At 32.7% G+C, this 72089-nt stretch overlaps 1 protein-coding gene across 1 annotated transcript; it reads right to left on the reverse strand.

The window, feature by feature from the left end:
• Positions 1–6697: 6697 nt before the first annotated feature.
• Positions 6698–53230, reverse strand: LOC129227901 (major facilitator superfamily domain-containing protein 12-like). The gene is made up of 11 exons (XM_054862521.1): positions 53147–53230; positions 36682–37014; positions 35922–36129; positions 33953–34067; positions 30145–30330; positions 27638–27730; positions 27453–27545; positions 22382–22561; positions 18072–18166; positions 12878–13008; positions 6698–6886 (listed from the first exon to the last, which is right to left on the reverse strand). Exons 2-11 carry the CDS (start codon positions 36989–36991, stop codon positions 6768–6770), a joined length of 1530 nt encoding a protein of 509 aa, XP_054718496.1. The 5' UTR covers positions 36992–37014; positions 53147–53230; the 3' UTR covers positions 6698–6767.
• Positions 53231–72089: the final 18859 nt, after the last annotated feature.

A 72089-nucleotide genomic window follows, 5' to 3' on the forward strand; every position in this document is an offset into this window, starting at 1 on the left:
GTGTTGTGTGTAATCAGATCTAGGCCAAATACAAGTAAAAATTTGATATCTGTCCAGTAATGATTTCTCTAACCAACTGGGCAAAGAACAGACTAAAAGACAAATTCGAAGCTAGATACTTCTAGTTCGCAGAGCTTTTAACTTGTTTCATTAATCTAATGCAATATCAAACTGAAACATGGATTTGTTTTCCGCTTATCAAACAGATTAGCCCAGAAAAGTTCAATTTCCCGTGCCCCCTCCAAAAGATTTTTCTGTATCCGCCCCTGAATTGCGGTATGTTGTTTAAAGCCACTTTTTATTTTATACAAATGATTTATAAACATTCTACTCTAAATATTCCTGTTTAAATACAGTGAAACTTCAGTAACTGGACACACTGATAACCCCTGTAACTGGACATTTATTTTTCTTAGGGTTGGCCCAATGCCAAATTCAATGACTGAAAATCTATCTAGCTTGACACACATTTGCGAGAACCCCCTATCAGTCCATACCCAATTGCTATTCTAGTTCAATTTTTGTTACCAACATTCTTTCATATTAACTTTTTCTCAGAGTTTTAGGAAATCTCTTTTAGAGAATTCTATCTTTTATCCAGGGGAGTAAGCAACCACTCTGTGCTGTTAGTGCAATTCTAAAAAGGTAGGATAAAATATACCAAACTGTACAGAAAGAAGGCACCATTATACCTGTATTCTAAATAAGTGTGAGCAGGACTTTTTATCTTTAACAGACATGACTAACAAGAAGCTTTTATCTCTTTTCAACAATTATGTATTTATGCTTCACAATATATTCAAATATATTATTGATTTTACTATATACTTTTCAAAGAAAGAAAACGAAAAGAATAGAAAATTCCTTTACTGGAATTAGTTTTCATAATGTGAATATTAAGCATCAGTAAGTAAGTTGTACACAGAAACTCTTTAGGAATTAAAATTTTAGAACCCCAGTAAGTTGACGTGCACTTAAGTCGAAATTTTTTCATGTTTCCTTGGTTTGTTGAGTTATGGAGGTTCCGTTGTAGTTTGAATTAGCACATTTTATATTAATTTCTTTTCTCTATTCTATTTATTGCACTTAATTGCATTGCACTAGTGTACACTCCCAAAAGCAGTTGAGGAAAAGATGCAAGTTATGTTGGGGGGGGGGGGGAATCCGGACAAATATTGTTTTTTTTCCCTTGCAAATACTAATTTAGTTTCTTATTCTCATTAAAAAATGTACAAAAATCCATTGAATATGAGTAATGCAATTTATTTCCTCATTTGCTATGAAGGGAGGGGGGAAGGTAATTTACTTTATTTAGAACATATTATTACTAAGCAATCAAGCTATTAACTTTTAAGGGGTGTTAACTATTTTCAAGAAATGAAAAGGATGAATTTGTTGCTGTACAGCAGTAACACTAAAATGAAAAACAGTTCCACTATACTTAAAGTACACCGCCAGCTCAGTTATTCCATCTGAGGACTGCAGTTTCGTGCTTTTTAGCACTCATCAGCCCGGAAAAGGAATCACATGAGCTGGAGGCGAAAAATCTCTTAAGGGAGCCAAGAGAGCCAAACAAACTGGTAGCTAATATAGAATTAGCAAGTCAGGAGAATTAGGGCGGTAACTTACTACAAAATACAGTTCCACTATAGCAATTTTTCTCAAACATAAGGGTTTAGGTGGGAGGGGGGGGGGGATCCTGAAAGTGCTAGAAACTGCATGATTATAAATTGGTGTTAAGAGTTAATTTTTGTTTTTCGTTGTCTTAACTAAAATGCAGTAATCTGTATGCAGATATTATTGTCTGTAACTTTTAAATTTCATGATATCTTATTTTCAGAATGTCTATATTTTAAACAATTTTTAACTATTTCAAATTTTAAAAAAAGCTTAAATATTAAATTTATATGTCTGACTTCAATATTAAACACACTTTATATATATATTTTTAAAAAAATAATTGTTGGGAACTCTGTTTTCAAAGACATAGAAGAGCTTTTCTCTGATGCTTTCGTTTTTTCTGAAGAGGGGGGGGGGGGCAGAATCCCTAAAAGACCCATTACTTTTTTCATAGGGGAAGTTAGGACTCATACTCATGATCATTTTTCATTGTTAAACATGATTTTTAAAACTGACCCTGATGTTAAAAATTTGACAATGGCTTTTTTCACCAAAAAAAATCAAAATTTTTCTTTTTCCAATTTTTTAAAAATTCTTAGTATAAACCAAGATTATTATAATATTTTTAATAAAAATATTCAAAATCTTAGCATTTTTTATGAAAATTTCCAAAAAGGTAAGTTTATTAGTTGCTAAGAAACAATTTTTTCCCATTAAACAACAGTTCAGTTTGAATGTCTTAAAAATGACAAAAAATGCAAAATCAAAAAATTTGATAAGTCTATAATATCAAAATACATTGAGATTGAAAGAAAAAAGAACTAAGGAGTTGCTTTTTACCACAAAATAAAGAAGTATACCAAGTTTCATCAAAATCTGAGGTGGTGCATGTTAAAATCCCATTTTTACGGTAGATTTGGGGTGGAACTACCCCATATTTTAAGTTATTTCAAATGAAAAAGAAGCTTAGATTTTTTTTACATTTGAGTCCAATGTTCAACACACTGTATATTTGAATTTTTGTCGTAATTGCTGACAATTCAGTTTTTAAGAATATGGAAGAGATTGTCTGTATGATGTTTCCTGCTTTTTTTTTTTCAGAATGGGGGGGGGGGGGGGGCAGAGTCCCTCAAAGTCCCCTAATGTTTTTTATTGGATAAGTTAGAATACATATTCATGATTATTTTTTAAAAAAATTATGATTTTTAAAGCTGACCCTCTTGTTGAAATTCAGAATTATGTCAGCACCTTTTTTTGACAAAAAAAATTTAAAATTTTCACTTTTCTAATTTTTTAAAAATTTCTTATGTAAACTAAAACTATTAAGATATTTTTTATCAACATGTTCAAAGTCTTTACATTTTATGCAAAAATTTTCAGAAAGATTATAGCATTACTTACCAAGAAACAATTTTTTTAATAAACAACATCTTCTCAGTTTGAGTGTCTCAAAAATGATAAAAAATGCAAAATCGCCGAATTTCAAAAGGCTATAAAATCAAAACGAATTGATATTGAAAGAAAAAAAATTAGGGGGTTGCTTATAACCATAAAGGGATGAAGTATACCAAGTTTTATCAAATTCCGAGACGGTGGGTGTTAAAATCCCGTTTTTGTGGTTGATTTGACGTGGAATGACCCTTATGACAGATCGTAATCTACAAGTGTAATGCTTAAAATTTTAAAGCAGTTGAATTGTTTAAATATTACTTTTTTGATTAGCATTTTACCCCGGCATGAATGAAATACAATAAAAATTTCATGTTCAACATTTAAACAAACTGTATTTCTTCTTGATCATATAAGTACTTTAAAGTCAAAGCAAAATACTGAAAATCATCTGGGTTTTCAATTACAAAAAAAAACACACATTAAAAAATTGTCAACTTCAACAGAATCACAGATATAGATACATTGCAACATTAAAAAAAAAAAAAGTTTTGAAATGTATATAATTTCAACAAGTAAAATAAAGATACATATGGGTGAGTCTCCAATTTCTTCGAGTACAAGTCCCACATAGGTTTTTCCATATTATTCACTCTGAATAGCTTACACTCCGAATAATGGACAGTCATTTCAACGAAAAAAAATCGATTGCTACATTAAAATTTTCTTTAAGTAAGCCATACACAGTATGATAAAATTTACAAAAAGAAAAGTTACCTTCTCATTACCTGCGAATTGTTTTATAGTTCAGGAAATACAAACATAAAAAACAAAAAGGGAATCAGCAATATTAATAACATATATTTTTCTTTTAATTTAAAGCAACTACGAAATTTATAATAATTTCACTAACCTATTCGAGCAACATTTAGATAAACAAATGTCTAACCAATAAGCCCCTTTTGGAACGATTCGTCTGAACAACAACAAAAAATATTAAATAAATAGAATTATTCCACTGATACATTTTTTATTTATCGTTTGCCAAATTTAACTTTCTTTTTTTCAATCTTATTTTCCAACTAATGTATTAGAAATATATGCTTATATTCTACAGGGTGCATTAACAGTGCTTGAGCAATAATACTAGGAGAGTGATTTTTTTAGGACAGGAGTATCACAATTTCTATACAATTTTCCTGTTGCATAAGCCCAGGATTATAATTAAGGTAACTAATGTTATTTTTCGATTCCAACCTCTTAATTCAACTACACACTATATATATGAGTAGAATTATTATTTTTCTTTTATTTAACACTAGCGGTACCCGCACGGCTTTGCCCATAGTAGAAAATTAAAAGGTCAGCAAGACCCACACATTAAGGGGTAAACTCCCAGCTGGGCTGGCGCCCAGCACGGGAACCTTCCCCGGCGCAATAAGTACCAAGCGCGTCCGTAGTATGATACGACTATCGACCGCCGCACTCAGCCGTGCGGGGGGCCCGCTACGCGGACCCCCCGGGCGGTGGAACCTAAGGCCTACGGCTAAGAGGTGGGGTGCGTGCGGAGAAAAGTATGTTTAAAATAACGAACGATGAATTTATCGCCAATTTGTTCCGTTAATTTGATCGCTCATGATACGGTTCCACGTAATGATCATTTGTTAATTTACTCGTCCATGTTATGATAAAATGTTCTTAAAATTGGAATAGAAAAAGAACAAAATTGAATTTCCGAAATATCGCTTTGAGGTGCTGACCCCTATGCTACGAACTAATTTTGTGCCAAATTTCATGAAAATCGGCCGATCGGTCTAGGCGCTATGCGCGTCACAGACATCCAGACATCGAGACACCCAGATTTTCAGCTTTATTATTAGTAAAGATAGAAAGGAGAATAACAACAAAAATGTTTCATTCCCATTTTTGAATGTCAAAGTTTTAGTAAGAACAGCAGACAAATCATACGAACTTAATACTCAAGGAATCTAACAAAATAGTGATAAACAGTGTTGTAGCACAGCAAATCAAAAATTCCTTTTTTTAATCTATAATAATTGAACTCATTCCTAGGACAGGAGAATGACATGAAACCTGGTGACAAAGTTTAAAATGATGTACGTTGATGATTTAAATAATTTAATTTATTTAAAGAATGCTATTTTACAACTTTGAATATACTTAATTTTGTACTAAAAATTGAATTTGTGGAATGTTGATATAAGATTTTAAAATAATTTAAGTCCATTTGAAAAATGGGTGGGCTCACGCCAAAAGTGTGACTTTCTGGTTATTTAAATTTTTTTTTATTAAAATCTAAATTAGTTATTGTTTTAATAAGAGTAGAATTACATCAGGTAAGTTTTTCTAACTATTAAAAAAATTAAAACATTTTCCGAGTTAAACAAGTTTTGTGTTAGGTTACGAGGACATAACATTGTTAGAATTTTGGAGAATCACCCATAGGTAAAAAAAATTATTGAATTTTAGTTAATAAATAATATTTCTGATCAAATTTATTTGATAATTTATCCTAAAAATCTAAACACATTACTAAATTTATATAATTATAAACATAAAATTTACATTCAAGATCACAGTTAGGTATCTCACATCAAGCATGTTCAAGCACATTTTTTAAAAACAAAATCCCATTGCACATTGCACTCTATATTGACAAAATAGCTTTAGCTTGATTTTTTCTTCGTAAAATAACTTACATCAAAAGCAATAACATCTTAAAATGTCATAAATTGATGTTGAGACAAAAAATGCAGGCTCCTTTTCTTTCTTTTTTTTGGCTAATACAGTAAAACCTCAATTATCTGAAGTAACTGAGACTGAGAGTTTTCAGAAAATCAAAAATTGTACATAATAGAGAATGCTTTATTTTTGTGGTAATTCACAATTACAAAAACTATTTTTTACCACATATAATGAAATTTAATGTCCTTTATACAAACACTTAAATATAATTATATATATATATATATATATATATATATATATATATATATATATATATATATATATATATATATATATATATATATATATATATAGCAGCATACAAGGTGCCCACCTAGAGGGGTGGGTAACGGCGCATACTGCGCTATTTAAATTTTTAAGGGGGTTGTTATCTCTTTTATTTGGAGGGGTGGGGGGGGGGGGAAATCTTTAGGGAGGTTCGCCCTTACTCTTAGAGGGGAAGCACCCTTGGCAGTATATAATACAGTAAAACCCCTCCTAACGGACATCCCTCAAAGGCGGACACCCTTCATATGCGGACAATTTTTAATTCCCCAGTTCCAATGCAAATAACATTATTAAACCCCGTCCTGCGGGCACCTCTCTGTTGCGAACAAAAAAAAAAATTTGTCCCGTTAGTGTCCGCGAAACAATAAATTAGCACACGACTAGTGTGGATACTTGAACTCTTCTAATGACTTATTGAAGAATTGTTCTGCATGCTATGCAATGGAACTGGTAATACAGATTAAAAAAGTTGGAGCACATCTGTGAAAGTGAAACTTATATTAGTTAACCTTGCACCAACATTAGGCTTTTTCGAGAGAAAAAGGTTATCTTTAAAGAATGAACATCTTTAAAGAATGAATTCCAGTCACCAGAAACTTTTAGATAATCAAGGTTATACTGTTCACACAAATTTCTTAAAATACACATCCTACATTTTAGTTCATACCTAAATCGCTTAACTACTTAGCTGAAAAGCATTTTAAACATAAGTTCAAGTTCCCCTATGTTTCCAAGCCATCAGAATCATCATTATGAAGCAGAGGTTTTGATTCTTTAACTTTTGATACACTTTCACTCCATCTCCTGTTATTTCTGATGATTGAATTCCTGTGCAATTGTTCTGTAAAGGAAATTCAAAGTAGATATTTTAAGATTGATTTGCAGAGATAATATCAAAGTCAATGATAATGTGATAAGTTTATTTTTATTACAAAAAAAAAAAAAAAAAAAAAAAAACGAACTACATGGGGCTAAATTTGTAGTTCACAAAGAGCAAGTTTCAACACACAAGCATTAGATGACAAAAAGTTGAAATACATGTGAAAAAGAAACTAATAAACATTATAATTTTTTTTTTATTTTTTAATATTGTGTGAGTTTAGAATCAGCAATGGAAATAAAAAAATACTTCTCTCACACTTTAATATAATGTTGTGTTTCTTTTTAAATTTATTCCCCCAGGGCCGGATTTGGAAGTGTGGAGGCCGGGGCAATGAAGGAGTGGAGGCCTCTAATCAGGGTTCGAAAAGATCATCATATTTTCGAAAATATCCGATACTTTGATATATATCCGAATATTTTGATATATATGTATATATCCGATATTTTCGACCCATGAAAGTTAGGATATTTTGTAAAAAAATTTATTGTGGGGGCCCCCTTTGTTGTGGAGGCCCCGGGGCAGTAGCCCCACCTGCCTCCCCTAAATCCAGCCCTGTATTCCTCCCCCTTTTTCCTTTAATTTCAATTTTCTATCAGATTATCATCACATTACAAGCGCTTTGTTTTGGAAGGCAATGACGCTTTTGTATTTATTTTCTTGGAATATGTTAAAATTGTGTTTTTGGGTGAAAATTTTTTTTAGTTGCATTGTATACAATGAACAAAATCAATAATAAACACATATATGAGGCAGTGAGAAGCAAAGGGATGCAAGTGGACTATTTTAAACTTCGAGTAAAATGCGTTTAAAGATCAGATTCTGGTGATCTGATCTTTCTTGATTGATTTCTGAAAAAAAAAATCAATAACAGCCTATATGGGTGTTATTGTTTTTTTTTTTTCTAAATCATGCTATACAGCAGCACCTACCAGGGCTACTAGTACTATCTCTTGCCCCAAGACAGAGGAGAAGTTCACCTACCATTTGTACTGGTTATCCCCAAATTTTTAATTTTGCCACTTGCATCCCTTTTCTTCTCACTACCTCATATGATTTTTCATAGACCATTTGCTTTTTCCTCAGTATTTTCTGCTTTATAAAATAATTTCAAAGACAATGCTCAAATCAATCTTTGAACACAAACCCGGAGAATGGTAATTTTTAAACCGAATACATATTTTTCCATGCATGAAATGAAGGTCAAAATACAGCAGAAAGGGTGTTTTGGGGTTGCAAAGAATCCCCTCTTATTAATGTAAAAAAGCTTATGGGTTTATGGATGTAGGGAGTTGTAGGAGAAATGTTCCATGAGGTCAAGTGGTTTGAACCGCTGTTTTTAAAAATTTACGATAGAGGTCACAAGTATTTGTTCATTAAATATTGGTAACGGTAACAGCACTTTTAGATAACATTATTGCCTGTCTTCAAATGGAGTTACAGGTTAGCCCAATATACTACGCCATCCTATGATGTTTATGACATACAACACGGGTTCAATCTCCTGCATTAGAAAAACCCATCGCCACTCCAGCATCATGTAGCAATACATATTAATTCTGAGGTTGAATGCAAAAAGATGGGAAGCTGCTGGAGAAAGTTACTACAATATGGTAGCAATAGAAATTTTAAAAACCTTGAGCTATATTCAGTGCTTTTGAAAGGCCATTAAATTCAAACTTAAAATTAAAAGAATTTTACAATTTTTAGGACTATGAGCATCATAACAGTTTTTGCACTTAATTGCCTGTATGGAATAAAATAAATTTGATTCAGAGAAGAATCGAAATTGCTAGTGCTATATTTATAAACAAGATAAAAACAAAACACTATTTTAAAAACCATGAGAAAATTAATTAAAGAAAGAAAAACAAATATAGCAAAGATATTTAATTTAAATTAAAGCATATAATAGGAAAAAATAGTGTACACTTTTTTCCATTTTCCCATTTATTAAATAATGTTCTCAAAGTTGGAATTTCTCTTCCATACTTTTATGATACATCAAAACAAAGGTCTAATTTTTAGCTTTCTTTCCTAGTAAAAGTCAGAAAAAGAAGAAAACTGCATGAACAAAGGCTTAATGCATCTTTTAAAAAAAAGTCAAAAAATAAAATAACAATAATAATATTCATATCAAAAAATTAAAAATTAGAAAGTAAGGCATTGAGAAGGGAAAAACGTGTCTGTCAATCTGTCCCCCCCCCCCCCCGAATAACTTTTAAATGAAAAGTCTGATTCAAACAAGAAAACATTTTACTTAAAAAATACTGGGGAGGACACCTCGTTCTCATATTTCACTTTTTGATTTGAACAATTTTTCATTCAATTTTGAACAGTACAAAAAAACTTAACATTAGTGCCGATGGAGAAATTCAAGGCAAATATTAATCCCTAAGTTGTGGAGGCATATTTGCTTAAAACAAAATTTGTTAGAAAAAACTCTCGATGGAGAACATGTATAAAAATATCTTTTTGATTGGAACAATTTTCTGTTCAATTTTGAACAGTTCAAATCACTTAGAGGGCCCACGGGGAAACTAAAAGTCACTATAGATCCCCAACTTAAAGACGGATTTGCCTTAAACAAATTTTGTTGGAAACAACTCTTGATGACCAACTCCTGACTCCGACTCTTTGAATTTTAGGGCCATTGATTCTGACTCCTGCAGCCAAAAATTAGTCGGACTCTGACTCCGTAGCTTTAAACACAATTTAGACACTGAGGAAAAATGACTGACTCCGATTCTTGGAATTTTAACGTCTTCGACTCCGACTCCTTTATTTCAAAATAAGTCTGACTCTGACTCTGCAAACATGGGCAGAGTTGTGCATTTTGAATGAAAGTGACTGATTTGAACTCAGAGTCCTTGAATTAAAAACCTTCGACTCCCGACTCTGACTTCTTAACCCCAAAATGAGACTGACTCCTACTCTATAGCAATGGTTTTTACTGTGAAATAATCATTGTTGATATTATTGTTTTCATTTTCACTCTCAAGTTTTAATTTATGTTATTTTTTTTTTCAGTCCTTTATGTTTTAACATAAAGATAAGTGCAGATGGGCAATTCCATGGTGTCGGACGTAAAAAATGAAGAAAAATTTCTAAGTTTTAATTCCATTTACCAGGTATAAACTGTTCCAAAATGACCAAATTGATTTACAAGACACGTACTACATCCCACTGAATAAAAAATCATGTTAGTTTTTCAAAATAGATCCATAAAGTATAAATTAAAAAAATTTAAAGAGTTGGTGTCGGACGTAAACACACAAATAGTGAAACTGATGGTTCGCTTAAACATTATTAAAAGTCTGTGAATTGGCTTACATTTTAATTTTAAAAGCAACATAATTCTAAAGTATACTTATGATTGAAGCATATTTTACAGTTTTCAAATGATATTATAAGGAATAAAATTATTTAAAAAATATTTTTAGCTTGGTGTTGGACGTAAATTGTTCATATTGGATGTAAACTATTGTTCTTAAATGTAAATACATAACAATGATTACAGTTATAAATATGCAAATTATAGGTTACATATACTGAAACACAATTTACCAAGTAAATTCAAAAGTAGGGTTGATTGGGGGAAGTGGGACACTGGGGTAAACAGGTCACCCCCAAAAACTGAAATATCCATAATCCAGATGATTTTTATACTTTTTTAAAAATTGATTATGTCATGGTTCATCACAGTGATTAGTTTTACACATATTTCGGTTATGTGGAATTTTTTTTCTAGGTCAGAGAATTTAGTCAAAAAAAAAAAAAAAATCTGAAAAATATTTTTTGGCAAGTTTAAGCAGCATTTTTCAAAGAAGTGTTTCCCAGTCAGCATTCATGTACAGGTTAACTTAAAAAGGTGCATACTGCAATCAGAATTTTTGAGTAAATTATTATTAAAAACTTTTAGAGGAGGGGCCCCACTTACGCCGTAAAATTTGGCCATAAGAGGTCCCCACACTATAGGGTAAGTGGTTCCCCCTGTAACTGTGAGGATTTGAAAATCAAAAACAACTAAGACGAAATATTTGTATTAGTGAACTACAAGACAACTATGATGACATAGTAGGAAATGATAGTCCAGCTACAAAAGCTGGTGATTAGTTATTTGTGAAACTTACCTGAAAGAAAACCATCAAGATTTATATGGGTTGAATATTGATAATGGTTCTTCCTTAGCCAACTTTACATTGATGCAGTCACATTTAGTGTTTCCAATATCTTTTTCCACTTATAGTTTTGGCAAATTTGCTAAAATTGATCTGAACCAACTATATTACGTTCATTCAACACACCTTTTCTCAAAAGGGATACACAGTAAATGTACACAGTAAAGTCACTAAGTTGTTTTTCATGCATGTTTCACTTTAACTTTGAAATTAAAGTCAAAAAAAAAAAAAAAAAAGAGAAACACAGTTGAAAACATATGTTGTTTAAAGGAATGTAACCGTGTCGAACGTAAATGGTGTTGGACATAATTTTTTTTTTACGTCCGACACCTAGATTTTAATAAAAAATATTCACTTGTTACAAAATTAAAATATGTTAGATCCATGAGATTGAAAATCTTGCTTTGTACCCAAAAATGCATGTATGTAGCTTTAAAATTATTGGCTCAGCATAATTAAATGCACATTTTGGTGTCAGACGTAAAACACTTAATGTACCCCAGAGGAATTCTTTTACAAATTGAAATGAATTATATTTTGACACATTTTTACAACATCACCAGCAATACATTGTATCTTTAAATGGTTATTCATCTCAATTCATAATAATAGTATGCATTTTTTGGAAAAAACGGAATTTCTTCAAGAGTCACCAAATATGGTTTGAAAATACTTAAGATGTTGACCTTAGTTTAACCTCCTGTAACTTATTTATAACTGAAGTGATCAAATTTTAGACAGGCATTTCAAAATATACAACTCTTTGCCTTTAAAATGGCATCTCATTTGTTTAGAAATTTTAATTTTGAAAATTTGATTATCTGGTTGACCTTATCATGGAATTGCCCAGAAGATTTTTTTTTTATAATGAAAATTATTTTTTAAACTCTGATGGTTTTGAGCGTCTTATCACACCCTAGCAAGCACTTTTCAAGAGCGTTTTACACCTTTTTTTCTGATGCTAAATGTTTGTTTTCAAACGGCCCGAAGCGCAGGGCGGTAGTTAGGCATTGATAAAAGGTAAGGCATGTGATTTACATGGCAAGTTACTACAAAAAATTTTCGTAGGGAAGAATTTCACACATCTTACCCAGGACTGTCAGAGGGTTAGGTTGACATTTTATTATTTTTATTTATTTTTGAAAGTACATTTATTCTTTTTTTTAAATTATTTTTTGACAACAGGGGGAAAACAACTTTTTTTTTGACATAATGTTTTTGTTTCAATTTAATTCTTTTTGAAATCAATTCAAGATTTTTTTAAAAATGGAAATAATATATTAGCTGCTTTGTTTAAAAGGTGTTACTATTTTATTTGTTCCTTTATTTCCTACGCATCTATTTCTTTAGATGAGCAAGGCATATTTTATTTCTTGAAACCAACTTAAAAGGTTAACAAGTTAAGTTTGAAATAATTTGCAATTTTAGCTAATTTTGAGAAGATTGATCATATACTAGAAAGTCGATATGATGTATGGGAAGGTAGGCTCGTTTAGCTCTGAACAGAATTTCTTGTTACACTGTTGTAACTCCACTTACCACCTAAGTATTTTTTATAGAATTAAAATGCTATTTTTTAGGCAATAAAAAATGCTATACATTTGTATAGCAGCGATTCAAGAATGGTCCAAAGAAATAGGAGAAAGAAAGTTTTCTATTTCTCTAGTTGTCTTCTGTAGCTTCATATAAACCTAGACCAAAAATTTTATTTTAACATAAAAAATGAAAACTTGAAAAATATATTGCCTACACATATTTAGTGACAAATTACCTTCATTCCTTCTCACTCCAATAGATTGTGTAAGCAAGAAACCCAATGCAACTAAGCCAAGTATAACGGCCCCACCACAAGCAAAGACTAGAACATACTTATAATACCATTTGCAGTCATCACAACATGATCTGAAATAAAAACATATACTCAGTACAATTTTTTCAGTGATAAATGATATGATGACAATTTTTATATTTTTGTTAATCGCAAGTATAAAATATTCATTTTCGAAAGTTACTAATAATGTTATAATTTACACTGAGGCAATATATTTAATTATTCAAATTAATGAAGAGCAACAAAAATGTTTTAGATAAATTTTACATTCAAATTACATAACAAATTAATATCCTTTAATTATATTCATATAATTTAAATGAGCTTTACAAAAGTTTGTAAAAATGAACAGATTTTAATTCACCTGCAACATCCTGCAAAATAATTATGCTGACATAAATTTATACTTAACCATTTCATTACGTTAGTGCTGGATTTAGGGAGAAGCAAGCCGGGCCCTTACCCTGGTGGAAACTTTTAGGGGCTGCAAATTCAACCCATTTCTATGAGTTTTTTCTTTATTGAAAATCAATACAAAACCTTTAAGGAAGGCAAGCCCTATAGCAGAATATTCCTCATTGATCTGTGACAAAACTTTTATCACTCAAAATTTATCTGTGGCAAAAACGGCTGCTTTAATCCATATCACACATGCCATACCTGTGTGTGTGTGTGTATACATGCATATAATAATAATAATAATAATAAAAATGAAACATATTGAAAACACCACACCAAAAGCCTATAGATGTGCAAAGCAGCAAAACTAAAAAGCCAAGTAAATATAAAAAGTATACAAGTTAAATAACAAGTAGTAAACAATTTATACGAAAAATTGTCTCCAGAGAGGGAGAAAATAATCTGTGACGTATGTCACACTACTTTCTGCTACAGGGAAGGTAAATAGAGTGGCAATTCCAAATTTTTGCCCGGCTCAGAAAAATTCAAGATCCGGCACTGAGCAACAGAACTGTACTATGTCAAGCTAATGTCTGGGAAAATACCTTGGTATATAGATATACATCATAATATTGTTAGTTTTCCAAAAAAAAAAAGATATCAGAATAGATTTGGTTCATAGTAAATCAACTTGCACACCTGGCTGACATTTTTTTCTGCTGAATTACTATACATTTTATGGTGCAGAATGTATAAAACAAAGAAACTAGAAAATATAACTGAGTATGAAATCAAGTAAAAATTCAAAAATATAGTGATTTGTAATATTACTTTGTAAACTACAAAGAATTTAGATCAGGGTTGGGTTTTGGACTGTCCAAAACGGGTTTAGGACAGGACAGGTGGTTTTCACAGTCTAAAACTGTCCAAAAGTGTCTGAAACTGTTCAAAAGTATGCTAAAGCTAAATGGGTGTAATCTAATCAATTCGTATTAAGAGCAATACTCGTAATGCATAAATATATATATTAATGAGGTTTAATTATATATATATATATATATATATATATATATATATATATATATCAGGGGTCTGTCCAGGATTTTTCACAGGGTCCGTTTTTTGTGAAAAATCAAATAATTTTGTGAAAAATGAATTAATTTTGTGAAAAAATCAAAAAAATTTCGCGAAAAAAAAAATAAATAAATAAATAATAAAAAAAATAAATAAATTTTTTTTTGTTAAAACGAAATTTTAGAACTTAGAGATGGCACAAAACTGCATCAATTAAACTTAAAGTTGAGTGTTTTCCTCTTCTATGTCGAGAAAATCATACTGGATTTTTTTTCTTACATTTGGGCGGGGGGGGGGGGGGGTCATCGCTCTTTCAAGTATCAATATTTATCTAACATTCTACATTATGTTAAATTATACTAGATATATTTCTGTATAGTATTTAAAATAATTGGTAACAAAAATATAAATAAATGAAATAAAATACAGAATAGGGTTCTGCATTCAACTTTTTGACCCAAGACACTGTTAAAAAGCACAGAATTTCGTTTAAAACTTATAAATTCCCTGATTTTAACAAAAATAAAAAGATATTTCAATTGTTTACCTCTTAAAAAAGCGTAATAATCATCAAAAATTCGAAAAATCGGAATCCCATATCGGATGCAAAGAGATCGCAATTCTCAAAGTGAAGGCATCAAAAGTATAAAAACGGCTTGTAAAAGAAATATTTTTGATAAAATTACTTTAAAATTGCATTTTAGAGTCCCTATGATAACCATTTTCATTAATATCTGTGGACACAGTTGACCCAAAAAATAAAATAAAACAAACCATCTCAGCATTTTCATTTTTGACTCATAACAGAAAATGGAATTTTGCTTTAAAAACTTGAAATGAGAGTTCTAACAGAAATAAAGAGACTTTTCATTTATTTGACTCCTAATAAAGCGAAGTTAGCTTGAAAAAAGAACAAAATATGATTCTCATATCGGATGTTAAAAGATTGCATATTTCAAAATGTAGACATCTAAAGAAAAAAAAAACGGTAATTAAAAGAGTTTATTTAAAGTTAATCATCCTTGTTAGCATCGAAAAATCAAAACCCATATAATTTTCTCCCAAAATAACAATTAAACATCGCACCGCACCGTAAAAACGCAACTATTGACAAGCTGGCAAAATGATGAGAATATTTTCTAATCAAGTCATTATAAAGGTTCAACGCCAAACGCGAAGTGGTGATAATTTTGAATTTGGTAACCCTATCTGAAGCGATCATATTTTTTCCTCACCCTTACTATCCCTTTGCAGTTCTAAGTTCATTTCGCAGATACATATTATTATTGTTTGTTAAATCATGAGTGGAGAAAAATGCTTACCAATGCCTTTTCAGAAAAGTTTACAACACCGCTGCTAATTAGCTGTGATAAAACAAACAACTATTATAAACTACACCGCCAGCTCAGTTATTCCATCTGGAGCTTTAGGGCCTGTAACTTACTACAAAACAACCATGATATTTATTTGGCAGTAGCAATTATTTATCGCTTGCAGGAGAATCGCAAGAGTGCCCATTTTTTTTTTTTAAAAATTAGCCGATTTTGTATAAGCTGATCCCTCTAATTTGACTTAAAAAAAGGTTCCAAAAATTATCGGTTTATACACAGAAATATGCGTTATTTTGCTTTCAGATTTGCTCTTTCAATAAACAATTTGTGACAGATCCGATCTTGTTTATCAGAATTTTGTGAAGGGTCCGTTTTGTTTGATCCGGATTTTGTGAAAGGTCCGTTTTGTTTGGTCGGGATTTTGTGAAAGGTCCGTTTTGGTTGATCGGATTTTTGTGAAGGGTCCGTTAACGGACCCAAATATCCTCTGGCCAGATCCCTGTATGTGTATATATAGTATATATATATATATATATATATATATATATATATAATGCGTATTTGATAATAATTTTCTCCAAAATGTTCATTTGAAAAATATATTTAATATATTTTCAAAAGAATGCTTAAGCTAAAGGGGTATAATCTAATCAATTCATATTTACTGCAATATTCATAATGAATAAATATAGTTATTAATGAGTATTTGATCATATTTTTTTCCAAAAATATTCACTTAAAAAATCTTTAAAAAATTGGCAATATAACTCTTTTACATAAAAACTTTTTTTATGTACCAGTTGGTAGAGTTATGAAAAGAAATTCAAAACACTACCAAGACAACTCATTTCAGTTCCATTTATAACGCAAATGTGTGCAATGTTTAGGAGCAAAAAAAAAAAAAAAACCCTAAATAAAAAAAAAAAAAAAAACTTACATGAGTTTTACATGATATTTTAATAAAAATTATTTTTTAAATCATAGATTAAAGAACGATAAACTGATGATTAAACACTTATATTTTATAACTTGTGCTATTCTTTTTTTCAGTTCATATTTGTAATATAATACATTCTGTAACTACAAAAAATTGTAATTTATTGCATTTAAGTCAATTATTGCACTATATTTTAAACACCTTCTTTTGAACACATGCATAAATGTCGAAAAAATTTGGTTTATGGGAAAAAAAAGCCTCATGCATACAAATTTAAATTTTTAATAAAGAATTTAATTTCTATGTAACTAGATTAAAATCAGCTGTATAAATAAGTTACATATACATTTATACTTGAATGTTCCGGTTGAATAAATGTATTAAAATAGTCAAAAAAAAAAAAAAAACAATTTTGACACATTTTGTTCTGATATTTTCTCACAAAATATATTTTCCCAAAAAATAGGTTTGGACAGTTTTGAACACAAGGGTTTTGAACAGGAAGCTAAAAACCTTGCCAACAGTGCTTTCATTTGCACACATGCATAAACATAGAGAAATTTGGTTACTATTATCAAAATAAATAGGTAAATAAATAAACTCATGCAACAAATTGAAATTTTAATCAAGAATTCAACTCCTATGTAACTAGATTAAAATCAGCTGCATAATAAGTTGAATGTTCGCATTGAATAAGTGTTCAATATAAAGCATTACTTTGATACATTTTGTCCTGTTTTTGATGTTTTCTCACAAAATGCAATTTCCCTAAAAATATAGTGTTGGACTCGAGGGTTTTGGACAGGACGGTAGTTTTTACTGTAGGGTCCTAAACCTTGCCAACCCTGATTTAAATGTCTTTACTAATGATGAAGCTGAAAGTATCTCTGTCTGGATGTTCAGAGGATGTCTGGATCTCTGAGACATGCATAGTGCCCAGACCGTTTGGCCGATTTTCATGAAATTTGACACAAAGTTAGTTTGTAGCATGGGAGTGTGCACCTCAAAGAGATTTTTTCGAAAATTCGATGTGGTTCTTTTTCTATTCCAATTTTAAGAACAAAATTATCATAAGATGGACGAGTAAATTACGAAACTATCATAACATGCAACTGTAACATGGGTACAAGCCAATTGGCGCGATACGAAATTATCATGTGTGGAACCATAACATGGGTACAAGCCAACTGGCGAGAAAATTCACCATACATTATTTGTAAATACACAGGGGAACCAAAAAAAAACCTTTTAATTTTTCTATTACGGGCAAAGTCGTGCGGGTACCACTAGTATGAAATAAAGTAAAAATAAAAAACTATAGTAATTTGTAATACTAATTTGTAAACTACAAAGAATTTAGAAGATGGAGTTGAAATAAATCCATTAAACTTACATGCATGGATGGACATCTTGAATGATAACAAGAGCAACGCCATTTGAAAGTTTATCAACGAAGCTCATACATCCAAAAACAAAAGCAGAGCTTGTCTAAAAAAAATTAAGTTTATATGAGTTGCAGAATGAATTTGAACTAACAGAATTATTCTTTCCATAAAGTAAAAACATTTACTTTTGTGTGAAACACGCAATGTACAAAATTTAAATCTCAAAATAGCAATAAACAAAGGAAAAACTGACCGTGGTCTTAAAGCATAGAAAAGTGCAACATGAACTCAGAAAAAAAAAGTACATAGAATATTCAAAAAATGGTATAAGAAAACCAGATTTCCTCTCGTTTAAAAATTTAAGTTTTTTTTTTTTTTTTAAATTTATGTACAGCAATTCAAAATAAGGGGAACAGAAAATATCACAAATGATAAAGAAGCATTCTAGGGGAGAATAAGCATTTATAACACATTTTATGCTGTATTTTTTCAAGCAAGGGTTCTCAAACTTTTAGGACATTGCGAACCCCTTTTCAGAGCCGTGTCCAAGGGGAGGGTTTTAGGGGTTAAACCCCTCCCATTGGGAAACAAATATATGTCAAATGAAGAAAGTGATTGACTTAAATTAACTTTACATGTGAAAGTCTGCGTTTAGCGCTTTTCCCCCCCCTTTCTCTCTAAAGTTTTTCTGTAATTTAACTCAGTAATTCTGTATTTTTTTTCTCTTATTCAACTCAGTTGGACCTAAACGCTTACATTTCTTTCTTCTTTTTTAACTTGAAAAGTTTTACATTCCAGTCAAATGTTATGTAATTTACAATTGTTAAAGCTTTACCGACTGAAATAATATTTTCGAAACGCTGTAGTGGTAGAACCGCTGAATGAGCTACCAATACAAAGCATTAATATTGCTTATTGTAAGGAGGTAATGATGAATTTGGCATATGCTGAGCTATGAAAATGTATTGGCGATTGTGTTTAGTAATGTAATTTCCATCTACAAAAAGCTCGTTCTTGTTTAGTTTACAAGTAAGAACTTATTAAGCATTATTTCAGAACATAAAATCTGATGTACAGTAGACCTTCGTCTTACGCGGGGGTTGCGTTCCACGAAAATGCCGCATTAATTGAGACCTAATACTAGTGTTAAAATAGGGGTTTGGTTCGTTAGATAACAAAATACTTCATTCTAGTGATGACTAATTATATAATAAGTTTAATGTATACTTATATCGACTTTTATACACAACATGCATAATTAATTTCGTGTCCTGTTTATAAAGATGAGCTGGCTATGATTTTTTTTCGAAGTCATCAAGAATTTTTCTCTGTAATTCTTTGCAGAGCATTAACACATCCATGATCACTTGCGTCATTTCCAAGATAGAATTTTCTTTCACTAAACAATCAGAAAGATCGATTTACGCGGGGGGTTAGGTCCAACGGAAATGTCGCGTAAATCGAAACCGCGTAAATTGAGACCTAATAGTAGTGTTAAAAAAGGGGTTAGGTCCCGTGGATAAAAAAAACTTCATTCTAGTGATGACTAATTGTATAATAAGTTTAATGTGTACTTATATAGATTTCTATGCACAACATGCATAAAGAACACAAATAAATTTCGTGTCCTGTTTCTAAAGAGAAGCTGGCTATGATAGTCTTTTGGCAGCCATTAAGACTTTTTCTCCCTTATTCTTTGCAGAGCATTAACATATCCATGATCACTTGCGTCATTTCCATGGTAGCATCTTGCTTCACTAACAAATCAAATAGATCTATTGTCTAGGAATGGCTCAAAAAATTCATTGTGAACGTTTTTGGTTATGTGTCACCGACGTCGGTATCCTGGTTGATTTACCTGCTTTTTCACTCCTGAAAGCTCTTCTTCCAGTGAGTTCTGAACTGTGTGAGTTTAATAACTTTACTTCTAGAAAGAGCTCTGGAACCAATCGTATAAAATGTCTCCAGTGGCCCAAGCTCGATTATTAGCATGCCAAAATGCAGTTGATTACGCGTAATCTGCAATGTTTAGGAGTTTGGATTTTGAAAGAGGGAAAAATTTTATCTGTTTGCATTGCCGCATCCACGTAAAACCGAAACTCATCCGCGTAAAATAAAATAAAGGTGTCAAATCTTAAACCGTGTATAACCGAAACCGCGTAAAACGAGGGTCTACTGTACATTCTACATTATAAAAATAATTTGTGAGAGTTTTTAATTCTTGTTGCAATAAACCGCATAGTAAACAGGTTTAATTCAAAAGAAACACACAATTTGGTTAAAGTGAACCTGTAAAATGAAGGAATACTTTGGTTACCTGCCAGAATTATCCTTCTAGGGGAAGGGGAGGGGGCAGCAATACTTACAGGTGTATAAATGCCATACTGGGATTGACAATTTGTCGTAAAACTAAAGGTTGTGAGGGGTTGAATCTCCACCGCTCCCCCACACACAGGTAAGATTAAAACCCCTCCCTTTATGAAAATCTGGACACGTGCCTGTTTCAGACTAAATATTTTGGCGAATCCTCAAAGTTTTAACTCTATCTAAACCCTAAAACAATAACTAAAATCCTACATAAATGGTTAAGTTTTATCCTTAGAAATACAAGTAACTAGTAAAAAAAAATGAATTTTTGTCTTTTGAATTTTTTTATAATAAGAGAAATTAGTAGACCTTACTGATTTTTTAATCTTGCAGTAGTTTTATGACAGTTATTGACCTATTACTGTGTTTTTAATAAAACACAGCAATAATTTTCTTTAAACTTTTCTTCCACATCTTGCGACCCCCCTTGGTATATCCTGTGACCTCCCTGGGGGTCACAGGACAACTTACCGTTTGAGAACCCCTGATTTAAAGTATTAAATTGTATCTCTACTGAATGCCATTTTCCACAAAATTAAGAAGATGTGGAAAAGTATTCAAAAGTTTTTCTAAATATAAATTCAGGATTCATCAATTAATAAACCCTGGAACTCTGGCAAAGCTCCGGAAAAGATTCACCCCCGAATAAAAAATCGCATAAACTGGTTTCTAAGGATTAATCCTTTAAGGACTGCATGTGGTTTCTCTGAATCTTTAATAGACTTTGGCTATTTGAGGACTTGAAGAGTTAATTATGTAAATTTTAAGGGGTGCACCGAATATCATATTTTGTCGAATAATGAATACGAAATATTTGGTTAAAATTCGATCCAAATATTACGGCGAATACCGAATATTTCGTCAAAATTTTTTAAAACTATAACATTTGAATTTTACACCATTTTAAAATAGAAAATATTTATCTATTTAAGGAAAGGTAAATGTGTTTCTGTTTAACATCATACATTTCTCTACACACATTAAGTATATTTATTACTTTAAAATAAATCATTGCAAAAGAAAAGACAAATTTATATAGTAAATGGCTAATTTAGTTTATGTTTATCTGTAATCCTGCATAAACGGATAGTTAATTTCTACCCTTATTTATGACTTGACAATTGGCAAACATACTAACATGTTATGTAATGAGTAATCTTGCATTTACTTCAGATACAAAACCGAATTGCTTAAAACATCATTAAATTACAACTTATTCAAGTATGTTGGTTATTTTTAGTCCTCTTGGTAACTGGTAAATGATTTTATCATCATTAAAATTGAGAAATGAAATTCAAACATTGCCAAATATTTTAATTTTTTGTCTTTGAGTGAAAAGGGCTACTAAACTTTGATTACAATGATTAATTTCAATTAGGTTGTTTTTAAACAACATTTAATATAGTTCATATGGAGTAAAAATAAAAAGCAAATAACAGTTAAAGTTAAGTAGAATAATAAATTGACTTTATATGTTTACTACTACTTAATATTATGACTTTTTTCCCTGGCTACTGGTTTAAATTAAATTTTAATAGTTAGGCAAATGTAATGTGTCATGAGATTCAAGAAAAATTAAAAAGCAACAAAATTTAAATGTAACATTTGAGTGTTTTCTCTTACAATAAATTAAAAAAGTTCAATTAATTCACATTCAAAGTGTAATTAAATTAATTACACTTTGAATGTGATAAAATTAATAAGTATGCATTTTTATTAACTTTGTAGTGTAGTACTATGTTGTAACTTTCATATAATGTACAAAAAATAGGTTTTTTTACTGATTATTGAACATTTAGATTCGTTTACTGTTTGGTTGCCAAATACTGAAATATGCAGCTGAACCGAATATTTGGTTCGACTGCCAAATATGCAGTATGTTGAGTACCAACTGAATATTTGGTGCATCTTTAGAACTCTGTATAATTAAAGAAATTGTGTGTTAACTTACTGTGCTATTTGCAATAAGATCTGAAGTAATTGAAAGAGAAATTATCAAAAGGGTTGAACCAGCAACACCAATGAGCGCAGCTACACCATAAATCTCATAAGTACAAAATTGTTCACCAGCACCATAAAATATCCAAATGCATGATGACATTGCTAAGGAACTCCCCAAAAAATATGTAACCTAAAAAAAAAAAACATAACAACAATTTAGTAATATACATTACATCATCATTTCAAAGCAACAATTTTGAATTTTAAGTAGTACTTTTTTGAAGAAGCACTTCACATGGTTGGTTATGTTTCAAAAAAGCAAAATTATTTTTTTCTTTTTAAACTTTCTCTTACAATGTGACAACTTTTATTCATTCGATGTAAAAGATTTTTTCATAAGTTTTTCCTAGACAATAAAAAAAACTTTGAAACTGAGTCAGAATTTTAAATTGTTTTTCTTCATTAGATACTGAGGACAATTTCAACACTGATGAGAGTAGTTAATCCTTATATATTATTTCTGTAGCCTGTTTTTGGTTTCTACGCCAAATTTCCCTCAATTCTTGATCGATTTCTTTGATTTACGGCTTATTTTATAGCTTATGGTGCTGGCTACTGACGAAAAATTGTTTCTTTTAGCCGAAAAACCTGTTTTAAAGAACCAGAATAAGGTTTTCGGTCAAACTTATAACTTTAATTTGCATAATGCCCGACAGAGCTGAGTAGCTTGATCGGCAGAGCGTTCTCTTCGTAACCAGAAGATTACATGTTCGGGCCCACGTCCGAACAATCTGCAACAAAAAAATTAGAGAAATATTGCGCATTACATGAACACTGAATTAAATGAATAACAACTATGAAGGAATAGAATAAATGAGAAGGAAATGCTCCTTGCTGATATGAAAACATTCAGCGATTTTGTGCTAAATTACTTCGAAATTGCACGGTTTTTTTTTTGAAGCTTTGGCTCTGGAAAGAAAATTAAAGCATAATGTAAGCGAAAATATAAGTAACAGGTTTAAGATTTCAGACTACAATAGAATTGTTTTTTGTTCAGAAAAAAAATAATAAATCGTATATTGAAATATATATTCTTCTAATGAGTTTTTGACTCTTTGTACAAATAAATAAAATACTACCTCAATTTGAAGGGTAAAATATATATTTTTTCTTCTTTTTGCTAAAAAACAAAAAGCTTATCACATTTTTACTACATTCGAAAGCATAGTTCAATTTATTTTGTATTTTAACCGTGCTGTTAAATGATGAACACGTGCTGCCATCTAAGTTATAACGGTTTAAGCAGCCTGCGATAACAAATTGTAAAAATTTTCAAAAAAAAAAAAAAAAACATTTTTCTTCAATATCTTATCTTATATATTAATCCCCTCTCATTTTAAAACTTATCAGGCTGGCCAATGACGAAAAAAGACTTACGGTCGAAAATTCAAGTTTTCGAAATCGCCACTTGCTGTTTCAAAACCTTGATGCTGCCTGTAGTTCTTATGCATTTTTTAAAGCTAAGTTCTAATGCAGTTTTCCATTTTTTACGTCACTTTCGGCAAAAAAAAAAAAAAAAAAAAAAAGCCGTGAAAGTGTGTGTGTTTATATTTTAATAAAGCTTAACAGCACTGGACTTAGTTGTTCGGTTTAATTGATAAGTTTTTTCGGTAGAGCGTTCGGGTATAAACTATCTGAACTTCGGGGAAGCTTGGGCTGTCCGAAATAATATCAAATTTATATTAGTATTACACATTACATGTGCTCATAACATACACACCTAATAAAATAAATGCAGTGGGAATGCTACTTGGTGTTTCGACTCCTTTATGCAGGCTACAGTTATCATTCGGATACGTTGATTGTTAATCGAACTGTGTTCTTTGACTACATCCAGACCACTCAACATAATGTAAGCATAAAAAAGTATTAGATTTACCTAAAGAAATCCTTTTTGTGCAGAAAAACATTTTTATTGTATGCTAAAATGTAGATGTTTCTAATAGCAGTGTTCGACCTTTTGTACAAATGAAAAAATACTACGCCCGATTAAAACTACGAGTTTCACTCAGTAAACCTTTAATTTTTTATTCGCGCGAATACGATATAAAGCATTAAAAGTATTATCAACTTCATTAGCAAGAAATTATTTTCTACTCCTCTGCTTTCTGCTGAAAAAAAATACATTTTGTCTACGTTCGAAAAATTACACTTAAGAACGGACTCAGTTCAACTGGTTTTGGTTTTGAATTTTAAGTGTTCGATTAAAAGAGAAACATGTGAGGGCATTTAAGCCGTAACGGTTAAAGCAACCTTCTATGTGAAATAGTTCAATATTCAAAGATAAAAACACTTATTTTCAATCAAATTTATTACTTCTCTAGAATGTTTGTTTCAATCGCTACGTGAGATCTTCGTCATTCTTTAATCAAATTCCATGCTTTGCGAATAATTTGAAATCGTATCATGCTGGTTAATGACAAAACACAGATGCATGATCTTATTAATATTATGTTTTTTTTTTGGCAAAAAGCTTTTTTGCTGTTTTTTACTACGCATTCCTTCAATGATTAGCTTTCGAAAAGGAAGGCGCAATTGCTAGGTTTGTTGGGGTGTCGGGCTCTTAGTTAGAATGGCGCCAATTCGAATACGTGCCAATAAATATCTCTTTAATGTTTCTTTTTTTCCCGTCAGATGCTGACATGTGCAGGACTGTATTTGCCACAACCTATTTTTTCACATGCACAATTATTGCTTTTTCACGAGTCAAAACTCAGCCACACTTTTAATGACATTTATGTTTGCATTGAAAATATGTACGATTAAAAGGGGAGCTATGATCAAATTATCACAACGTTGTATTTAACGAGGTTTTGTTACTGATGTCTTTAAATTACATGCCTTCTCTTCTGCGCTTACTTTTTTTTCGGTTCTTCGTCATAATGTTCTTCCTTTGAAATTCTTAAAGAGCGAAATGCCTTATGAAACGATTTGAAGCACAGTGCGGAGTTCCGCACGGGTCGACTAGTTTACTATTAATATAAACAAGGAAAAAGAACAAATTTGAAAGTGATAATTGTGGCTGTAGAGTCCAGAGGCGAAGAATTAAAACTTCAAAAATTGGAGTCGGTCCTTTTCCCTCAAAGTCCATATCTATGACAGTTCTTGGGGAGACAGAGTTGGAGTCATGCTGATTTTGGAGTGAAGGAGTCGAAGGCTCTAAAACTCTTGGAGTTAGAGTTGCTCTTCTTTCTTCTGACTCCAAAGCCCTAGTGATAATTACACATAAAGTATACATTGTTGTCTCAGAGCAAATGTAAGATATCTTACTGTTGCTCTGAGGCAACAATGTATTAGATATTCTCTATATCACTAGTATTTTGAACAAATGTACACCAGTATAGACTGTCACAAGAAGGAATAGTAAAGAGATGCTGATTTATGAAGATTATGTAGAAAAAGTATTCCTGCTAAGCGTCTCTTTTAAAAGGGTTCTGCTTTCAGTCTCCTTAATGTCAAGTGTTGCTTTGTTAACCTTTGCTTTTAGTTCTTGTTAGACAGCCTACATAAATTACTAATTGTAACCATAACTGTATGGCGGAATTCACTATCTCTCTCTCTCTTTTTTTTTTGAAAACAACTTAAATTTTAACTCAGTCCGTCAGTTATTTCTGAACAAATTTTATGCTTATTCTTTCGGATTTTTGTAACAGTTCTGCACATTTTGCTCAAATTATTCAAAAGAAAATTTAGCAACATTGGTGCATGCAGTTAAACATTTAGTAAAAATACTCATAGTTTGGCAAATACCAAGCACTTTTACATAGTTACTGAATGATACAGTTTCTACCGTAGTTTGTTAAGTTTCTTGGAAGGGGCAGTGTATTAAATAGAACACTCAGCTTGTTGTACCCCAAAAAGTTTAACAGTTTTGCGTTTTTTAAAAAAATCTCTACAATTCCTCAAATACACATGTTTTTCTTATACAAATCAACACAAACAGTTTAACTGACCTTACAAAGCGACTTTATCTTAATATTATTTTAAGCATTACTTTTTCACAGGGTTGTCCCATCCCCCCTCCATAACACACAACATAAATTTGTGGTTAGTTAGTTTTTTTTGTGACAAAATCATGGTTGAAATACCTGTTCTTTACTTCCCTAAAGTTTTAGGATAATTTGTCAAGTATTTTTCTAGGCTTTCAATAAAACTTTATAATCTTAAAAAGTGACAGGTTATGTATGGCAATAGAGGAACTTCAAATATATTGATATGCAAGTTTGATTTTTTTTTTTAAATCGAGGACATTTAACACTTTGAAGTCTATGCCCGAGCGTCACTCGGGTTGCCATTTTTGGTGAAGGGAATTAAGCCCAAGAGTCTCTCAGGTCAAATTTTTCCTCTCTTAGCTATAAAAGTACAAGTTCTATACATTTCTAACCTTTTTAGATACTATTTACAAACCTTTTACTTTCAAAAAAAAAAATAGATGGCAGCACCAGCAGAAATAACTACATGAATCGTGATGGAATACGGGTTAAAAATTAGAGTTTATACTTTGAAAAGGACCATACAAAAGCAAATTTTATCAAATAATGTTTATTTTCAAATTAAACCTATTTTCAGATATTTGTTCAAGATATAGGTAAGTTTTTAATTTAGTCTGAGTAAACTTTTATGGTTAAAAATGATTTTTTCCTATGCAAAACTTTTTTTTTTAGTTTCAAACATGCTTTTTTCGACAATTTCTTACTAAATATTGATTTTTATTTCAGTCAAATAGTTCTTTTATCACAAAAGAAAACATCTTGAAGTATGTAATACAGTAAAAATCACTAAAATACACATCTTCTAAGTATTTTTTTAAAAACCATGCAAAGCGCCAAAAAACCCCAGTCTGGAGGTAGATATGAGATCGAAATAGCTCAGACCTGAAAGTGTTAATATTTGAATAATTAATTATTCTTTTGATTTCATGAATAACACATGAAAGATAAATTAATAATGTCATTAATATAAACTTGAAGCTGGTTTAACAGCAAATTCATACTTGTAAATAATGAATATTAACAACTCACCTTCTTCCCTAAAAGGCCATTTAAAAATTTCATAAAAAATGAAGAAATAAATCCACTGACATATATCACAAGTGGAATTATTGCAACTTTGTCCTACAAATAAATTAGAGAAAAAAATGTATCAGCATTTTTAAATATATTTGCATGACATTAATTTTCATAACACTGATACATTCAAAATATACCTTGTGCAACTCCAGACTGTCTTGTATATATGGAGGAATGTAAACTTGGGAAAGATTAACATATAATCTTGTAGCCATGTATAATAAGGCTATCTAGGAGAGAAAATAAGTATGAATTAGGAAAAATGTGATTTCATAACTTATAGAGAATCTTATAGCTTTATTATTATTAACCATAAATAAAACCAAAAAATCTCCTATTTATGTATCTTAATATGTTTTCATTTATTTTGAAGCTTCATACCATCAGATCTCCCAATAGAGCAGCAGTTCCCAACCTTTTTTCCTATGCAAACCCATTTTAAAATGCAAAAGAAATTTACAAATCTTATGAGCAGTAAGTAACACATAACAATCAAAAAAAAAAAGAGAGAGAGAGAGAGAAGAAAATGGAAGAATGTCACACATGCAGTAACACTTGGAAGCAAGGGCGCCCATATGCAAAATTTTAAGGGGGCTCAAAAATTTTCCTCATGGTTTAGCAGAACATTTTACCCATGTAAACTGATTTCAGTACAGATTAGCCATATTAAAATTTGATATTTTTAATAACTTACTCATTAATGTCTGGAAAAGAGATTTTTTAACAATTTTTGGAATGAAAAAAGTACTAAAAGCAAGGAATTCTCATTTCAAAGGGGGGGGGGCTTGAGTCCCCCTTTGCCCCCCTCCATGGGTGCCCTTGATTGGAAGAAATGTTTTAGTTTGATTTTGCTCAATAGTTCATCACAAACAATTAGAAATGCACATTTCACAGAACTAAAGCTACTGAGGAAACCAAACCATTTACACATGTATGCTTTCAATTTCATCTTAATTGTATTCAAAGAATGTCTTTGGCACACAATGAAAACGGTTAAACCCGCACCTTGCAAGAGACAAAAATGATGAACAACCAAACAATGATTGATGAACAAATGATGATTAAAAGTTCGCCATTATAACATAATTTTCGTGAACCCCCTTAATACCTCTCATGAATCCTTGGGGGTTCACGAACCACCAGTTGGGAAACCATGCAATAGAGCTTAGAACTTAAGTACAGTACCATTTCATAATAACCTTATGAAAATAGGGATGGTTATCAACCTCCTAGTTAGATGGTGTTAAAAATTAATAATTAAGAGTTTATGCATAACTCACAATTCAGAGTAGGAGCGTTAACAACTAAACAATAACCAACAACAAAAACTCTATAATAGTTACACATCACTAGATTACATTTTATTTGTAGTGCTCTTTTAACAGCATAATTAAAACATCAAAAGAAACAAACAACTATACTACAAGCAACTCCTTTCAATACAAATATCTGTAGTGATAGTTGTCTCTTCTGCATTAGAAATTCTTCCATTAAAACTATAATTGAAACTTGTGTTGAAGGGTGCAAATTGAAATAAGTACATCAGTCCAGTTGCTGAAATGCAGTTAAAATCATTTTTTTACTTAAATTTACTCAATTTGCATAAAACTCAATTTATGCAAATCAGTTTTGTTCAATTTTCAAACATGCAAATAATCAGTTAGAATAAGTTGCTGAAAGATCAAAGAAAAATTTACATGCTTTTTTCACAATACAAACACCTAATAATAAAGGTCATTTACACATAAACAAAATATGCGAAATACATCTCAAAAACATATCAACATACACTGAGGTGTATTTTTAAGCAGATGGGAGTTTTTATAAACATCTTATTTAAACGGAGGAGATGAGAGGAGACACTGTCACACCCATTCAGTTCATGATGCAAAAATGCACCCATTTTAGTTTTTTTAATTCTTCATTTGCAAGAAATTTTTGCAAAGGGCTTTTGCTCTCCTCCTCCCTTAAGGATTTCAAATTAACAAAAATGTACTGTTTTGGGAAGAGGGGTGGACACTACAGTTTGAGCAAACCTAAACTAGTAGCATCGTGATTCTGCGATTAGAATCTGTGTAACCTTCCTATGGTTCCAAGTCTGATTTTCCCTACTATAAAAATGATGTATTCAGTAAGTTAATTACGCCCTATAGCCAGTGCTAAGGCAGAAGTACATGAAATGCACCACCAGCGCAGTCAATTTTAGCCGAGGACTGCAGTTTTGTGCTTATTAGCACTCATCAGCCCGCCATAGGAGTGACTGAGCTGGAGGTGGAAAACCTCTTAAGGAAGGTCATAGCCCTGGCTATAGGGCGGTAACTTTTCTGAATATACCGGCCTTCCCTTCAATGTTCGAGTTGAACCGAACCATTGCTTCGGTCACTCGTCTGGTCAGTGCTAATTCTGTATTAGCTACCAGTTTGTTTGGAATCTCTTGGCTTCCTTAAAAGATTTTCCACCTCCAGCTCAGTCACTTTCCTATGCCGAGCTGATGAGTGCTAATAAGCACGAAACTGCAGTCCTCGGCTGGAATTGACAGAGCTCTGGTGGTGTATTTCATGTATAGAAGTAATGCTTGCTATACAATACATTCCAGAATGAAACAAGAAGAAAAGTAGGTTACAAAAACATTTGAAAATATTACCATGTAAAATTGCGGCTGAGAAAACCAATCTTTCCACGTTAGATGAGGTTTTTCATAGCTCTCACTCGCTTGGTTTATGATGAATTCCTGCCTCTCAGAAAACAATTCATGATCTCTTTCTTTAACAAATACGTGAAAAGTCAATGAAAATAGTGCACCAATGCCAACCATAGAAAGAGCGACATGCTGTAAAAAATTTAATACTTTTAAAGTTTCTATAAAAAGTACTAAAGATAAATAAATGTACACAGAAACTATTACTTAAAAAAAAAATCAACTTCAAATAGGTTCAAAAACACAGTAACAAAAAAGCATTTGGAAAAGTTAATAAGATGTACAGTACACCTTCGTTTATCTGGACTAACTGGAACCAAAGGCAATCCAATGATTGAAAATCTGGATAATCAGGACAGTATGTGTAATAAACACAGCAAAGCTTTAAATAAGTGAACTAATTGTTCATCACAAAAAAAAAAAAAAAAAAAAAAAAAAAAAAAAAAACATTTTGCAGCAAAATTGCCTAAATTGTTTAAAAGACATTAAAAAATATCAAAAATGTTTCATTATTTCTTAACAAAGAATTGGTCTACTGTATTCCGGTTCAAACATGTATTTTGTTTGAATAAAAAAACGATTGATCTAACGCTTTATCATATAGTTTAGCTGCAGTGGTGCTAGCTAGATTACCATAATTTACTGTACAATGTATGCAGGGAGCCGTACATTTGATCAAAATAAAAAATGAATGTTCAGAGCACTTATAGTTATGCTCTTACTACAGTCGGACCCCAATTTAACAAATTCAATGGGACCAAAACTTCTATACCTTAAATCGGGGTTATTCATAACATCGGGGTGTGAAAAAAACACTTAAAAACTGCACTTCGCTCATCTAAAACCAATAGTAAGCAACGGCGCAAAAATATTCATAACTAGAAAGTGTACACTTTTTATACCGCTTTCCACGACTTATTACACACTAGTTATGTGAAATTTTAAACTACTGAGTGATAGATGTTTGACAATTTCCTTGATACTTGACTCGAAATACTCTTTCGTGTTTATGGAGAGAATAAAATACAGTGCCATTTTCAGCCTACTGTATAAGGGATGTTTTTAGTTTCTGGACTATGTAAAGCTTTTGAAAAAGTAAGCTTTAATAAGAGTTTCATTATTGCTTTCTGCATCAGAATCAATATTCATTGGTTGCTTCCTCGTCTGTCAAAAATTGCTAATTCCAAGAAAAGTCTTTTCTGCTTCGGAGAATATGGGTATAATATTTAGAAAACAATCCAATATTTTCGAACTCGAATTAACAAAAAATTTTTTTTTGGCTGTTAAAATTATTCATTAATTCGGGGTTTATTATTTGGTAAATAGGGGTTTTTGCCTTCATTTTAGTCGGAAAGAAAAAGATAATTCCCTAAATTGGGAAATTCGTTAAATCGGGGTCCGACTGTATCATATTTTACAATTATCTAAATTATCTACGTAAACATATTTTTTTAAAAAAACTGTTTGATCTGGATAATCTGGAAATACGCAGAAAAAAGAGCCAGATAAACCAGGTTCTGCTGTATTGTAACAAAAAATGAGAAAATAGCATACAAAAGTATTAAAGAATAAAAAAAAACTTTTGCTTTTGCAACAATATTTGTTTCCTGAACATAATACAATTGATGCTTGATTTTTAAAACCTTCAAATTAAAAACTGTCTATTAGACCCAAAAATTGTTCATTCTTTTTTAGGAACTGGAAATGGCAAAAATCTTTCTAAAAATTTGACTTAGGGTCAAAGTAGCTCTTTCTTAAGATTAAATTACTTAAAAATTGGTCAGCAGACCTAGACCTAAAGATCTAAATTTCTTGATGTCTGTGTTTAGATGCGTCTTTTATTTGGCAAAAATAAATAAATAAATATCTATTAGTATTGATAGAACTTGCCATGGAACTATGTGCATCATACATAGTCCAAAGTTTTTAATGTGTTTTGATTCTAGGAACTTTTGTTTTTGCAAACTTTTTCAGGATTTCAAAGTTTTCTAACATGTGAGAGTCAATTAAATTGCTAAATTATTCAAATTTCTTATGAATAATAATTTGAATCACTTTTAGTCACTTCTTTACAGAAATTGTAATGATATTTATTTTCTTGTTTTTTACAAGGACTGCTGAAACAAAATTTGTTTTTTTTTTATTCTTTTTTTCCTTACATACACTAGAGAACCAATTATCCGGGAAGTTCGGGACCATCACTGTCCCGGATATCTGAATTTTCCGGTTTTCTGGATCGCTAAGATGCGCTATTGGCCGTTTGTGTATGAAACTTAAATTACTATAACAAATAGTAATATATATTAAAATAAGAAAACAGTTTAGAAATGCTTATTATTGAAAGTTATCCATAAGATCTGAGACCCTCACATTCATTTTGAAAAGGGGAAAAAAAACACCACTTTTCCATGCTTTAAAACGGAAGAAAATGAAGGGAAGGGCAAGAAACAAGTTAACAAAACGCGTTTTCAAAAACGCGTTTTTTTTTTTTTGTGTAAAGGTTTAGTGTGTGTAATTACGGTTGTTATTGATATAACTATTGCTTTTGCATTAAGTTCATACCAATAGAAATTTGATTTATGAGTCTTGCGCTAAATGATTTCTAGATTCCACTATCAACTATCCAAAAAATTCGCAAATCTGGTTTTCGGTGTTTCCCGTGCTTTAACTAGGGACTATTCAATAAAAAATTGCATTAGAATGTGAAAATATTCATTTCTTTAGTATATTCAGTTGGAATAAAACAAAAAAATTTCAGACTTACGAGTGTGCTTTTTAATTCAAGAAAATGTTTCGGAAATTTTGCCCCGCGTTAAGGATAACCCTTTGAAATTCGATTTTGTAAACATTTACCCGAGTTATAGATGAGTAATATGGTATTTATTAAAAAACCGCTCACATTCTTTTAGGTTTTTCAAAAAAATGCTTAGTTTTTCAAAAATTGCCGAAAATAAGTATTTTTTAAAAAATGGCGGGAAAATCGGCAAAAAGTTGCCGTTTTTCTGGTTTCCCGGTTTTTTGGTTCCCGGATAAAAGGTTCCGCACTGTATAACCATAACATCCTTTATTTTTCTTTTCACTTACCAAATCCAATTAAATAAACCACAATAAAATAGTGTTTCTTCACATATGTCTTCATGTCACTTAGCAAAAATAGGTGTACTAAGTACAAACATGAGTAAAACTGACTAAATATTGAAAAAAAAAATTAATTTGAATTTTGACATCTTGAATTCAAATTATGTTTTTCGCAATCACGAGTGTGTGTATGTAGGCGTGTGTGTTTGTGTTTGTGTGTGGGGTATGTGTGTTTGTGTGTAAGGGTATGTGTATGTGTGTGTGGGCATGTGTTTGTGTCTGTGTGCAGGCATGAATGTGTGGGTAGTTGTGTGTATGTGCGAATGTGCAGGTGTCTGTATGTATGTGTGTGTGTATGTGTTTGTGTGTGTAGGTGTATGTGTGTGTATGTGTGCGTGTAGTTGTGTATGTACACGCGTGTGTGTGTAGGACGTGGATGCAACCTCGAGACGGCTTTCGCTATAGGAGCAGCATCGTGAGGAGCCGGTCGACGGTGATGGTGCGGAGGATGGCGGTGGGAAAATAAAATGATAGCACGCCAAAAACTGTCAAATAAAAGCAATAAGCAATCGTCATTGCTCAAAAAAAAAAAAAAAACTATGTTTAATATCACCATTTTCATGCATTAGTATGCATTTAAATCACCAATTTATGCTATTAAAAAGTTTTTATTTACTTTAAAAACATGTAGATCTTGAGGACCTATCCTTTTTTCTGCACCACTGGTTAATCCTAAGATGGCCCACATTGTACTGTACGCGCATATATTGGACATCCCTGTCATGGCATTTCTAAAGGATCACAAACAAAAATATTACAAATACAGAAATAATTTTTTTAGAAATATTAAAAGTAAAAATTTTGGTCCTAAAATTTATATTTATCAGCATACATAAGTTTCTTAGCATAACTACAAGATTGTATAAATATAAAATTATTTATAATTACTCATCAATTCAATGTTAAGAATACACTATAGAACAGAAAAATTCACAACAATTATGGACGTAATGAAAATATCAGTAACGATATACAGGCGTCCCTAGTATAACACGGTACTTATACAACAAGGTTTCAATATTACATGGTACGAAACTTGAATTTAATACCTCATGGTTTTGATATAACACGAAAGTTATATTTAAAAAAAGATGGAATTTCATTTCTGTTTAATACATTCTGTTAATGTTTGATAACTCTAATAAGTTTTTACTTTGTTTTTATAAAACTTGGTTTTGATACAATACAGTACACATCCCTTGATTCACATTTTTTTTAAGTCTTGTATCAAGGGCGCCCATAAGCAAAACTTCAAGGGTGGGGGCTAAAAAAAATTCCCCATGGTTTAGCAGAAAATTTTACCCATAGAAACCGATTTTAGCGCAAATTTGAGATATTATAATTTGACATTTTTAATAATGTATTCATTAATGGCTGGAAAAGAAATTTTTATACATTTTTGCAATGAAAAAGTACTAAAAGCAAGGAAGTTCTCCTTTGTAAGGCGAGCTTGAGCCCCCTCGCCCCCCTATATGGGTGCCTTCGTCTCGTATAACACGGTTTCAATAGGATACAATACATATTGACATGGTTTTTGCTATGTACATGGTTAATTGGTGTAAAAAATAAGTTAAAACGGTATTTTTGAAAAAGTCTCGTACAACATGGTTTCGATACTACACGGAACGATTAACCGTGTTATATGAGGATCGCCTGTAGGCAAATATTACAAAAATAAAATTTTCATCAGCTACAAACAAGATTTAAATATTCTTCAAATTAGCAATGTTTTCAATAATTTGAATAGCATTCTTCAAATTAGCAATAGAGAGGTGTCAAAACATGAAATCCAAACAGTGCTCAACAAATTGTTCGATATGAACAAGTTTTCCCCCTCTGCCAAAGCCCCATATAGGAGACAAGAAATCCCTAAAGCCAAGGATAAGCAAAGGGGTCCCATCATTGGCAGTGGCAGATTCAGAAATTGCCTTTGGAGCAATGTCTTAACTAGTGGGAATCAGTGGTGTTCCCATAGAGATAGGTATCCATATATGCCGTATACTCTCAAGCATTTTTCAGACATGTAGTGTATAACCCTCAAGCTTCAAAAATTTTCATATTACAGTAAAATTTGCCTACAATGACACTGTTGGGACCTAAAAAAAATATCGTAATAGACAGGTTATTGTTATATACATTTTGATTATTCATGATGACATTTTGCGGGGACCAAAAAAAAAATTGTTCTAGACAGTATTGTTATACACAGGTTTCACTGTATGACACATTACGTATATGATCGCATACACATTTGTGCATAATGAATTATTGGGAGTATACCTTCAGAAAAATTGATGGGAACATCAGTGGCGGGAATCAATAAAGATTTAAAAAAGGGTACAGGTATTTAACATGGCTTCTGTTACTTAGCTTTTTGTATAACAAAATTTAAACTAAGAAAAAAAAAGCATTTATTCAATAGTTAAATAAATATGTATTTTTCAAAAGTTAAATGACATCTAAATGAATATTTCAAGTACAAAAAGTGAATAAAGTTTTAGATTTACAGCTAATAACTAAAACATAAAAAATTGTAACAGGTATGAAAACAATAACATCAATATGAAAAAAGAAAATGTTTGTACCTCAAAGAATTAAGCTCTACACGCTCCGATGAAACTGGAGTAAGATCAGGAATAAGTGATAGATGAGATACTTGAACAGAGGCCCAACCAAACTGAAATATCACAATAAATGCTCCAAAGTAGAGGAACTGTGCATTTTCTGATGAATTCTCACATGATACACATTGCATAAATAAAAATGGAAAAGTAGCTATAACGCATATGGTTCCTGTGAGAGAGAAAACAAAATAATTAAAGTTAGCAGAGAAAACAATTAAACAGAAACAAAAAGTTTTTTTCATTAAAAACTTCCAAAATGTTTTTTAAAAGTTAAGATTACAACAATCAGATTTTAATACTTGACAAGTATAAAAAAAATGATCGAAATCTGTTATTTTTACATTGATGTAATCACATTGACAGGGGGGAGGGGGGTGTTGAAAAAGATGTTGGAAATAACATCTGTTTTCCACTACGAAATCAATCAGTGACTGGGAAGCAATGTATTTTAGGTCCCTCGTTTTTTTTTTTTTTTTTTTTTTTTTTTTTTTTTTTTTAAGGCATAGTTCACTGCCCTGTGCATCCTTGCCTCAGTCAGGCTCTACCAAAAGTTTAAGTCCTCCAAACATCTTTGGCAGGATTGATGTCAGAAAAATTACTAAGATAATTACAAAATAAGGCTTAATTTCTTTCTTACTAACAAAACAAAACTATTTGCATCTCCTAAGGAGTTTCATTTTTATAGAAAAAGTGGGAATAAACAGGCTAAAGATATACTTACCTACTAAATGCCATGCTTTTCTCCTACCATATTTACATAACCATAAGTTATTTGGTTTATCAGATTCAAAACCAACAAATGGTGTAGACACTGCATCAGCAACTTGGCCTAATAACAGTAGGTTGCCGGTAGTGATATTATTAAACTTCAGCACAGCATGTTGAAATATGAGTAAATATGTAAACCACATTGACGCACATAAGTCATTGAGTACATGGCCAAAACTGTACGCAACTTTTCGGCCGAGAGAAAGCACATGTTTAGGAGATTCACGATTGGATGACACTATTTCTACTGATACATCAGCCATAGCTGGAACTTTACATGTAGATTCTGGAAAGAAAAAAAAAATCACATTTTACACATGAAAATAATATAATTAAACCTGTAATTAAACATGCATCTGTGAGAAAAATTGGCTTTCTTTAAGTTTTTATTAACAATATTTACGTGAAGAAACTTTAAATATCAGTTCTGCTAACTTTTCCCTTTCTTGTACAAAGTAATTTTACTCACAAAAAATTATTACTAAAATTTCAACCTGAATGAGCATCTTAAACATTAATGAGCTAATGTTACATACAAGAAGGCTACTGGTTCTCATTTGGTTAAAATTTCTCTCAATTAGATATAATTTACCTTAACTGCTTATCTGTCACTAATTTTGGTCAACATACACTATATATTGACCTGCCATTACAACTAGTGATAAGAAGTATTTTCTGAGGCAGTTCATTCATATAAATTACTTAATTAGCATTTTTTGAAGTAACAACAGTGCAATAGTTGATGGGTAATGCCTTCCCTGAAATATTTGGTTTGCTATAGTAAAAATAAATAAATAAATATGTTTTTAAAACAAAAATCAGCCAAGCAATCTCTACTGGCCTTTTCTGGTCCAACAAAAACTTGGCAACCATAACATCAAGCCAGTAAACAGGTGCATACCCTCAAATATTTTTTTCTAACTATAATACTAAATAACAGCTTACAAAGGATCACATGTATTTTCAACTGATAGTAAAGCATTAGGGCAATTCCATGATAAGGTCAACCAGATGATCAAATTTTCAAAATTAAAATTTCTAAACAAATGAGGTGTCATTTTAAAGGTAAAGAGTTGTATATTTTGGAATGCCTGTTAAAAATTTGATCACTTTAGTTATAAATAAGTTACAGGAGGTTAAACTAAGGTCAACATCTTGAGTATTTTCAAACCATATTTGGCGACTCTCGAAGAAATTATGTTTTTTCCAAAAAATATATACTAATATTATGAATTGAGATGAATAACCATTTAAAGATACAACGTGTTGCTGGTGATGTTGCAAAAATGTGTCAAAATATAATTCATTTTGATTTGTAAAGGAATTCCTCTGGGGTACATTACGTGTTTTACGTCCGACAAAAAAAGGCACAATTAATTATGCTGAGCCAGTAATTTTAAAGCAACATGCATGTATTTTTAGGTATAAAGTATGATTTTCAATCTCATTGATGTAACCTATTTTCATTTTGTAACAAGTGAATATTTTTTACTAAAATCTAGGTGTTGGACGTAATTTTTTTTTTACGTCCGACACCATTTACGTCCGACACTATTACATTCCTTTAAACAAAATATGTTTTCGACTGTGTTTCTCCTTTTTTTGCCTTTAATTTCAAAGTTAAAGTGAAACATGCATAAAAAAACAACTTAGTGAATTTACTGTATATACATTTAAGGCTGATAGGGGTAAGTAGGACCCCTTTTGAGAAAAGGTGTGTTGAATGAACGTAATACAGTTGATTAAAATCAATTTTGGCAAATTTGCCAAAACTATAAGTGGGAAAAAAATTGGAAACACTAAATGACTGCGTCTGTGTAAAGTTAGCAAAGGAAGAACCATTATCAACATTCAACCCATATAAATCTTGATGGTTTTCTTTCAGGTAAGTTTCACAAATAACTAATCACCAGCTTTTAGAGATGAACTATCAGCTATCTACTAAGTCATCATAGTTGTCTTGTATTTCACTAATATAAATATTTCATCAGAGTTGCTTTTGATTTTCAAATCGTCACTGTTATGGGGGAAACTACTTACCCCATAGTGTGGGGACCCGTTGTAGTGAAATTTTACGGGGTAAGTGGGACCCCTCCTCTAAAAGTTTTTAATAATACTTTATTCAAAAATTCTGATTGCAGTATGCACTTGAAGTTAAACTGTAAGTACATGAATGTTTATTGATCATAAAAAAAATAAATGCTAACCATGAAACACTTTTTGAAAAATGCTGCTTAAACTCGCCAAAAAATAATTTTCAGATTCTTTTTTAAGTTCTCTGACCTAGAAAAAAAATTCCACGTAACCCAAATATATGCAAAACTAATCACTGTGATGAACCACGACATGATCAATGTAAAAAATTATAAAAACCATAAGGTTATTTCAGTTTTTGGGGGTGACCCACTTACCCCAGTGTCCCACTTCCCCCAATTAACCCTACTTTTGAATTTACTTGTTAAATTTTGTTTCAGTATATGTAATCTACATAATTTACATATTTATAACTGTAATCATTGTTATGTATTTATATTTTAGAGCAATAGTTTACGTCCAATATGAACAAATTACGTCTGACACCGAAAATTTACATCCGACACCAAGCTAAAAATATTTTTAAAATAATTTTATTCCTTATAATATCATTTGAAAACAGTGTAATATGCTTCAATCATAAGTATATTTCAAAATTATGCTGTTTTTAAAATTAAAATGTAAGCCAATTCACAGACTTTTAATAATTTTTAAGTGAAACATCAATTTTACTATATGTGTGTTTATGTCCGACACCAACTCTTTAAATTTTTTTTAAATTTATACTTTAGGGATCTATTTTGAAAAACTAACATGATTTTTTATTCAGTGGGATGTAGTAAGTAAATAAATTTGATCATTTTGGAACAGTTTATACTTGTTAAATGGAATTAAAACTGGGAAATTTTTCTTCACTTTTTACGTCCGACACCACGAAATTGCCCATTAGGTTCTGATAGCAGCTGTTTAAGTTTAGAAACATTAATTCATGCAACCTTTGAGAAAATATGAAAATAACATCAGGACACTCGAAATCAAATATCGCAAAATGTGGAAAGACCCAAACCCTGTACTGTGACAGGGACAGGACAGCGTTGCAGCACCAGATACCCTAAAGTAGCAAGAGGAAGAATTCACAAGAGAAAAGTAAAATATTCATTGTGAATGCTCATGTGCATAAGAAATTAAAAACAGGGCTGCCGAGAGCCATGGCCAGCCCCTTCTCAGTTTGGCTGCTGGGTGTCCTCAACTTAAAACTTATATTACTTTGATTCTGAGCAAGGCTCTCATAAGGGACTCCCCTAGTTTTCCACTAGGCTCACATGGCCGCTCATAGATCCTGTGAACAGTAATATAAACCATCAACTCTCAATAATTCAAAGTGCCAAGGGACTTTTTAAATCTTTTGAGCTATGTGCAGTTCCCACAGCCTTCTCAAGAGTTCAGAACCCAATGAAAACTTCGAGGGAAAGGAATGTTTGAGTTATAAGGCTTCGAGTTATCGTGAGTTTAACAGGAATTTGATAAATTAAAAAAATAATAATAATATATTTTTACCTACACATGTACAACACGTTTATGGAAACCATTATGCAAGGGGACGTTTTTCTAACTACAAACAATGAGTAAGAGACTATTATTTATCTCATATACTTACAACGACTTTAAATGGTAAAGCATTATGTTCCGCCAGCAGCTGTTTAACATTAGATACAATTAATTTACGCAAGTTTGGAGAAAAATGAAAGAGAAAATCCGCAAAATTTATTCAAACTCAAACCCGGTCCGGCACCAGCAAAATATATCTTTAAAAAAGTACAATAATAATATACATCAGCGTTTACAGTGTTGTGTAATACGATAAATATGTAGTAAATAAAAAATATTTTACTTACACACAACAATAAGTTTACGGAAACCATTACGCAACGGATGATTCTACTCACTACCGGTTTTAACACAACACTCACATCTCAGTAACTGAACTTTTTGGCGGAGTTATGACCTACATAGCCACTGGTCATCGCGCAGTAACTTCAAACTCTAAAGCATTTCAGAATGTTTCGTTCACAAAAAATGAAAGACATTTTCTGCAACCAATAATATGTCAGAAACCATTCACAGAAGGCGTGTAAATAATAAACAAAATCACGAGGTACATCACATGACTGACTGAAGTCAGCTGATTTCGCTTTCGTCTAGATGCCATACCACCTTAATAAGTACTGATGTGAGGCTCAACGACAGTATCAGGGGTCACGTTCGACGACCTTAACCGGTATACCTGTGTGATCAACCAACCGGTAGCTACCGGTCGAGGTCGTCGAACGTAAGCATGAAGGAAAAAACTTACATAAATAATACTGCCATGGGCAGGTAAAGAGCAATAACTGAAGATTTTTCGATTTTTCATTTTTTTTTGCATTTTTGAAATGTATATTACTACAGTTTTATGGTACAAACATGGTTATTTGGTAGCCGCAGAAAAAAAAAGCATTTTTTTATCAGTTGTAATTAGCAGTAAACTGCTTTTATCGCAACATTGTGCAGGAAGTCGGCAGTATGTACTTAACTGCTCTTTACCTGCCCACGGTAGAACGGAAGCTTTCTCCTGTGGGCAGGCAAACGGCAGCAACTGCTTTAATCGTTACATTTTGCAGGTAATCGGCAGAATGCACTTTCTGCTCTTTACCTGCCACGGCAGAACGGAAACTTTCTCCCGTGGGCAAACGGTAGCAACTGCAAATTTTTTTATCTTCATTTTTTTGCATCTTTGAATTTTTTTGCCCATGACCGTTTTGCCGTGGGAGAATAAACGGCAGCAACGGTATTTTCCATTTTCATCTTTTTTTTTCTTTTTTTGCTTTTTTGAAATCTATTCTTTTAGTTTTATGGTGCTAACATGTTTAATTGGTTGCCAATAAATAAAAGCATTTTTTTAAAAATCAGTGGTGATTAGCAGTATAACTGATATTATCGCTACATTGTGCACGCAAAACTCATTTTTGCTTTTTTTTTATATGTAAACTAAGCGCAAGCAATACTGCTCCGAGAAGAGGTCATTGTGTGACCTCTCAAAACTTTCCTTTATTCGGCAAATTTAGAGACAATATTGAATTTTCAAAAATGATTCCTAATCACTTCTCATTAGATGTAGGTATGCGTGCCAGGTCGCATTTTATCATTCGGTAAAATTGGGAATCACCGCCTCTCAAAAATTTTATAACTACAGGCTTCCTTGAGCGCAAAACAGACTTAAAACTATTATTTAGGGAAAATAACCACACTTTAGTACAAATAAAGTCAAAGAAAACGTTTTGTAATTTCACAAGCCTCAGACATTTTTTTAAAAAAATTTCTTTGATTTTTCATATATCAAATTTTCACAATTTTTAATACTAAGCTGCAGCACTTTTAGTTGTTTAAAGACAGCCATTTTTAACACACGAAGCATTTCTTTTGCCTAAATTTTCACAGAGATTTATTGCTCTATTGCTAAGTGCGGGACATTAAGCGATTTATCGTAATTTTTAAAAATATGTACCTAAAGAATCTTTCAGTTGCCAAGTAACAATACAGACAGGAACATGTTTTATTAAAGTTAAAAAAAAAAAATCTATAAAACTGATTTTGTTTCAGCAAGGACTATTTAAATCAGCACGTCTGTATCTGGGTAGGTACGTAAATGTTATTGCATTAAATTTATATCAAGTGGATGTAGGTCATTTCGTTTAATACATATTTAAGTTATGACTCCCCCCCCCCCCTTCGATAATTCTCCAAAGTTTTTATATATTAACAGAAAGAGACAAACAAAGGAAAGATGTACAGCACAAAGAAGGAAAGGCCATAATCCAGTCGAATCTGCCATCTCTGGTACCGCACACAGGAAAACACGATCACTCTGTTACGGAAGCCCTCAAGGGAAAGTTTCACAGCAGTTTTATTTAAGTAGAAGGAAGGGGGTACGTTATTAGAGTACCAAATATTGCTCAATTTCATGCGGTAGTTTTTGAGCTAGAGAGGCCACAAAAGATGGGACACCGTAGGGACATTTTCCAAAAATTGTTAAACTAAATTCAACAATCAGCAACCCTCAAAACAGTTTAATCAACCGAAATTGTTTTTAAAAAATTGCGAATCCAATACCTTTTTTCAATACATTTGAAGTAAAAATGATTTACGAAAAGCAATTAAGATACCGAGAGAGCTCCATCAGTAGAATTCAACATAATTGAGAATTCGATAAGATTCATTTCAAAATTAAAAGAACGGTTAAATTTAAAATGGGTGAAAACAGGCGCTAGGAAATGAAAAATGAAAAATCATGTACAAACTCAAGTTAATTTACAAAGAGCTCACTCAAACTAATATATTGCCGAGTTAACAGGCGAAAAAATATGTTATAGACAGGGGTGCTCACCTAGGGGGGATCATGGCGCCGACTGCGGCATTGAAACTTTTAGGAAAGGTTGTTTTAAGGGGTAGTTTTCCCTTTTTTTTGGGGAGGTGGGTTGCGCCTTGCTCTAAGAGGGATTGGAAACCCTGTTATAGGAAAACCAAAAGAGTTCTGACAAAGTTTCTCCGATGGAAATGAATCCACAAAATAGTGGTCCATAGCCATTTTTGATCCCCTCTCTTTCATCCCCCTCACACGTTTTTACTATACAGAATTGTGTTAGTTTCAGAATATGTCATAAGAGGTAAAAATCATGTCAAACCTTCTGACCCCCCCCCCCCCAAAAAAAATGAAATGTCACTTGTGTGTGAAGATGCACGTGACAGTCTAGCAGGCCCGTGTCCAGGATTTCATAAAGGGAGGGGTCGAAACTTTTCACCTTTGTAACTTACGTTGTCAAAGGAAAACTAACTACCTGTGTTGAATAGTTCATTTTAGTTCGATAACTAGGCTTTTTTTTTTTTTAATACGTTTTGTGTGTGTGTGTGTGTTTTTTTTTAATGAAATCTTAATTTACAGTTGAACATTTTGTAAAAGCACACATATTTCTTTTATGCCACCTAATGCTAATTTCTTTCTTTCTTTTTTTTTTCTTTAGTTTTTCCATCAAATAACATTGAACAAGAATTTAATGAAAAAAAAAAAAATATTTAAAAGAAATTGCTGTTTCGCATAAAACACTTTTCTAATGTGTGAAACGACTAATTCATCCAACACTAAAGGCGTACCATAAAAAAAACCTAACAGTAAGCAAAGTAACCATTTTCCCTGTCCCTAAGTTTTTTTTTTGGGAGGGGGGGGGGGCTACGTCATTGTCTAATATTCTTTTAAATAATTTTCCCCTGCATGCTTACAGCATTGCCGGGTCGCAACTCCAACGAACTATAGGGGGCACTGCAGTCACTGTCTAATGGCCGACTTAAAAACTAAAACAAACGCATGTGGTAACGAAGAAAATGCTAAAAGTGTTGTGATTTTTGTTCGTATGTATGATTTTTTCGCTTTATTCATTTGAAAAGATTTTTCAAAGTCTTTTGGTTATTCTGACCCATATAGAAAGAGATTAGAAACCAAAAAGTATTACGAAAGTAAACAATTAATGCAGAACACACAGTAAGTTGTTCTGAAGCAGCTATTTTCACGATGTTGAATTCGGAATTCATAAATTTTTGGTTCGCTTCGAACGGCATTTTCATTTTGTACCGTTTTTTCTATACATTAGTACATATTAAGTTCAGTTTCGTGACATTTCCGGCATTTGTTGACATTTTTGTCACATAGTGCACATACGTGGCAGACTGTCAAGAGTAACGTTTAACACTAGATAATTTATTTCTATGACTATATGATTGGATATCCAAAGAAATCATGCATTTAATTCATTCGTCATGGAAATGATTTACCTCTGATATGCGAAATCTTGTCAAGATACATTGTTCTTTCACACAATTTTAAAACCATAACCCTATAAACAGATTTTTGGCGAGCTTTTATTTTTTATTGTTCAAATTCTTAACGTTCTTTCTGGATTTTTCAATCTGTTCTGCGATAAATATTTTCAAGAAAATTTATTTGCATGTCTATTTCAGTAGGATACTGTAGTAAAAAGGTTATTTAAATCATTTATGTGGAATTAGGTTAAGGAAAAGTGTCCAGTCAATGTTATTAAGTTTGTTTTTTTCTTCATCGAATTGAAATACTGATATTTATTCAAATTCACTCAGAACAAAATAAATAAAATGTGTACTCACAGTTTATATATGGTGGTAGTTTTCTTTTCAGTTGATTGACCATTATTTCTTTTTACTTATCGAATTCTGTAATCTTACTATCATTTTATTCTACTCATGATAAAAATTAAAAATGGTTTAACTAAAAACGCGAAATCTCGCCAAGGCTACTTTGCTCGCACAATACTAATTTTTATAACCCTAAACAAATTTGGCGAAACCTTTCAGCTGAGAATAAAAGGAATAAAGTAAATTCTTTCTCGGTTAAACATTTTTCATTTTGTTCTACGATAATAAATTCAAGAAAATATTTTGCATACTGTCCATTCCAACTAAATGCTGCTGTAAAATATGATTAGTTAAATTAATTTAAGATTAAAAAAAAACTCATATTCTTACAAATTCATACAAAACAATAAAAAAATTTACCTGGTATAACGTTATCCAATTTTGTTAATCCAGAGTTTTCTTGTTTATGCTTCCACCATTTAATACTTTTTTGAAAGAAATAAGGAAAACTAACATTATTTTGAGAAGCTCGAGAATACTACTAAGGGACGAATTAATTTCTGTAGCTGAAAGCAAACTAAGACACATCGATTGCGTTAATAAATACTCAGAACAAACTGCCTGTGTTTACGTCAACAGACACACGTGGAATGCAACGTGGCAATGTTTTAGTTTCAGCGGCAGTTTTGTAAATCACCACAAGGTAGCGTATTCGAGCGCTGGAGTTCCGAATTCCTCCGTCGTTAATTTTTTCAAGTACTTAGAAGCGAAGGGGCTTGGGAATCCTACAATTGAGGAAAATGCTAATTGTTAAACATGGCGAGATATTAAAGAGGGTGAATACTGTATCAGATTAAAAAAAAATAATAATAATTAATTAAAACTTAAAATACATTTTGGAAAATCGTTTAATGATTCAATGATTTTTTTTCTTTCAATGGGAGGGGTTTAACTCCTAAAACCCTCCCCTTGGACATGGCTCTGCAATCTAGTGTAACTCGGGCAAAAGCGAAAGGGAAAATTTTTGAGTTTTTTCAGATATCCTTGGAATGTGAATGTGTTTATCCTTACATCAAACTTCACGCAAAATTCTATCCGAAAAACTCAAGAATTTAAAATTTATCGATAGAAAATTGCAGTTACGCAATGTTGTAAACTGAAAAAAATAAAAAATAAAAATTAAGGCTTTAAAAAATTAAATTTTTCTGAAAAAATTACAAAAATTAAAAAATGTTGATTTTTAATAGTTTTTTTTTTAGCATTTAGCATATTTAAAAAGTTTTTACGGGGTAAGGGGGGGGGGGTCGAGCTTCCTCATAATTTCTGAAAATTTCACTGCTTTTCAGAAAATTTTACTTGTTTCCACTATCACACTATCATCCCTTCTTCCCTTTTGAATCGCGACGGGGGAAGGGGGGGGGGGGGTGTCCCGGTTGAACACTTCAGGAATCTGGCAAGCTTAGATACTACCACTCAACTTAAACCTTGAATAGTGGCCTCATCATATGGAAATCGTCTTTATTTGTTCTTTTCGCAAAACTAAACAGAGAACTTGCTTAAGTTAAATCTTAGTGAATATTTAACCGACTTCAAAAAGGAGGCGGTTATCAGTTCATACCGTATGTATGTTTTTTTTTTTGTTTGTCCACTCATAGCGTCTCACCTAGTGAACCGATTTTGATGATTCTTTTTTTGATGGATAGGGGATGGCTCAACTTAGGTCCCATTACTTTGTTTGACCATATTTGTTCTTTAGAAAAAAAGTTATGGGCAAAAAACAGTAAATTTTGTGCAATTTCCCTATTAAATTGTAGCGAAGTTCGCACTTTTCATCCGTGGTTAACGGTGGCTCAGTGGTAGAATTCTCGCCTCCCACACGAGCAACCCGGGTTCAAATCCCGACTAGGACAAAGTGAATTTTACTAAAATTTCGTTTCTACTGTTTCCCGTATTTTCTCGAATGTTCTATTACTTTCTGTATCTTTCCAAGTCTGGAAAGTTCCAGCACTTTCTCAAGTTGTATATAAGGAGATGTAACGTGCATTCGTGGTTCTGAATAAAGATCTCGAGTTGAGAGTAACGAGTATTCGCTTCATTTGGCTTTCACATTGTCTTCGCTATCTTCATCTACGCGACAATATGAAACTCATTGTTATAAAAGTTTGGTGCCATATAAGAGTAACATTAATAGTAATTGTAAGGATAATTTTGAATAAAGGCTTTTCTAAAGCAATACAGTGATATAGGGCCGAACTTCTTACTAGGTAACTTCTTACTTTTACTGAAATATCTACATTTACACTAAAAAGAATGAAATAAAAAAATTTTGAAAAAAAAAATAGAACCGACTTCAAAATTGCTCTAAAAAGTGAAAAATAATTTTATTCTTTAAACACCATCGATAATACTTTTAAACATAATTTTTGAAGTTGGCGCAAAAACAAAAAGTAAAATCCATTGTAACCATGCTTCGTTCATATTGTTATCAAAAAATCATCCAAAGTTAGGAACGAAACATTTATATCGTTACTCAAATATGCTGTCATCAATGCGTAATGCATTTGGTAGTGAAGAAACTGGACCTGGTTAAATTTATACTTGTAGTTGAGTTATGGCTGTAAATGATTTTATCGATCGTTTTTGCGCCAACTTCAAAAATTATGTTTAAAAGTATTACCGATGGTGTTTAAAGAATAAAATTATTTTTCACTTTTTAGAGCAATTTTGAAGTCGGTTCTATTTTTTTTTTCAAAATTTTTTTATTTTATTGACTGTTCCTGTTGGTTAACTTAATTTCGTTTCAAAGGTCTCAATGAGAGATCAAATCTCGCCTGTATGAAGATTTTCCACATTACTTCGAGAAAAACACAATTGCCGTAACAAACTAACTTTTCTTTTTTTTCTTTCATTCCTGTCTGTGGTCATTGCCCTTTCTCTTGTAAGAAAGTAGAGTGACCTCTGTAACTAATTTTCACAAGGAAGATCAATGGTATCAAGAAAAATTGCGACAAATTGTAACAGACATTTCCAATTTTAATAAATTTTCATAATGAATAGATATTTTTTTTTTAAGTTTAAAAATACATTTTTTGTTTTGCCCATTCATCAAAACGTAAAAATGTGCTTCAAATAATTTTTCAGCTAGCTTCAAAAAGAAAAAAAAATGTTTCTTTTACCTTGATTACTTCAGTAAAAAATATTATTTTCTGTACGTCATTCCCCTGCCTACTCAGAATTTAATAATACTAGTTTTGTGTGTTTAACATAGTCAATGATGTTTACCGGACTTTTTTTAAAATTACTTAAAGACATTACTTCAGTACAATAGAGATCAATTTTAAAAGAAGATATCAATGTATTTTTCAAAATATGCAATGCCCAAATTGCTCTGTTAAATAGAAAACTACCATGCGAAATAATTTCTTTCTAAACAGAAGTTTGCAAAATATGGGAGAAAAAATTGTGTCAAAGTTTTCCGCAAGAATAACAGAGGTATTTCTGTTAAAGAGTGACGCAATAAATGAAAGCTAAATTGCATTAATTTTTCTATACTTCTAGAAGAGAGAGAGAGAAGCATGGCTTTTAGGCGGCTGAAAGGACAGATTACTGTACTAAAAAAGATTATGAAAGAGATCTCGCATGAAATAAATGTATAATTCACGGGACGTTCGCAAAAAAAAAAAAAAAACTTGGTTTGCCGTGCCGTTATGAGAAGCTTAACTAGTTCCTTCAAATTATGATAAATAATTAAATTAATGTGTTTTCATATTAACACAATAAAGGAAAACATAAAGAAAAAATGCCGAAAAAAGACCCTTTAGAAAAAGCACGGGGAAAAAACAGTAAGTAAATAAAGTTAAAAAGAAAAACGTTCTTTGATATAGATCTGGAAGATTAAATTATGCTTACTCTTCTGCAATTGTGATTCAAATTTCCATTCTGAACTGAAGTTTTTGTTTTTACAGCTAGGGGGTTTGGGGGAGTACTTATTTTTGAGTATAATTTATTACACGTCTATTTTAAAAAGATAAACCATAAATTCATTCAAATATGGTTGAAGACGACTAGACTCGCATTGCCTTTTAGGAAAACAAACAGAAATTCACTCGATTTTATTGCTGATGATTTGGTGAGAAAATTTCGAATTAAGCTATGCGCTCGAAAATAATGCCTTCTGGAACAGTGATTGAGCTGCATCAGAAATGAGCTTATTAATAGAACTCCGTGGTGACGTAGGTAAGATTACGCGATTAAGATAACGGTGAAAATCACTAGCTTTCCTTCAGTGATCCTTACCAGAATCACTGAAATATTAATAAGTTGCAAAAAATTAACTAAGTAGAAATCAAAAGAACATAATAAAACTTGTTTCTGGACGCATAGATCATTTGCCCTCGTGTCCTCGCTATCGAAGTAAGAGGTCTTAAGGGGGAAACCAGTTTAGGAGGCAGAAATTTTAGTGTTTTTCAGAATTTTTTCAACTGAGAAGGAATAATCAAAATTTGTTCAAACTTGAAGGATATTGTATTCATATTTTGAAGTACACTTTATAGTTTTTTCAAGTTATTTCTACTAAAAATGGAAGAGTTAGAAGCTCATGTCCATGGATGGTCGCCATCAGAGCTTGTTGCTAGTGTGCATTTCTGAAGTCACAATTTTTATCTGTTATCATTACAATTTTTTTTTTATCGTTAACAATATATTTCCTCAGAATATAAACCTAATTCCTTTTGTTTGACGATTCGGCAAAAATTATCATCTTTCGGCGAAATTTGGAACTCCATTCGGCAAAATTTAGAGTTCTGTCTGACAAAATCATCATCATTCGACAGAATTTGAGTTCCATTCCGCAAAATTATCATCATTTGGCGAAATTTAGAATTCCATTCGGCAGAATTTGGCATTCCGTTCAGCAAAATTTGGAGTTTCGTTCGGCAAAATTTGGAGTTCTGTTTAGAAAAATTACCATCATTGGGCAAAATCTGGAGCTACATTCGGTAAATTGAGATTTCCCGCCCTCCCATATATATAAGTTCGGGGCGCCCTTGGTTGGGTTGGTCGTTGGATTGCAACTAACGATAAAAAGTAAAGTAGTCGTCAGTATTATCGTTATGTAAGAAATGTAATAATCATGTAAAATTGCTTTCCCTCTATGATAAACCTGCACTTTGATAAAATATCGATAACAGCACGTTTAGATGGGTTTGGCTCGAATTCGAATGCTGCATCGATATCTGTCATGCAACGAAAGGAAGGCATATCGAATATTTGCAGTTGTCACAACAGAAATTCAACTAATCCTTTTTTACGAGGTATTGTTTTTTTTTCTGCATCTGTACCACTTTAAAAAATGCATTCATCCTACTGCAAGAGCTGTCGCAGTATTTTACTATCACTCTCGGGATACCGGTTCTCTCCGATGACCGGTATTCGGAATCGTTCTCAATCAATATGGCAGATATAAATAAAGATTTAAGCTACTTAGGGACTTTAAAAACAACTTATTTGGGTGATTCAGAAAACAACTCATTTGAGCGAGAAATTTATATTATTATTATTATTATTATTATTATTATTATTATTATTGCTATTATTATTATATGCCATGTTCAGTCAGCACGATTTCTCAAAGCAGTACGAACTGCAGAACTTTGTTAGTCAAAAACAAATTACCATTGTGGAATAAAAAAAGTTTAAAAAACTGAAACCCTACTACGGCAAAAAGCACTAAAAGATATGAAACATGGTCGAAGGTGTTTGATATTATTGCAGTATTTAGTAGTACAAGTCATTTGATATGTTAGATATTGGTATTTACTTAGTACTATTGAGAGAGAGAGAAATCCTCTGTCACTTCCCCAATAATAAAGTTATAATTCAATTTAAATGCCGCAGTTGTGCGTTGTCAACTACATTTTTTTTTTCTTTTTTTTTCAACATTAGTGTACTTAACAACGCAAGTGCTCTTCAACCCAGGGCCGGATTTAAGGGAGGGCAGTCGGGGCTACTGCCCCGGGGCCTCCACAACAAAGGGGCCCCCACAATAAAATTTTTACAAAATATCTTAACTTTCACTGGTCGAAAATATTGGACATATACATATAGTATATCAAAATATTCGGATATATATCAAAGTATCGGATATTTTCGAAAATATGATGATCTTTTCGAACCCTGATTAGAGGCTTCCACTCTTTCGTTGTCCCGGGGCCTCCACACTTCCAAATCCGGCCCTGCTTCAACCTCTGACGCAACAAGAAAAACAACGTATGATACGACACGTGTGCGCACTACAGACTTAACAAGCAAGCATCTTAACTCGATGCACAAGAACGGTGAATTAAATTATAATGCTACTAAATAAAACTGGTAGACACAAATTAGATTATAAAAGATTGCTCTTACTTAATAAGATTATAATGATAATCAACATCTAAATTGTTTCTTACTCTCTGGTGTTTTTTACGTAGTACGGTTACAGTTTTTAACACATTTATTTAAAATCCGTGCCAAAAAGGGAAAGAAATGAATTTGGTTAAAATCTGGATTTCTAAGGTAAAATCGACCTTTTTTTTTATTGCTGAAGTCGGTTAAACTGTAGCCTACGTTACCTGGGTCAATATTACGAAACGAATGACACCTTATTTTTCAAAATCCGATGAATAGTTTCGGCGCTACGGTGGAACAACCGTAAATATAAAAACATACATGTACTGCTAAAATCATAACCCTTCCTTTTGATTTTGCCGTAGTCGGGTAAAAATGAATGAAAAGTCAACGTGATCAAAGCACAAGTTGCTAAGTAATTGCAGGCCAGACACATTTTCCACGAAAACAAGGACCTTCATATCAATGCATAAAGTTGTCAGGATTTAAGAAATGCTAGAGTAGCTTTTTGAATTTATTACTCTTGAAAATTACAATTTTTATGCATCCATAAAGTGACTCGTTATTTACGCTGAAAAACGTGCCAACGACAGTGGCGTAACCAGAGAGGGCGTTCACAAGGCCCGTGTCCACTCTCCAGAATGCTAGGTTGAATGTTTTTCATAAATATTCGTTTTTGTTGAAGAGAAAAAAAGAACATCGGTGTGAAAAAAGAGAAGTTTTTTTAACAGAAAAAAAAGAAGAAAAGAAAATGTTGAAAGAAAATCTTAATTTCTGTTCAAAAGAAATTTCCAAATTAAAATTTTCCAATAGATCCAAATTATTGGTTGCTACACTAGGCGCCAACTAAACCTGACAGCATCATGAAGGCTACGCAGATGCTAACCACAGCATTACGATGCTGCCAGGTTAGGTTTGCCCCAACTATAGTTGCGCATATTTCTTTCATTTTTCTCCTCCTTTTCGTTTTTCTAGATCGTCAGAAAATAGTTTTCAAAATGCAACGCTTTCGAAGATTAGAAAATCAGAATCATATGCTGAACTACATAAATTTCACTTCATTGCTGAACATTGCAGGGCCGCCAAGAGCCAATGCGGACCAATTGTCAGTTTCTTTACTGCGCTCTCCTCCCCCAATAAAAAGTAGAACACTAAAACGGCTCCAAATCCGAGCCGTGTCCCTTCAAGTGCCGGGCCCCTTGTTTCTTACTAGGCTGACATGGCCTTTCGCCAGCCCTGGAAAGTGGGCATACATTTGTCTAACAAAGTTCACGTCTGTAACCACCAAAAAAATATAAATACGGAAATAGGGAAACTATACACTCAAACCTGTTTTTGTGCGATCTTTTTCTTCTTTTTTTTGTGCGGTCGTATGTGAAAATTTCAATCCGATTGGAACTTAATTGACAAAATTATTTATAAAAGGAGTGCGAGGTAGTATCCACAAGTGACCACAGGGACACCCCGATGGGAAGTCACTGTGACCTCCTAAAATTTCTTTTTTCGAGAAATTTCGCCTGGCGATTCGGCAAAATTATCATTGCGTGGTTTATTTTTACTTCCGAAAAGAAGCAATTCCTAGTTATTTCATAAGTTTTTGGGTTATTTCCTACGTGAGACTTTTTTAATGCGGTCTCTATATACCGCATTAAAAAAATATTTTTTAACTATGTTGCAAAAATTATTTTTTATAGCTATTCGTGAAGTTTCGAACGATTTTTTTTTTGTGCGATTCTATTTATGCGGTCCCTATCCTCCGCACAACATTAGGTTTGGGTGTATTAAATAGAATTACTTACATTTCTGTATTTCATGTACTTCAGAAGGTAGTTAATATCCAAAACCTATTCGCTGCTAAAAATTATAAGAAACTTGGAGATCCAAATGCTCAATCCTGGAGTACCGAAAAGTCAAGATCGACTTACACAGTGACGGCAAAGCCCTAATCTGATCAGAATTTCGGTTTAGGTTTCGACTCGTCGGTGAAAATATTTATCAACTTTGAAGCAAGAATAGAAAAATCGGTGTGAAGCACATGCGTGTGATTTCGATTATCTTCCCTCAGATAAAAAGCCGGTTATTTGCCTAGCAGGTTGCCGCTAAACCGGTGAGAATTTAACTAGGGTTTGATTAGATTTGAAAATGAGATCATTTGTAAAATATCAGATAATTCATTGGAGCAAAATAATAAAATATATTCATCTACTGATTTGATATTATCATTTATATTCAAGATATAGGAGATTAAACATCGCAAAACTTAATCTTTGATGTACACTGGTTTAGAATCTTTTGTTCCCACGTCTCGTGCATAACTTTTTCATCGTAGTTTCATAACAAACCTATGTAAAATGGAATGACTTTTTCAATTTGTACCGCATAGATTTTTTGGTCAATAGCCAAACATAAAGACGGGAAAATTACGAATCCATCGAAACCTGGTTCGATGGTCAGTTCACTGTCGTTCGGGAGAAGTAACTCGGACATACATGCATAGGTACACGCACAGATGCGCTCAATTTTTAATTATATGAGATTAATAAGAAAATTCGCTGAAAGAAATTGCATGAAATTTTGAAATTATTTTAGGAGAATTAGGAAGGAGGAAAAAAAAAGATGCTCGCTTTGAAATAAACTTTTAACTATTTCTGAAGTCGAAAAAAAAGTGACGGAGGAATTGATAGTACTAAAAATAATCATTATGATCGTTAATCGGCCAGAGTTGATTAATCGGTAATCGGTAATTGGCCAATTTGTTTATCGGTGTATCCCTAATATCAAGCAATAATATTATTGAAATTTAATCGCAAACTGTTGCAACATATTGCTGTTACTTAAGTATTAATTATAGCAGACACCAAAACTTTTGGGGAAATATTTCTATAACCTCACGAAAATAGCTGTTTTCAAACATTAGAGACTAATACAGGAATAACCTCACATATTTGTAAAATGACGCAGACTGGTAGTGTTGCCATTTTTAAAAAACAATAATAATGATACAGCAGCAATACGGAATTTACAAAAAGAAAAAAAAAAGTGATTTATGGTTTATTTGTGGACATAACCAAGAAAATGCCAGAGTTTGAGAAGTGTCCCTAATGTTTTGGCCACTCACTGTAAGTAAAGAGTTAGCCTTTAAAACATTGTAATTATTCGCATTCAAATTTTCCATATTTATGTCCTTACGTTTTAGCATAAAGGTTTTTTTTTTTTTTTTTTTTTTTAATTTCTCAGATGGTTGTCAATTTCTACACAGTTATAATTGTTTGTATTTTAACTACTAACTTTTTGTTGTAGCATATTTGCGAAGCTTTGATCTTCCAAAGAAACATTTTCGTTTTACTGCTGCTTTGCATAACGTCTAACTTCATTTGCAGCTAATCTTCATAAGGTGAAAAAAAAAAATCATTCTGATATGGTATAATCCTCTTTGGTGGAATTAAGTGCTTAGCTATCTGGATATGCGTTTAGCAAATAAGGAAATTGCTTTGTGTTTCCAATTATCTTTTTCAATTAAAAAAAAAAAAATGTTCGCTTTCTTTGAAATGGTCATAATTAGGCACAGGTGCTTATCTAGCATTTAGCATCATTCTTAATTAAAATTACTTTTACTGAACAAACTTTTTATTTTTATTTTATGTGCTTTGTTCTTCTCAGATACTAGCTCATCAAAAGGGATGGTTCGACAAAATTTAATTGATCTCCAGGGAGTTGAGCTTACGATCTCAAGTAGCAAAAATACTTCGTCTAATAGCCCTGTAAATTTGGGATTTTTTGCACCACAAATTTGTAATTAAGAAATATTTTCAAAATTCGTTCCTCATAGCATGTAGAGTAAATCCCTAAAAAGTCCCCTAAAATTCCATGTGAGCTTCCATCCAAAATACCGGATCAAAGAGGCCGCCTAGCACTTTTTGTTTTCCTTATAACTCGGTCAAAAATAAAGATTTTTCATTAAAAAAAACCTGTATGCTCGAAAGGTAATACCGTTTCGATATATACCCTAAAATAACCAATAAAAAAAGTTTAAAAAATTGCTTTGACATCAAAAGCTAAAATTTCTATTTTCTACGTAATAATGCAGGTAGAACGAAAAAGCTACTAAAATAAAGAATTTTTGATGGCCTTCATTTTAAAATATGAACTGCAAAATGATTGATACATTCCATTTATTGAATAATCAAGTAGCTTTTATTCCATTTCGGGAAAAAATCTTACTATTTCTAGCTTTGGAATGAGAATATGATACGAGAAAAAAAGTGATCTTATAATGATGTTTCAAAAAAATTGCAGAATATCATTTATTCAGTACTTTATAAACTGACATATAATATCTTTTTGAAAAGCATGTGAAATATATAAAGAGAAGATAGTAATATCAGTAAAAAACTAGAGAAAATAAGCATCAACTTTCAATATCAAATTTATGGTACTTTTTATAGTAGTTACAGATTTTCAGACAATATTTCCCCAATAAGAAATGAAATTACGAGATTTTATTTTTAACTATTTATTTATCATCAAGTAATTAGGTTCAAATGTGAATATTAAACATTCATTAACATTCATGAATTATTAATGACTTTCCAAAAATAAAATCAATCTTCTTGCAAACAGTGTTTAAACCAAATAAACTCGTTTTAAACCAAAAAAAGACCTGGTTTAAAAAAAAAAAACCTGGTTTGAAACAAAAAATCGTTTTTTTCCAACCCTGCTTAAAAGTACTGAAAAAGTTCTACTTTTTATTTCTATTTGTGGAAAAGAAATTTTACTGTAGGGAAAATTTCGGCAGATTAGAGAAATAATTATTTTCATAACAATGCATAAACTCAACAATAATAATTTTTATTTTCCTGTAGAATGCGCCGAGTTTACTGCAAATCGTCGAAAAAATAGAAGAGACGTATTAAAAAGGCGGTGTCTAAGCGAGAGTTCAATGTATTAGTTTTAGTTCTTCCCAAAAGGGTGTTTTTTACTGAAATATTGCTTTTTTTCTTTAAAACCAAGAACCCCCTAGCACCCTAGCAACAAAAGCATTCGTAAAGTGAAAATCTTATATTCAAAACACATCGATAGAAAAAAAATTAATTGATAGAAAAATGCTAAAAATCGAAGAATTCAGAGAAAATATATAGTGATCAAAATGATAAGTTTCTACTACACTGTAAAAAAAATCCGAAACGTTACTGGTTATTTCCACGGAACGTCTCGCGATTTCACACGTTTTCACCTATTTCCCCGTAAAAACAAGTATCTTCACAAAAACGTTTCCTGAATCGCTACAAGTTGCAAGCGTGCAGACTTTTCACTGTTGTGGAAAGTATTTTTAGCAACCAGTTTAAAGATTGAATGAGCGTGTTTATTAAGTGTATCGGCCTAAGGCTGCTTACGGCCTGTCCAGATTGACTAAGCTCCCAATGAGAGTGAAAACCTGTCCAGATTGACTAAGCTCCCAATGAGAGTGAAAATGTCAATGGATAGCTACAGGCCTTGCAAGGCAGGAGATATGCTAAGTTCCTTCTTGCATATCCGTGGTCGCTCTGATTTTTATGGAGCTTTCTTGACAAATTAGGAAGGTTCTAATCAATTGCACTAAACCTGCTTAATTTTTCTAGAAGGTTCTAGAGACATGACTGACTTTAACAGGGCAGATTTCGCACGTCTTCATAAAGTTTCGAGGTTAATTTCAGAAAGGTTACTGACTTTTAGCGGAAAGCGTTCCTGATTTTTCCAAGATATGTTACTGGAAGAAATTGGGCACATCAGCTGCCCATTATTTTCCAGGAACGTTTCTGAATCGTTTCTACAGTGTAATGGGAAGTAAAGGCTTAGCTCGCGTTTGAAACAGGAAAAGCATTTCATGAAGATGAATCAACTGCACAAAGATTCAAAATTTGCGTACATAGCTCAGATAAGAAAATCTCTTTAATAGGAAACATACAGTGTCCTATGGAATAAGAAGGGGAAAAAACAATAAGTATAAAACGATTATGACGTCATAAGTGATAGAAAAGAACGATACGGAGCTATCAATGAAAGGCATTCATGGAGAAAACACCGTTCTATTCAGATTATTAGAATAATTGCGACCGGTTTTGAAACTCGATAATTGTGCCTTTCTATGATTCAGCCCCAAGAACAATGGTTTTTCTGGAAAAGTTTTAATGTTGCAAAATATTCTCTACAAAATCTAATGAAGATTAAAAAAAACCAGAAAATAATAACGAAAATTTTGCGGAAAATGTACCTGAGTATCAACGTTAGTAAATTTACATATTTTAAAAAAAATCACAAAATAAAGTTAGCTAAATGTTCTAAGAGTTCAGGTTTCTTTTTATTTTTATTTATTTTTTTATTTTTTGTACACTGTGAAAACGATTCAGAAACGTTCCTGGAAAATAATGGGCAGCTGATGTGCCCAATTTCTACCAGTAACATATCTTGCAAAATCCAGGAACGTTTTCCGCTAAAACCTTCCTGATATTATTTTGGAAGCCTCCTGAAAAATTCAGAAATCTTCCCGTTGAGAGCCAGTTGTGTCCCTAGAAAATTAGAGTGAACTTAGGCATGATATACAGTAAAGCACCGTTTATACGTTTCTCTTTCATACGTTTTTATCAATTATACGTTTTTAAAATTAGTTCCTGCAAAATCTAATACACATTAACCTACACCTATTATACGTTTTTTTCGTTTGTACGCTTTTTTCATACAGTCCCTTCAAAAATGTATAAACGGTGCTTCACTAATAGCTTGGCATCTCCCTGATTTATCAGGGAAGTTCCAAGAGCGTTATTGCAAATATGGCCAAAGCTAAGCGAGAATTGTAAGAAAGTAATGAGTATTTTACTCGCTTGCAATTCTTGAAAAGCAACGTAGTCCATACTTATTCGCTCCCTATGGGAGTTTACTTAGCATGGACAGGACGTAAGACAATTGAAGCCGATACACTTTATAAATACGCTCAGTCAATCTTTAAACTGGGAGGTAAAAATATTTTTCACAACAGTAAAAAGTCTGCATTCGTGCAACTTGTAACCATTCAGGAAACTTTTTGACAATAATAATTGATTTTTCCAGGAAGTGGATAAAAACCATTAAAATCTCGAACCGTAACACGGAAATACCCAGTAACGTTTCGGAATTTTTTTACAGTGTAATCTGAGCTGCGAATATAATACAAATTAACCTTGTACAATGTTCACGTGAAAAACAGTGGAAATAGATGTCTTATGTCAATCCAGTTAATAATGGACTCTGAAATTCCCCTTTGTAGATTTATTTATATGTACAGTTGGCCCTCTATTTAACGACTTTCAAGGAACCACAAAAAACCGTTCTTAAATAGAATGCTTCTAAAACTACAGTGGAGCATCCGGGACCGTGAAAAGTCGTCTTTAAATAGAGAAAGTCGTTAAGTAGAGCGTCGTTAAACTATATACAGTAGACCCTCGTTTAACTCGGGTTTTTTTATGCGGTTTCGATTATACGCAGTTTAAGATTTGACACCATTTTATTTTACGCGGATGAGTTTCGGTTTTACGCGGATGCGCAATGCAAACAGATAACATTTTCCCTTCTTTCAAAATCCAAACTCCTAAAGATTGCAGATTACGCGCAATCAACTGCATTATAGAGTGCTAATAATCGAGCTTGGGCCACTGGGGACATTTTATGCGATTGGTTCCAGAGCTCTTTCCAGAAGTAAAGTTATTCAACACTTTCAGTTCAGAACTCACTGGAAGAAGAGCTTTTAGGAGTGACAAAGGAGGCTAAAACCAACGAGGATACCGACGTCGGTGACGCACAACCAAAAACGTTCACATTGAAAATTTTGAGCCATTCTTAGACAATAGAAATGATCTTTCTGATTTAATAGTGAAGGAAAATTCTATCATGGAAATGACGCAAGTGATCATGGATGTGTTAATGCTCTGCAAAGAATTACAGAGAAAAATTCTTAATGACTGCCAAAAGACTATCATAGCCAGCTCCTCTTTATAAACAGAACCCGAAATTATTTTATGGTTTTTTTTATGCATGTTGTGCATAAGAGTCGATATCAGTACACATGAAACTTAAAATACAATTAGTCATTACTAGAATGAAGTTTTTTTTTTTTTAATCTATCTCTTAAACCCTTATTTTAACACAGTATTAGATCTCAATTTACGCTGTTTCGATTTACGCGGCATTTCCGTAGAACGTAACCCCTGCGTAAAACGAGGGTCTATATGTGTATGTATAAACCACGTTTTCTGTTGCATATCTCAAAATTATTTTTCTTACATTAAAGAATTTCTGGTTTTGAGACTTTAAATATTACACTAAAAAAATAAGACAAACTTTGGAATTGGAAAAAAAAAAAAAAAAAAATCAATAGCCAAGAAACTTTTGTATTAGCTTTAATTGACAGTGTTTGGCATTTAGTTGTTTTTGGAATATCTTTAATTTTGTCCATGAATTAAAAAAGAAATGTTTTTGCGGCGCTGTTACATAGAATTACATTTTAGCTCAAATTCAGCCCAGAAAACTACATTTTATGTCAGAAAATACCGTCTGAGATTATCGCCATTTAGCAACAAATATATTTCCTGGAATACATGCGTCTAGTTCGACGGTTGAAGATGGTTTTGAAGCTCAGAAATATTATTATTCAGAGGAATAAATAACTTCTATTCTCAGGCAAGGAAAGCTCATTGCAGAAGCCAGAGTTTCTTATTTTGTTTCAGAAGTGGAATCCTTTTGAATGTCGAATTTTTTCGTGGAACCACTGTTTTTTAACTCAATACAGTGAAACCTCCCAATAGCGGACAGTCAAGGAACCAGAAGTTTTGTCCGTTATTGGGAGGTGTCCGCTATTAGGAGGAACTACTTAATTTACCTTTTTCAAAATGGGCTGTTGTTCCCTTTTTAGAACACAATCGAAGCAATTGCGAAAGGTTTACTACATTTTACGTCAAGTGTAATTAATCTGTTTTTTCTTAATAAAGGTATACTGACAGCACACATTTGTCTTAAAAAGCATTTAATCTTACTAATATTATATATGCGAAAGTTTGTCTGTATGGATGTATGGATGTATGGATGGATGTTTGTTACTCTTTCACGCAAAAACTACTGAACGGATTTTGATGAAACTTTACAATAATATAGCTTATGCATCAGAATAACACATAGGGTAGTTTTCGTCCCGTTATGGGGGGCAAAACCCCCTTAGGGGGGCAATAAAACACAATTTTTGTATAAATTCTCTAATATTGGGATGAAAAAATACTTGCACATATTTACATTATATGTCCATCGAAAGCTCTGATTTTTCTGCTGAAGATGGCACCTGTTCGAAATTTCTAAGTAGAATAAAAAACGAGTTATGAGCTTTTTAGATCCATGTTCGAAGGCTTTCCTCAACTCAATACAGTATTTAGTGTATCATCTCAACTCCCTGTCGATAGCGACAATTGTTGTATTGTTGATTTTCTTTGCTTTTCGTGATTGTTCAAGGCTTTTCTCAAGTCAAATCTTGAAGTAAGATTTTTGCACAAGATTGGCAATTAATACATGATTTGGCTGATGATTTTCCATTTAAACGGAACTTTAATGTAATTAATGGTTTTTATTATTATTTATGCTGATTGAACACTTACTCATTATCCAAACAACCAGCAGATCGCCAAAATTTTTGCAGAAAGATTTCCGTAGCTGATGCATTTGGCAGTTTTTTCAACGTTGCTGTTTTTGAAGCCGAAGACTACGTCATAATGTTTCTCAGCTTTCACCATGTAAACAAAATATCGCCAATCAAAGAATTTTCAAAAGACTTTTTTTACTGTGTTAAATAATCCAGCAACTAAATTAGGCAAATCCATAAACAGCACAAAAACTTCCATTAATTTTCCTTTTTGCACAATTTCAAACAATCACCAAATTTTATTACTTATTTTGGTAACATTTCGGATGAAACTGTTTAGCGCCATTTTATGGTGACCAAAAATATCTCAGCATCTGGCGACGATATCTCTGTAACGAAAATTAATATCATATCGTTTTACAAAGTAAGGAAAGAATGGGGGAGCATCATCGAAGGTACCCCGAAACGACTTTCGCAAATTCGGTAAAATCGCACCAAGAGCCACAATGATTGAAATTTTCCGAAATAACTAAAGCAAGTATAAGGGGATTACGAGCGCAGCTACTTTTTTTTAATCACTTCGTACTTCATTAGCCATACAGAGAAGGTTTTAGACTCCATGTTAAAAAAAAGTATCAACAGATTAATCTTTTTAAACATGAGAAGATTAATTTCATGTTTTTTAAATTTGTATATGCTTAAATATAGTGCTTTCGTTTCTAAATCAATACTACTTTGCTCTTTATACTTATTGCTATTTTAGTTTTATGGGTAAGGAAGAAACTCGATTTTTAATCACGTCAAAAAGATGTGTTTTAAATTCTTTCACTTAAAACAGAAAACAAAAGCAAGTAACGATTTTTTCTAATAATTATTACTGACCCAGGCAACGCCGGGTATTTTTGCTAGTCAATTAATAAAGTAAACAGTTAAAACAGTTTGACATCTCTTTTTTGCATTACCAACGGCGGCGATTCGGCGGAGCAACCCCCCCCCCCCACACACACACACTTTTTATGGTTAATTTATTTATTTTATCTCGAGTATCACTATTGCATGATGTATGATTGAAAGTTGGCAATATGACCTTGAATATGGGCAAATCTTTTTCATGTCTAAAAATTAAACAACCCAATGAAACCACGGCTCCATAAAGTCGACTACTACCAGCGCCGGTCTGCTCAATTGCATCTCCTGAGAGCCCCAGTTAGAAAAAGCGCCCAATTTCCTCTTTTTTATCGTAACTATTGAATACTTATTGTGTATAAAATTCATTAAAATCTTAAGAAAAACGTACGTTAATTGTTAGACTGACATCAGTTTTCACTTATTTTCTTCAATACTCTCAAAACTAGCCGTTACAAAATTATGACTTTTATTTTCTTTTTCATTTTTTGCTGCCCGCAAAAAGTACCATCCCTTTTAGTTCTTTTTTTTTTTTCCTGCCTCCAACTTATAAGCCCCAATCGCTGCCTCTGCCTATTACCACCCTTTTAATTCCAAGAAACAGTGATAAGGAAATGACGAGGGGGGGGGGGGATATCAGTTGTGGAGGATGAAAAGCTTTGTAATGAAAGCAGTTACTAAGATATTCTGTGAAAAGAAAAAAAAAAAAAACCCGGAAGTGCTACGATCGCAAGGGAAATTTTTTGTGAAATAACTGTCCGTTATTCGGAGTGTCCGTTATTCAGAGTGAATTACATGGAATGGCCTATATTGAGGGACTGGGACTTGCAAAAATGTCCGTTAATCGGGAGTGAGGTGTCCGTTATTCGGGAGTGTCCGTTAAGGGAGGTTTCACTGTATTATAGCTTGCATGCAACATTAGAACGCTTCATTTTCAATAAAAGTCCTTTTTTTGTTCAAAAAAAAAAGTTTTGTTTTCGATTTAAAAAATCTAACTTAACACGAATTTCTCGAAACATCTACCACTCATTTTAAACAAGATTTAAAATTTTAATGATATGAGCGGTACCTATTTTAACTATGACCGATACATTCTTAATATCCGGCTTTAAAGATGAAAGTTGCATTCTCAGATCAGATTCAGCACCAAGTCTGTTTTTGACGACAGATAAGTTAAAACCATAAACTTAGTTACAAATATAGTAGAAATGCTAACAAGACATTCCGTGTTAATTAAGGACATGCATCTTTTAAATTCCACCACAATTTCATTGAATGGCATAATTTTTAATTTATGGAGAAAGGAAGGATCAAGTGCCTTTTCAGTAAAAGAGCAGGGTTGCCAGACGCACAGGATTTCAAGGGACAGTCCCGTATTTTGAAAAATTGTCTCACGTCCCAGGGAACTTCCATACGGGACGGCTAAAGTCCCGTATTCTAGCTAATAACAATATTTTACAAAACGAGACTTTCTTTTAAGGGGAAAAAATTAAGTAAATCAAAAAATGTGAAATGAAGAACAATAAGAAAATCAAAGAGCAGAAAGTTCCGAGAAGGCTGACTCAATAGTCAAGTGCTTGACTAACTCATTGATTGAGTCAGACTTGGATTTATTGTCAGTTTCAACACTTTCAACCGACAATACCAACGCTAATTTCGAAACAAAGCGGTCAGCATATACCGTACTTGGACAGCAAAACAAAAATTTACTGAAGTCAGGGTGTTTAGCTCATTTAGTTCACACTGCATTTCGCCATGCTGCTGATGATTTAGAAATTGATGTCAAAATTATTGTTTTAAAAACTTGTTCATTTTTCTAGATCAGCAGTTAAGCGGAATGCGCTGAAGGACTTTTTTGAGTTTGCTAACCTAGAGTTTAAAAAGCAACTAAAGCTTATCCTGACATGATGGCTAAGTTTAGCTCCTGCTGTAGATCGACTCATTAAATCTTGGCTTGCTCTCATGAATTATTTTATAATCCATCCCTAAGCCTCTGCTGCAGAAAATTATTGCTTTTAAGTACAGAAAGCACAGCTGAAACATGATGTGAAACCAATGAGTTTGCATTAGTTTTCCATTTTCTTAGTAGGGTAACACGGCACCAGTAACAGACATGCTTAAGACATCGCTCTCGGGTTAACACAATTTTTTGAGCCTTTTATTTATTTAGACCTTTTAAACTGCTTTTCTCTCATGCAACAACATCTTATATAACGTTTGGCTGCTTCTGGAAATTAGTTGGGAATTAACTAATTCAGAGGAATTAGTTAATTCTACTTTTATTTGCTCAATTTCGAAAAAAGATCCGACCCCCCAGTAACGGACTTCAAAAAATCAGATGATACCCAGTAACAGATATGGGTTGAGGAAAAGATGAGTAATGGTCAACATTCCTTTTTTTCTCTTCAAAATGTGCAAAAGTTCTTTATTTTAGAACTGAAGCCTTATTAAATTTTAAATGAACATGAAACACCATCTGACCTCGTGGTGGCTGTTCATCACCTTCCTCCACTGCCTTGTCAATACCAACTGGCTCACAAAATTCACTCTGATAACACTAGATGGTTACATTGTATTCATGGGCCACATCAACATCCGTTTTACCAGCCTAAAAGACTTATTCTTTAAATCCAAACTTATAACTGTCTGTTACTGGACCCTTGTCTGTTACTGGTGCCGTTATCTTAATGTGTCCCCCGTTTTTGAAGTTGTCCGTAAATTTTTTTAAAATGAATCAACAACTGCAGCTGATAACTTTATGATATTATGACACATTTGGTAAAACAGCTAGAGAGCAGTAAGTTTTATGAATCGTTCGTCACTAAAACCTTAAAACATCTAGACGGTAGAAAAATACAATGTCTGACTAAGGGCTACCAGACATTTTTTGAAACAGCTGTGAATTTGCACGAGAAAGTGGTTTGATTTCACAGATAAAAATCCGTTTTTGTTTTAAGACCGGTTGCACCGTTTAACTTATAGCGAACGCAAGTAAAAAACTAATTAGCACCTGTTCCAATCAACGTCGATCTGTTTACTGAACTTCGTTCTATTACTTACTTTATTCTTTGAGTTAGAGTTAATCCAAAAATGTGCACACCCATTATGTCACTGAGAGAAATCTTCCGAAAGGTATTAAAACATAGTTGTTTATCACCCTTTAAAAATACATAACCAGTAATTGCTCTCAACCTCAAAAATCCCCCTCCCCCTTTTCACTTCTCGAAGCCTGTCGCGTATTTACTGTTCTTAAATCTGGCAACCCTGTAAAAGAGTTATACTCAAGAGCTGACATAATTGAAGGTCATAGATTGAGAATAAATGGCTGTTTAATCAACTATTGGTATTTTCTCAAGTTTCGTGGATATTGAGTGATCTAATGGAACCCTGGGGTTCCGCGGAACACAATTTAAGAAACGCTGCAAATAGAATCAGGTCTTGCAAGCAAATGAACAATTCACTGCACTTATATACTGCCGTCTAAACTGCGAAAGCAGTCAGGGCCGCCAGGAAAGAGAAATTACCCTCCCTGACTTTGAGAAATGAATGTACTTACGTACGTGTGGGTGTGTTTTTTTTTTAAACACCTAATATGCATTAAATAGATGTCCTTTGACCCACCGGAAAAAATTGAAATGACGTGCCTAGAAGCATATAAACAATCTTTACTTAAAATACACCGCTAGCTCAGTCATTTAAAGCCGAGGACTGCAGTTTCGTGCTTGTTAGCACTCATCAGCCCGGCATAGGAAAGTGACTGAGCTGGAGATGGAAAACCTCTTAAGGAAGCAAAGAGTGCGAAACAAACTGGTTGCTAATATAGAATTAGCAGACCAGACGAGTGACCGAAGCAATGGTTCGGTTCAACTCGAAGATTGAACGCGAGGCAAGGTATATTCAGTAACTTACCGCCCATTAACCAGGGCTGAAGCAGAAATACGTGAAACACACCGCCAACTCAGTCATTTACAGCCGAGGACTGCAGTTTCGTGCTTGATAGCACTCATCAGCCCGGCATAGGAAAGTGACTAAGCTGGAGATGGAAAACCTCTTAAGGAAGACGACCTTGCAGAAGCCAAGAGTGCGAAACAAACTGGTAGCTAATCACGTATTTCTGCTTCAGTCCTGGCTAATGGGCGGTAATTTACTGAATATACCTTGCCTCGCGTTCAATCTTCGAGTTGAACCGAACCATTGCTTCGGTCACTCGTCTGGTCTGCTAATTCTATATTAGCAACCAGTTTGTTTCGCACTCTTGGCGTCCTTAAGAGGTTTTCCATTTCCAGCTCAGTCACTTTTTTATGCCGGGCTGATGAGTGCTAACAAGCACGAAACTACAGTCCTCGGCTGTAAATGACTGAGTTGGCGGTGTGTTTCACGTATTTCTGCTTCAGCTCTGGATAATGGGCGGTAATTTACTGAATAAATCTTTACTTAGTTAAGGATCGTGTAATAGTTTTAGGACTCCTGATTGGTCAGCCGACGCAAATGAGCCGGCCTTTCTTTTTTTCCTCATCCAGCGTAAATGAACAAATTTGGTTCCTCAGAAGTTCTGGATTCAAGTTTAAGTGTTTTTAATAACCCCTACCCTTCCGTCTCCCGAATAATGTCTAGGAGAAATGTATTGAAATGAATGAATGATTAGTGCATGCAAAACAAGCTATAATGCAAATGGATGACGGTTTTACGTGTAGCCAATAAGCAGTCTCCAAAATTTTACACGGTCTCTAGCAAAGTAAAGAACGATTATATGCGGCCGGCAACCTGAATACATTAACTTCTCATTCATGGCTCAATTTCTAATAAAATGGGCGTGGTGGAGTTCCGCAGTCTTCAGAATTTATTTGAATACCTAAATAGCCTCAATTCCTACACACAGAACTATTAAAAAAAAAAAAAAACTCATCAAATTTAAACAAAATACGGGAGTTGAGCTCCCGTGAGGTCCAATGAAAGTAAAGCTCTGTTCATACCTTATAGCAGGAATTAGTAACTACAAGGAGCAATATAAGTCCAATCATCGGCTTAGGAAACGCTGAGCCAATGATTCCAAGTCACATGGTTCAACTACGACGAATGGGAGACGCGTTCTGCGTGTGAAACTAGTAAAGAAACCAGATTTCTTCCAGCACTTAAATTAAAAATATATCAAGTGACTTAGGAGCATTACTGCAAGAATGTAATGCTTCGTTCCCTCTATCTTATATCTCCTCTCATTGGTTCACACTGACAGCTAAAATATTCTAGCTCATCTCATCGGTAAATTGTAACTTTAGAATCAATGTTACTTTTTTGAACTATCACCCACAGTTAAGAATTGATTTTAACAACCTCTTTCCCACAATGGAGTCGTTTCCGAAACTTTAAAAGTATTTTTTCTGAAACAGCATGCATAAAAATACAGAATCTGACCATTTTTAAAATAATTTGACTAACTTTAATATAAAAAACATGATTTTAATCGGTGTGCTTTGGGATCGGTGCTTTGCTATGTAACGCTTTATTGTTTACGCTTCTGCCGATAACATCACAAATGATGAAATGCCATTCACTGATGCCATTCACAGAGCACAACATTTAATTCGCCTTTTTATTCTCATGTATTGGCAACGATATGGTTGATAGAAAGCGTAGAGTGTAATATTTAATTCACTTCTTGATTATCATAACGTGGAAACGCGGTAGACAGATGCGCCAAAGAACATCATTTGTGACGTCACAAAGACCACGCCTTATTTTCGAAATCTAACATTTCAAAAAATGGTTAAAAATTAAGCGTTGGGAAAATGAAAGTTTTTTCTCGCTTCATGTGTTTTTTTTGTTTTTTGTTTTTGCTTATTCTATCAATTTCAGTGACCGAAAGCAGGTGACTTTTGACTGAAGGAAACAACCCCATTGTCGACAAAAACCTGCCGAAAAAATGTCGATACCAGGTTCAGATTTTTTATTCTGTTCCAGAAGGTAGTTTTTCAGAAACTGTTCCAGAGAGTTCAAGAGTAGGATAAATGATTATTACATTAATTCGTTGCGCAAACGAAACTGCTGGATTACTTTATCACTTTTCTTAGAAAGCGAAATTTTGATATCTCTTGTGTACATATGATAAGATGTAGGTGCTGCTTCAAAATTACAAGACTGAGAGCGTCAGCACTCAATCTCATTCATGCTTTTGTTAAAATAATTGTTTTGAAAATAACTATTTTTTAATCTAGAAGGTCGCCCGCCAAGGTATGACGGGTGAGAATTGCTTCTACATTTGAACGAAGCCATTGCCTGTTTGGTGATATTTTTATAGTTGAAATTTTAACCCTAACACCAGTGGATGAACCCTAAACTATACCTAAACTCCAGTAGACAGCGTTAATTGTTTTTGTTTTTTCATTCCCCTGAAATGAGACTTACCAGTAGAACAGTTAAGTTACCGGATCGAGTTCAGCCTCGTCACAATAAAGCCTTTCCCTACATGTTAAACATTACCAAAACACATTATCAAATTATCATGCCGTCTTGGGAGTTTCATTGTTGAAACACGTGTGTTACTCCATCATCGGCTATTATTTATATGAGGATTGACAGACGCCAATCTGAAATCAGACATTCTAGTTCTAAATTGGCAGCAATGTTGTTGAGAGATTTCTCGTTATAATAATTTTATTGTATTTTACTAGAGAAATGCTTAGTTGAAATTGTTTTTATTTATTTTCTGTTTTCTGAGAGCTGGCAACAAAATATCTTTAAAATGTGCGTGCGATAAGAGTTTTGGTTATTAGAGTTGAAAAGATTAGTTTGGACGACAGATTGAGTATTGAGAGAAGAGAAAAACACCTGAGAGATTTTATAAAATGAAATAGTGAGTTATTGAGTTTTATTTTGAGAAATTTTCGAGTTTTGAGCATCAGTTAGGCAAAGTTGTCATGAAATTATGTCTTGTGTAAATATTTTCTTATTATGTGCTGTGTCCTGTGAATAAATGTGTTTGTGCGAGGTATAACTTTGATATACACCCTAAAAAATTACGCGCCAAATCTGGCATTTCCTACGGACTTTTTAGGGTTGCTGTTTCTTATTTTGGTGTTGCCAATTTAGGTTTTTTCAGCTTTTAGGTTTTTGCTGTTGCCAAATTAAGTATTTTCTTGTATTTTGTACCATTTTTTGAGTTTTATTTAAAGTTTTGAGGCGACAATTTTTGTGGCAACAAAGTTTTGTGTCAACAAAAACAAAAAAAGTCGCCAAATTTCCGATTTGGGGGGGTATATCAAAGTAGTTCCCGATAATTGGGAATCTGGCGTGGTCGTCTCATTTTTGGCGTTAATAACTTTGTTTTGGTAACCCTGCTAATTTATAGTAACCCTATGTAAATAGATGTTTCCGTTCTCTTTGTTTAGCTTTGCAATGAAAAATATCTCTCGCGCAAGTGCTGGAGCCAAAAATTGACGCCAAAGAAGAAAGATCGCCAGATTCCCAGTTATCGAACTATCCTCCTGAAAAGGATTTGCTTGACTTTTACAATGATGCCAGGTTATGCTCATCGATGTGTATTAGTAGTTGGTTGCGCTATGGTAACACTGAAACGGCGATGAATTGTACCAGCCAAATTGAGAATTTCCCCTACGTAGTAATTTTGTGAGATGTCAATCATTTACACAGACAAGTAACATTAAAGTTAATTGTTTGGTGAATTATTTTATCATACTTAACATCCAAAGATTATTTTTTACTTTTTAGTTCATACTGCTATAAAAGCGTGTTTTTTTTTTTTTTTTTTTTTTAAACTATTATTTTATTTCATTGATAACATTTTTCATCTGTTATTTCAAAATCAATTTTAGACTATTTACTTCATATTTGCAACAATGATTCGTAATATGAATGAAGGTGATCAGTTCTTTTCGAAGTTACCACAATATATTTTTCGATTTGTAACATTGAACATAACAACCTGCCACATAGTTCAGCTGTGCGGCTCACACATGAACCGCGGGTCATAGGATGGGCACCACTGATTTAGATGCATTTTTGTATCCATTTTTAATCACTTTTTAGATTTTTTGCTGATTGTCCGTGGAATTCTCTCAGTCGAGTCTTACAATCGAGATTTTAAGCACATATATCTTTAAACTATCTTTACATTATGATAATCAGACTAACGGTAATTCATATAACACAAAGGGCTCCGCCCCCTGCTCGTTGCGCTCACCAACGTCGGGTGACGATTGATGATTTTATAGGCGTCAGGACATTACTGAATGTCCTTAGAAAATCCTCAGGACTGGATATCCGGCCTTTAAGGTTTCGAGCAGAGGTGTTCCCATAGGGCCTCCATATACGCCGTATACTTTCAAACTTTTTTAGAAATATAGCGTATACCCTCAAGCTTCATAAATTTTCATATTATGACGTACTATGTATATGATCATATACACAAATTGTGCGTAATGGATTACTGGGAGTATACCCTCAGAAAAATTGATGGGAACATCACTGGTTTCGAGGGGTGAGAGAGGGTGGAATGGCTTTTCCTGGTTGTTTTGTATCCAACGGTACGAATATAGCACGGTATCCAATGGTACCTGATAGACATTGCCAGTTCGGAGGGGATAGGGCTACTGACACACGGATACACACACACGCACACACACACACACACACGCACACACAAACAGACGCGCACAGAAATTAGTAGTATAGATGAAAAATATACGTACTGGATCTCTATCCAATTAAAGTGATTGCAGCAGTCTGCTTGCCGCGACGTATGCTAATATGTGTAATTAACTGCATTGAATTTGACGCTGTTTTAATAAAGCGATCATGGTTTATTGCGTAATACACAAGCGATCGTTTGGTGAAATTACATTGCGCCGTAAGATGGAAAAGAATACTGGATAATGAGTGTAATTGCAAGTTTCTGAATATTTTGTACAAGAAACCTACATTTGAGGGATCGGAAAGCAATGTAGCTTTTTTTTTTTTTTTTCAAACAAGTGAATTTCTTGAAAGTTTTTTATTTATAAACGATGATGCAATTACCCTCGTTAAAAGATTCTTTTGCCAATTAGATTGCAAATTTTCAATCTCGGATCGATAACAATTAACTAGTTTGGGAGTAGTAATATGGCTGGAAATATCATTAATGTTTCATGTTTTTGTCACCTAGAAAGCGCTGTAGTGATCAGAACAAAGAGAAATCAGTTGGTGCAATGTCGGATGAGCATGTATCAGCAATTGTCAACAGAAAATGCTGAAAACTGATTGCTGAAAACCAGATTGCTCAAGACGAACTCTGGAGAGGCATAATGATAATAGGTGGGTTGCTTTATCAACCTCAGTTACCAGACATTGTACTACCTGATTTCACTTTGTTGCAATAGCTACTCAAAAAACATGAAAAATTTGGCTGAAATACAAAATTATACCAGTTGTTTTGCTTCAATACCATTTGATTTTTATCGATCTGGGATTGAAAATTCGTACACTATATGGCAAAAGACAATGAAGGAAATTACACTGTTGATCAAAGACATATAGTAGGTAAGATTTGATATGTTTGGAAAAAAAAACTATATTACTTTTTCTTCCTCTGGTACACTTTCAGTTATGTTTTAATTAGGTCTAGAGATGAATGAATGTTTTAAAAAGTTCAGCAATATTTTTGAAATAATAATAATCTCGTGATACATATTATCCGGAGGTGATAATTAGACTAGGTGTCTATGTAAGGCGTCTTCAACAATTCATTTGGAATAAGGAACTCCGATTGAATGAAAGCTTACTTAACTTACAAGGAAATGTAACATTAATAAATTTAGGAAGGGAGTTAAAAGGACTAAACATAGCTGTTCTATTTTCATTCTGTGTAACAGTTATAAGTTACAATTCCATGATTGCAGTAACAGCTTTGTTGTAAATACAGGGGTGCCCACCTGGGGGGGGAAGGGTCATGGCGCAGATTGCGCCATTGAAGTTTTTAGGGGGAGGGGTGTTTTGAGGGTCATTTTTTCATTTTTTAGAGGGAGCTCTTGCCTTTGGGGGAGTGGGTCATCTCGATATTTGGGGAGTGTGCCCTTATTCTTGGGGGGGGGGGGCACTCCTGGCAAATATATAGCTACTTGTTTAATTTTTAAGTCAAAACGCACTGCACATTGAATAGTTTTCTTTTCGAATAATAAACAATTGAACTGCTTTTTTCTTTTTATCATTCA

This window comes from Uloborus diversus, chromosome 8 (genome assembly GCF_026930045.1).
Source record: "Uloborus diversus isolate 005 chromosome 8, Udiv.v.3.1, whole genome shotgun sequence".
NCBI classification, from domain to species: domain Eukaryota; kingdom Metazoa; phylum Arthropoda; class Arachnida; order Araneae; family Uloboridae; genus Uloborus; species Uloborus diversus.

What these genes read in the sequence shown, in the direction of transcription:
- LOC129227901 (XM_054862521.1), bottom strand. Translation starts at nt 36,991, where the DNA reads ATGGCTGATGTATCAGTAGAAATAGTGTCATCCAATCGTGAATCTCCT. An exon ending in AAAAGCATGGCATTTAGTAG is followed by an intron (nt 36,130 to 36,681) that starts GTAAGTATATCT and finishes TCTCTCTCACAG; the next exon opens with GAACCATATGCGTTATAGCT. An exon ending in CTCAGCCGCAATTTTACATG is followed by an intron (nt 27,731 to 30,144) that starts GTAATATTTTCA and finishes TTTCTCTCCTAG; the next exon opens with ATAGCCTTATTATACATGGC.